The sequence below is a fragment of the Lagopus leucura genome, unplaced genomic scaffold, assembly GCF_019238085.1.
Source record: "Lagopus leucura isolate 7727_CA_CO unplaced genomic scaffold, USGS_WTPT01 63738-0_obj-0_obj, whole genome shotgun sequence".
Classification (NCBI taxonomy): Eukaryota; Metazoa; Chordata; class Aves; order Galliformes; family Phasianidae; genus Lagopus; species Lagopus leucura.
The window spans coordinates 1-67,854 of record NW_024967459.1 but is presented as its reverse complement, the minus strand read 5'-3'; the positions used below and the strand labels follow the sequence as shown (position 1 = coordinate 67,854).

Genomic DNA, 67,854 nt, shown 5'->3' with positions numbered 1-67,854 from the left:
TGCTGAACAAGCCCAGCTCCCTCAGCCTGTCTTTGTAGGGGAGGTGCTCCAGCCCTCTGATCATCTTCGCAGCCCTCCTCTGGACCCTCTCCAAGAACTCCCTGTCTTTCTTGTCCTGGGGACCCCGGACCTGGACGCAGTACTTCAGACGGGGCTTCATGAGGGCAGAGTAGAGAGGGACAATCACTGTCCAGTCCCTGCTGGCCACCCCTCTTCTGATGGAGCCCAGGATACATTGGCCTTCAGAGCTGCAGGAGCAACAACTGCTTTGAAAATGCTGTTCCTGAAGTGTCTCTTTACACGCTGGGATGTGTGATGGAAGCCTCCTCCTCGCTCAGCATGCACTGCTTTGCGCTGAGAGTGTCAGGGTGAGGAGCGGGGGTGTGGGAGCAGCTTTGCCTGCTGGTGTGAGCCGGCTTAGTGCTCACGTGTGCATGGGGAGAGCTTGTTCCTTTTGCTTCGTGTACTGCAAACATGAGAACTGTATTTTTGGAGCAGTCTCATAAAGAATTTTCCTTAAGAAAATAATCAGGTGCCCTTCCTTTGATGTTATGAATGGGGTTTTTGCAGCGTGTTTTGGTGTATGCGCAAGGAAGCGGCAAGAAAAACTGGGCAGAACCAAAGCACCCGGATGGCTGGGATGGTAACGTGGCACCCTGCTTTCTATGCTCCGTGGCTTCCGGCGGTGGGGTGAGGCCGGGGCTCCTCACCAGCCTTTCCCTGGCATCCTGCTTCGAAGCCTGGCAGCGCAGGTTGCCCTGCGTGCTGCAAACAGAGCTTTCCTCTGAGGGAGCGAGAGCTGCTGATGCCAGGTGATGCCGCTCTCAGCTGCAGCTGCTGCCTGTGTCACTGACACTGACACATTTTGTTTGTAATTATTGCATTAGTTCGAGAGAGGGTAGTTGAAATTCCTTTCCCCCTTCTTATTCTTTTTATTTCTCTGCGTAGGTGAATGTGCTGATAGCAGCCTCTGTACGCTCTTCTGTGACCATCCTCCTTGTCATAGTTCACAGTTCCCTAAAGCTGTCTTATCGCCGTAGGAGAAAAGAGAAGGAGCTAAGCTCTCACTCAGTGCATGTTGCACATACAGTGAGTGTCCCTTTCACACAGAGAGTGGTGATGCACTGGAACAGGTTGCCCAAGGAGGTTGAGGTTGTGGATGCCCCATCTCTGGAGGCATTCAAGGCCAAGCTGGATGTGGCTCTGGGCAGCCTGGTCTGGTGGCTGCCAACATTGCACATAGCAGGGGGTTTGAAACTTTATGCTCATTGTTGTCCTTTTCAACCCAGGCCATTCTATGGTTCTATGATTAGTGCTACAGGGTGGTGATAAGGATGAATAATCATGCAGAGGACCCCAAATCACCCTCTGATTAGCCAATTTTTTTTTTTTTTTTTTAAATCAACAGCTGAATCTGTAGTCATTGAAGCTAGGAACCCTTTATTGCTTCCCATGTATGAGTAAGTTTAAAATATCTCATTGCACAACTTTTATGACACATTTCACCTTCTTCCTTATTGTGTGCCCTCCCTGTGGACAGAAAGAAAAGACTCGGCTCAGCTGAGCACTGTGGGCAAGCACTAAGAGGGCCAGCCTGGACTCAGAGAGCCCACTTGCATACGCAGGAAGAGAAATATCCTTCAAACACAGCCTCTCCTTCACTATGTGCAATTTTGAGTACAGTATTCTTTTTTTCCCCAAGTAAATAATAGAACTATTCATTAAGATGGAGATTAGCTTATTGATCACAGAAGTGCTGAAGTGCCTTTTTTTTTTGCCTATAGCTTTCCCAAAGGAGCCATGCAAATGGTATCAAATCGAGGAAGCACTGAGCTGAGTGAGGTCATAGCCTTCGAAGTATTTAGAGAAGCCTCCCACTCCGTTTGCCATGCTCAGAAACAGCTTGAAGCACAGAAAAAGTAGGAGTAAGATGTCAGTTTTCTTGCTGGAAGAAGATCAGCGTGGAGTTCCACAGGGATGTGTTCATTCATGACGTGAGAAAGAGAACGAACACTGAAGTGACACAGTTTGCTAGGTTATTCACCATAACGAAGGCAAGGGTAATGACCAAAAAGATACAGAAGGCTTTTTCGGGGACTAGCGGTAAAGTAGCAGAACAAGTTCCATGTCGATATACACAGTGTGATGAACACAGGAAGAAAAATGATGGCAGCTTAGTACATGTAATAGTATCTATGGAATTAGCTCTTACACTGAGAGCCTTGTTACTGGGTGGTGTTAGAAAGAATTATACAATATTTTTTTTCTATTTCCTTTGTATTCAAACCCTAAATATGTTATTAAAAGAAAAAGAAAAAAAAAAGTAAAATAAAGAGAAGGCAGCCGAGGGCACTTGTTAGCCATTATCTATACATCTGCCACTTGACTTCAGTTTGAATGCTGTGTACAGACTCTCTGTACCTTAAGGCAGTACACTAAAATGTAACGGTGTAGAGAAAGCATAGCAAAAGTCAGTAAGATTTAAAGAAAAGTGGTGAGGATAAAGGGAAGGCGGTACAGACTTCGTGCATGTATGCAGTGAAATTCGACTATAAAAAATGGGGAAAAGGAGCTGCAGATGAAATATATAAACGATAAGGTGCCTGCACTCCTATGCCTGTGCAGGGGTATCCGTAAATGACCAACCAAAATCGTGCTAGCTTTTAAACCGCACTAAACTCGCTTGATTTTTTGTTGACACCACTGTCTCTACACTTACCAAATACACTTGTATATAAAAATACTTGTATACTGAAGCCATGTTTCTTTTCATGAAGGAAAACGAGGCTTTTCTTCGCACAAATATCATCCTTGAACACCCTCATATAACTTCTATTGAAGTTACTGTACATCCTTGAAATTCTGGGGAAATGATAAGCAAGTGGCACTGAACTGAATAACAAGGGAAGTTTTATACATCTGTAAGTCAGAAGTCAATAGCTTGGCACCCCCTTGGGCCTAATTTCTTGGATTTTGATAAGTCAATTATATTCAATTATTAGATTTACTCCCTCTACTGTTACATAATTAACACACTATATCACGCTGTCGCATCCATTTATTTCCTATTTGATTTGTTTCTTTCTCACTTTTCAGACCGCTCTGCCCTTTTTAATCCACAATGAGTTGGAGAAAAAGTGAGACAAAGTTACAAACGTGTTTTCTAAGGTTTTGTTTGTTTGTTTGTTTGTTTGTTTGTTTGTTTTTGTTTTAGTGGGATACTCATACAGATTCTTTATTAGAAAATATAATTTTAGTCAGCACGGAATGCGTGCAAGCCCCTGAAATGCACGGGTTTACTACTGCTTAGACTTAGAGCACTCTTTACCTTCAGCTGAGGAAACTATACGCTTTTAGCTATGAATGGTCAAGAGTTATTTTCAGGAGTGGTGGAAGAGGTGCTGGTTCAGAGAAAAACAGTATTGTGCTGGTTTTTATTTTGCTTGGTTTGCAGAATCTCTGATTTAGGTATGGTTCAATATGGCAGCATTTGCCACAATTGCCAATTGCGTGGACGTGCTTAGCTTGTTGTGGCAGCAATTGCTCTTAGAAATCTCCATCCATCTTTCCAGTCCATACCAGTATTTTATTTTGCTATAACAAAGATTTTGTTGAGTATATTTGCTTGTGTGTTGTGTGACCAGTGCATGATGATTTTTCTTTGGCAACATGTTCCGTTTGACTGGGATAATTTCTAAAGCGGCACCATGCTTTGTACTTACTGTGACCCTTTGGTAATGGGTTGGTTGGACTAAACCATTGATATGTCCATTGCAAGACCGATTGCTGTTGGTACTATTGTATTTGTGAATCGAAGGTTATGGTTAGTACTGCGGTGAAGGGACCAGAAATTAAGTTCTGTGGCAGCTACAAATCAGATCCGGGTCACCTATAACAGCAGTTTTTCCCTCAGCTTCCCAGTTCTGCCTCTACATCTTGCATAACTTCAAGTGTAGATTCTGCAAACATGAAAAGAAGCTCTTCTGGGTCTTTTGAATCCGATTCTGTTTTGAACTTATTTATTTACACAGTTTTCCAGCTTTGTCAGCCATTCTTTAATGGGGAAAAATTGAAAAGTGGGGAAACTACTGTTTATTCATAGTAAATCTATTAATATAACTTTTATTCGGCTACATTGTCTACTTCAGCAAACATGTGTTATCAGGAAGCTTTATGATAAGTAAGATACAAATAGGCTGAGCAGTAGGGGGAGAGGACAACCTTTTATGTGTAGCTGTTTACATACATGTTTGGAAAACCGGAGGTTTAAGAGTGTGTAAGTGATAAGGGTGTTTGATTCACTGTGTATTAATAAACCCAAGTAACCTCATCTGTCCGCTTCTTTAAAGAAAATAGTCAAGTAATTTGAATAAAGCCTGCTACTTAAATTGCCGTTGAATTTACCAGCGGAGTCTGCAACAAACTAAAATCAGCTCAGGAACTCTAGAAATGTTTTACATTTTTCATGAAAATCTTCTAAACCAGCTACATTAGATGCTCTTGTAGTTTTGGTTTAAGTTGTAGTGTCTCAGTGGTTTTGGGTTTCCTGGCATAAATGAAAAATGTACAGACAGGGACAATGTAGTCTACTTTATTTACATAAATATGTTACAGTACTGCCTTTAGAAACCTCCTTTTATTTGTCCAAGCCATATCTTTAAAGGATGTTCAGAAGCGAGTACTTTACATGTCTTCCAAAGTTGGTTTTTTTAGGACTCAGGCGAAGGGTGAAAGTGGTCACAGCTAATGTGCTTCTATAGGCAGAAGGGTTGCAGTGCAGCCTAGGCACTGGAACTTTTTAACAGCTCTCTAATATAGATCAGGAGAACGGACTCCTGCCGAGGACTGACTGCTTTCTCTGAGGAGGGTTCCACACACATTTCATGGATGGCAATTCTGTCTTAAATGTCCTTACTTCTAACCAGCGCTTCTTGCACCCCTTGCTGTGCCAGTGCAACTCATTCCACAGCTTAGTAGGAAAGTGAAGTGGGAAATGATACCTTTTTTTAAAAAAAAAAAAAAAAGCCAAAATCATAATATTTTTTTCAGTGGCATCACTTATCCTCAAAGTACATAGAGACCAAGATCATGTTAACTTAAATAATTTATCTCTGCTACATTATTTAAAAATACAGTATTTTCAAATGATAGAAGCATACATTAGATTCCTATTTTTAGGTAAAATTGTTATTTTAAGTGAAGCCATATTTCCATTTCCATAAATTTGAGATAGACATTCAGAAATGTTTTCTAACCTACTGTAGTCAATTCTGTTGGAAATAGATTCAGATCGTTTTCTTGTTTACTCTCCTTTTAATGGAAATGTTAGGTGTAGTTATGCAGATCAATTAACGAGGATGGACGTAGAAAGTGAAGCGTTGTGAGTAACAACACCATTATTGTAGTGGAAATCACTGCAGCAGCAGACATCCTAATCACAGCTCTAACCAGTGATTGAGCACCTGGTGGGAAGGCAGGGCCATCCCGGGGAAGCTCAGGTGCATGCAATGTTCCTGAGTGAGCAGAAGGGTGGAGCCAGGATCCACCCCTTCCCAGACCTCATTTAAGGGTTGGCAGCGCAGAGTAAGTTACTGTTAGGGATCTTTCCTTTATTTCTGTGTCTGCTGCTGTTGTGTTTGAGCAAATCCTCGCTTGTGGCACCCTGTGACCTTGCTGCTCTGTTGTCATTGCTGCATTTTTCCATCGTGTTACACTTAAATTTTTTTCTTATTGGCCATTTGCAGTTGATGCGGAAGTTCTTCTGGCTTACTGTGTACTTTAAGGATGCTTCACTTTGTGAAGAAGCTGTAACTTTAAATAAAAGCAGTGTTTAATTTATGCTGTTGTTTTGGAGGTATTGATTGATGCTCAGCTGAACGTGAGCCAGCAGCTTGCCCAGGTGGCCAAGAATGCCAACGGCATCTTGGCTTGCATCAGAAATGCTGTTGCCAGCAGGAACAGGGAAGTGACCGTCCCCCAGTGCTGAGCTCTGGTGAGGCTGCACCTCCAGTACTGTGTTCAGTTTCGGTCCCCTCATTGCAAGAAAGACATTGAGGCACTGGAAAGACATTGGGGCACTTCAAAGAAGGTCAACAATGCCAGAGAGGGGTCTGTAGCACAGGCCTTAAGAGGATCAGCTGAAGGAGCTGGGATTGTTCAGTTTGGAGAAGAGGAGGCTCAGGGGAGACATTATTGGTCTCCGTAACTACCTGAACGAAGGTTGCAATGAGCTGGGGGTCGGCCTCTTCTGTCACGTAGCTAGTGATAGCTCTAGAGGGAATAGGTCTAGAGGGAATAGCTTCAAGCTGCACCAGGGGAGATTCAGGCTGGACATTAGGCAATACTAGTTTTCTGAAAGAGCGGTCAGGCACTGGAATGGGCAGCCAAGGGAGGTGGTGGACTCACCGACCCTGGAGCTGTTCAAGGAATGCTTGGGTTTTGTGCTGAGGGGCATAGTTTAATGAGAACTATTGGTGATAGGTGGATGGTTGGACTGGATGATCTTGTAGGTCTTGGTGTTTCTGTGGTTCTGTGAAGTTCTCTGTAATGATTATCCTTTTTCTTTTGGCATGAAGATTATGTGTGTAGAGCTCGTTGTATTGGATTTTATTGGGTATTTATCATGTCAATAGGTAATTATACCTGAACTTAATGGAAAGGTAGGGTAGTGAAAGGTCACAGTTGTGTGGAACTAATTTTATTTTCCTACCATGAAAAAGCGAACATCTGCTTATTTTCTTTTAAAGTGTGTGAACTGTAAAAAACAAACAGCAACTACAAAGAAAACCAACAAAGAAAAAACATGCAACAGTGATTTGCACGTCGATCACCTTGGGTAAGTGTGCACTACTTTATGTCGTGGTTTTGTTTTTACTTCTGTAGTCCTTACAGTTATAGAATTTCCAAGTATAAATTCAATGTCCAATTGTGATATATTTTTCCATATTTGATTTAATCTTGGCAAGAAATGTTGCAATGTCAGCCTGTTTTCCACGGATTTTGTTATTTTATTTCCTCATCCTATCTGAAATACTGATGTGAGGAAAAACAGGAATGGCAAATGGGTGGCTACAAATTGAGATTTCTGGTTTGTGATCTGCTGATCTGTATAGGACCGGAGTGAAGTAGTAAATCCTTTAAATGATCTCTTAATGTTACAAATAATAAAGTCCTACCCTGCTATTTGGAATATGATCTCAGGACACGCTCTCAGAGAGTGATCTTGGCAGGGAAATGGTTGATCCCTGAGGTCCCTTGCACCCATTGCCGAGGGTCCCCAGAATCTTCAGCTATTCTGAGATTTTCAAAATGGAATGGAAACTTTTTGTCTTTGTTCAGTAGCAATGGTTTTTGTTTTATCCCAGTTAGTTTTTTCCATAAATTGCAGAACATACGATCTGGAAAACCTAATAACTTTCTGTGGTTTTTTTAAATTATTATTATTTTTTTAATTTTTTTTTACAGTAAGTACAATTTTTTTTCCTGTGGTTTTGTGTTTTCCTTTTTACAGTACATGTGGAACAATTTTTGCCATTAAGAATTTTTGAGATAAATACTTTCTTGCCTATAGAGCTAATTGGTTTTAATTTTAAATAATCAGAAGGTATTGTCTTTGTTGCAGCTAGGAAGGAATTTCTTTTTTTCCGGTGTCCAGTATGAGGCCATGTTTTGGTTCTAGAAGAAAAACAATGTTGATAACATGCTAATGTTTTTAGTTGCAGCTGTCCAGTGTTGTTCAGAGCCAATACCAGTCTCAGCAAAGCATCCACGGAGCTGGGAGTGAATGGGGTAGCTGACTTAAAGTAGCCAAAAGGTATTCCATAGCACGTGACGTCACATGGAAAGAATTTTGAAGTTCATGAGTTATGAGTTCATTTTGCTCTCTTTCATTCATTGGGGAGCTAGCTGAGCATCACTTGGGTGGTAGTGGTAGCGGTAGTGGCAATTGCTTGCACATTACTTGCTATCTATGTTTATATGTATACATGTGTGTATATATATTCATACCTGTTAATCTTTTCTCTATCATCTCAGTACAAAGTTTTATCTCTACCCATGTGTGGTGGAAATGCTAAGTCAGGGCCTGAGGCAGTGATTGAGCACCTGTTGGGAAGACAGGGCCAACCCAGGGGAGCTCAGGTGCATGCAATGTTTCTGAGTAAGCAGAAGGGGTGGAGCCAGGATCCACCCCTTCCCAGACCTCATTTAAGGTTTGGCAGTGCAGGCAAGGGCATCTCTTGCTGGAGATCCCTACCTACCTGAGGCTGTTTGAAGGTAAGCAGATCTTTCCCTTTATTTCTGCATCTGTGGCTGCTTCATCAGGGCTCATCCTCATTTGCTTCAGCCAAAAACTTTGTCACTCTGCTATTGTTGCAGAACTTTCCATCCTGTAATAGCATTACACTATGAGTTCTACTTCACTTTCTTGGTTTTTTTTGCAGTTCTTTCCCCCATTCCTCTGGGAAGGTGGGGGATAGAGTGCTTAGTCACCAGTGGGGTTAAACCACAGCTGGTATGCCTCGCGGTATTTGCAGAAGGGTGTGTTAGTGGTCCTAGAAGCAACTCTTAAAAATAGGGAATATTGACTGTGGAAGTTGGTGAATCTACCAGGCGATTACACTGACTCTGACTTAGTTACCATCACAGCAAAGGCGTGTTCAGCACGATGGCTGTTCAGAAAACACATTTAGAGAAAGGACTGCACAGAACTGTCGCAGTACCTTAAACTTTTTCTTTAAAGACAGGAGGTTTACTTTGGAAAATCTCCTTCAGTTGTTTGCAACTAAAATGATGGAAGAAGCTTTTGGGTTTCTGTGGTCTGTAACGGTTGCATCAGGTGGCACGAAGCAGCATCAGAACTCAAAGATGCCTTCTCTCGAGATTGTGGAGTGTTTGAACTTGGATGTAAGGAAGGAGAGTCTCATATTTTGTTGCAAGGAAACAGTTACTAATGTAGCAATTATGATTAATTAAACACAGGTACTTCGTAGGCATAACAGTTAAGAACACGTTCCTAAATAACGTATTGGCAAGGAAACTCTTTAGAAATGGCAGCTGGGTATTTTGAAAGTGAATCATATATAAAATTCAGTAATGTGATTGCAGAGAAACTTGTCAGCAGAAGCTCAAGAAAAGGAGTCTGAATCTATTAATGTTTACCCTAACAGTAGTAGGCACACCTGAACACACAGAGGAAAAAAAGCACATAGAGAAACCATGATGGAAAGTAGTGTTAAATCCCAGTAATGTGGAAATACAGGGACAGAAATTAAAACACTCCTTGCACTCTTAATACAATACTCTGCAAGCCTAGTGTATCCTATTAGCCTAGTTTAATCCAAGTTGAGTTCTTCAGCCTTACTGGGAAATAGAAAAAAGTAGAACAACTGGCCCCAAAAAAACAGCTCTGTCAGACACACTACCACAGTTCTATGAAGTTTAATATGGCATAAGCGTAATATTAGAACTTTTAATGATCATGGAAACAGGAGAAAACTTAATAGTCTGCATTTTTGGACAAGTCCATTAAATGCAAGAAATTTTCTCAATAGAAATGCAGTATTTATTTCCTTTTGTAACCTGGATTTTACACAGCAAACATCACAGCAGCTAGAGTTCAACAGTAGAATATAACATTCTTACTCCTAAAAGTATTCCCCATATGTTAAAAATAAATTCATTCAACTTACATCATCATTATTGCTGTTACGCTAAACAGTAAGCATGCATCCCTGTTTTCTTAAACATTGCGTGACTTGTCACAGAACTATGGAATTGTTACAATTGAAAGGGGACCCACAGAGGTCATCTCCCCCCTTTTCCCCCCCATTTAACAGGGACAGTCACAGCTATCCCCTTTAACACTCTGGCATCTGCATTCTCCAGCCCAAGACACAAAGAAATAGTTTAATGCATACAGTAGTTTTTGTCATTCACAAAAAAAAAAAAAAAGACAACAATCATTGAAAATTGTTGTGACTGAAATAACTTCTTCTTGCATTCACTCCATCTGCTGAGCAGCGCAGTTTCATGCCATCACTGTTTCTAGTCCATGCTTCCCAAGGGCTTGTGCTTCAGGAGTTGAGTTCTGTGGAAAGATAGCAAGCTGTGACAGCTACACAACTAGAGTAACTGTGGTTTTAGGGGGAAGACCAATCAGAAACCCAACAGGTTCAAGTACTTCACAATACAACTGTTTTCTGTAGTAGGCTGTGTAAGTAGCAATTACAATTACAGTTGAGAAAGAAAGACCTGCAGCACTAGGCATAGAAGGAAGGCTCTATCTGCTGTTGTAGCTTTAGGAAATCAGAAAGTAATTAAAGGAGTAGACAGGAACTGTCTGCTGTAGCACAAATTTATCACCTACCTTTGTTTTTAAGGGGATATAACAGGGAGAAAACCTCTACTCATGCAATTATCTACTTAAGTGCTGAGCAACACCAGCCCTCTTTCACGTAACACAGTGAAAGAAGCCCCTGAGATGACAGTCATAGCACTTCCTTTTCCCAGAAAAGGAATCCTGAAGTTATCTGATCCGTCAGCCTTGACATCAGATACCTCTTCAGCAGCTGATGAAGTTGCTCAGGGCTTCAGTCTGCTGAAATTCCAGTCTCCCCAGGTAACCCCATAGCTTTCTCCCTGTCCCACAACCAGACAGCACAGGGGGAGGTGAGAAAATAACACCTGCTGTACTGGGCTCTGCTTTTTCCTTTACCAAGCTTCTTGAGGTTCCCCCAGCTTGGCATCAAGTTCCTTTTAAATGGCAGCTTCACGCTCTGCTAGTCCAACTGTTATGGCTTTATGTGCTGCAGGCTATTTCGAGAGACTGAGGGGCACTGGCAAAATTAGAACACAGTAGCACGAAGTGTCCAAGGTGACTGAACCAGAGTAGTGGTCTTATGCAGTCAGAATGGAAAAGGGAGCATTGCTTTTTGTACGCCATTGCTACAGTAAAGCGAGCATAGGGTGGCTGAAGCAGCAGCTCTTGGGCAAAAGCCGCATTTAAATATGATTGCAGAAGAGGCCGCCGCTCAAACCGCCAGCAAAGCAAAGAGCGCTTACCTAGAACTGGCAGAGCAGCAGCAGCGAGCCGCTTCCAAACCGCAGGCTGGGTCTGGGGTATTTCCTGCCCTAGAGGCATAGGACTGGCTCCCCTCGAGCAGAAACAATAAGAGAACAGCAAATAGTCTCCTGGGGGACGCAGTAAAGAACGCAGTAAAGAAAAGAACCGGAGCATTAACTCAGCTACTTGCCTTTTTTTTTTTTATCGCCCGCAGGCACGAATTTAAAAAGAAGTTTACTTGCAGAGAGAAAGGCCATTTCCTTCTCTTTACCAGCCCACAGTAAGACACATCTTACAGTCAGGTAAGATACTTTTAGTTAGAGATAATTTTAGTTAGTTTTCTAGTAAATCCATTTTTCTTCAACTGTAATTCTAAGCTAACCAATAGTCTTACATTCAGAAATAGTGGGAAGTTTACCGGTAATCCCATGGAAAAACTACCTTACATAGAATGATTACAGCAGAGGAACTGCACTTACTCTGCTTTCAGAGGTGTTCTTGTGCTTGCTCAAAGACACCTGCAGATGAATTTTCAATTTTTAATTTTTAATTTTCTGTGAAATTTTTTAATTTTCACAGAACCCTTCTAAGAAAGCCATGTGTTTTGCAAGCATTTTTATTTTGTTTTAATGCATTAGTCGGACTTATCAGGGCTTTGAGCATTGGGTTTCAAATACATAAAGCCATAGAGCAGCAAACTTAAACTAACTTTAAAGCACTACTTTCAGTTCCTCCCAGAAGCAGCCACCACCATCCAGGAGCCACCACCAGCACTCAGGTATCCCCGCTCCCATCAGGGGGGGCCCCCAGAGGCCAGGGGGGTGAGGGAGGGGGGGAGGCGGGAGGGAGGCCCCGAGGGGCAGGGAGCAGGGGGAAGAAGGGGGGAGGAGGGAGGGCGGCCCCGGGGGGCAGGGAGGGAGGAGGGAGGGCGGCCCCGGGGGGGGGGGGGGAGGGAGGGGGGGGGGCGGGGGGGGGGGGGGGGGCGGGCCGCCACATGACGAAACCCACCCCCCCTCCAAAAAAAAAAAAATATATCTCTTTAGAGATAGTGCAAATTTCGCGGTCTAGCAAACAAAAAAAATCGAAAACCACCCCCCCAAACAGTCAGTTACCCCACCACAAAGCACAGCCAAAACTAGAATGACCACAGGGCAAACGAGACTACAAAAGAAAGAAACCAAGATAACTACCAAAAACACTAAGACGATCACAAGACAAAAAAAACAGAACCAGAAACCAAGATAACTACAAAATACAATCTTAACAGAAAACAAGACAACTACCAAAAACACCAAAACTAAGATGATCACAAGACAAAAAAAAACAGAACCAGAAACCAGGACAGCAAAAAAAAAAAACCAAGATGCAAGACAACACCAAAACTAAAAATCACAAGACAAAAAAAACCAAGACAACTACCACAAAGCACAGCCCAAAAACACCAAAACTAAGATCACCACAATACCTCAACAGAAAACAAGACAGCCAAAAAAACCCAAAAAACACTAAGACACAACTATCACAGCCCCAAAAAAACCCACAAAATACAATCTCTCCAGCAAACAAGACAGCCAAAAAAAAACCAACCAAGATGCCAAGACACAACTACCGCAAAGCACAGCCCCCCCAAAAAAAACAAGATGACCACAAGCTCAACAGCAAAGACAGAAAAAAAACCAAAACCAAAACTAAGATGACTGCAAAATACAATCTCTCCAGCAAACGAGACAGACAAAAAAAAAAAAAAAAAAAGCCCCCACAAGCCAAAACCAAGATACCGATACAATCTCTCCACCTACAGTGAACGAGATGACTACCGCAATGCTGATGCACCAATACAATCCATCTTTCGCTATGCTGCTAACTTACAACGCCTTACTAAAACAAGGCGCTCCTTCCTCCACCGCATCAAAACAAACAGCTTTCATTTAACATTGCTTCACTTAAGAAAAACACTGAAAAAATAGACCAAAAGCGTAACGCTTACTTGACAGCCTGGTCCAACCGGAGGCGCTGCGACGCTGATGGAGCGGGACGCCCGTTACCGTACTTGGGCTGAAAGAAAACAAACACCAATCGGTAAGAGACGCCGCAACTCCAGCGAGCTGCTCTAAGATATTCTCCACCCCAAAAAACCTAACCGAGACGAGTTCGTGACATCTCAGTCTAGAAATAACTGTACTAACAAACCCGTCCCACGAAGAGCAAGCTGCCTAGCTAGCCGAGCAAAAGGTAGCTCGCTTTCCTGTGGGGGATGTATTACTCGCCGGTATCAGCCTCCAACAGCCCCTTCGTGCGTTTAAGGAGCACCAAGCTAACCCGCTACAAAACAAACGACTGACTCACCAGTTGCTTGCGAGTCAGGACGCGCACCGAGCGCGGGAACGGCGGTTTCAGCCACGACTGTAACAAAACAAAAACAAGTTCGCAGGGCTCGACGGGAACCCAGGAAAGGTCACAATAGTCTCGCAGCTACCTCTCCTTCAGGGCGGCCGCCGGTCGCTCCCTGCTCGCTAACGTGCCTCGCGGCTCTTCAACGAGTTCCGCGAGGGCAGGGCTGGTGGCCTTCCTCAACGTCGTCAACTGCACCGCAACCTGCAAATCACAGAGACGGCTCAGGGATGCAGGGCCCCCGAGAGGCCACCGGAGAAGACGCAGCAGTCTGGCACCCGGGCCCTGAACTCCCACCGTAAGGGCAGTCGCGCTACGCACGCTGTGCTCGCCGTGCTTCCCGATTCGTCAACCCCGTGCCTCCACGAGGAGCGCGCTATCGGGGCTGCGAAGGAAGCGCAACGCCGCACAGCCCACCTGCGCACCCCCGACCGCAAGAGCCGAGTCTGTCTTCCGACGCCCGGCTTACGACTCCATCCCGAGGGCGCTCCGCGCTCGCCTCGCTCTCCGGGTCCATCTGCGCTTTAACGCCACCGGCATCCTCCCGCTGGCCCCAAACCTGCGGAAAGACAACCGCCGCGAACGGCATCCCGAAGGAGGGCGGCGCCGGCAGCCCTGAGGCCGGGTGGCTCCAGTTCCTGGGCGCCTGCCTTCTCTTTGTGAAGGAGACTACTCACAGCGAGAATCGGCCACCGTCTCGCGCCCTCTCCGGGGCTGATCCTTGCTTCTGGAGGTCTTGCTGCAGCCCGCCCCCGGCAGGAGGAGAAGATAACAGGAGAAAAAACAAACGAACTCGTTTGTAAGCAGCCCTTGTACGGCTTCTCATTCCCAGCAGACTGAGAGCTGGACCAAGCAGCGCTGCCCCTTCCCAGTCACCTTCGTCGCTCAGAGTAGGAAGTAGCCTGAAAACACCCACTAACCCCCCCACAGCCTTCCTCCCAAGGAGGAAAGTGGGAGCAGAGCAGAAGCACCGTGGAGACTTCAATAAAAGCAAAAGGAGCCCACCAGTGGCCCTGCATTACCTCCAAAGCAGGCAGGATGTGAGCACATAAGCAGCCACGTGCACTAGCTGGAGGGAAGAAAAAAAAGAAAAAAAGGAAAAGCAGAACCATAATATTATGACAAACTCATGCTGGCTAAAAAAAAAAAAAAAAAAAAAAAAAAAAAAACACACACACACACACAAACAACCACAAAAACACACACACGCGCAAGGTCAGGTCCTGGCAGCACCGTCCCTGTGCAAGCCTTGGAAAAGCAGGGTAACTGCCTGGCAGCTTCTTGCTAGCGACAGGGAGCTCCGGGAGAAACCGGCAGAGGCTAAAAAGCTTTGGCCGGGTCCTGCCCCGCCCAGACCATCCCAGCCTCACAGCACCTGGAGGTCATTTCTTCATTAGCACTGATGGGCCTCGTTAGGGCCAAGCAGGGAGCATCCAGGCAAGGATGTCCCCTCGGGCATCTAGGCTTGCAGCAGGATGGATGTCTTCTTCCTGTGAAGAATACGGTGGGAAAAAAAGAAAAGAAAGTGAAGGAGGAATGATTCAGGATGAAGCTGCTGCCAGCAGACGGGGCTGGGGCACCCGCATCGCACCCTTGGGGTGACTCCGAGCACCCTAAAGCTGTGTTTGGCCTCAGGGAGCTGAGCAGCAGCCCTGTGCTGATCCACCCCCCCCCCCCAAAAAAAAAAAAAAACCGCAGTGGGAGCTGAACAGCAGCGCCATGCTAAAGCTGAGCAGCAGGGGGAACCCGACAGTTGTCCCTCGTCGGCCCCGGACGAGCGAGGTGGGATCCCGGCAGCCTTCGCCGGAGGCTCGAAAAATCCCAGTGTATGTCATCCTCTGGCGCCAGCCCTCCCGCTGGAGGTGAGAGCGCGTGCCCCTGACCCCCGACACTCACAGTCTGCGTAGTTTCTCTGGTGTCGGAGCTGCTCACGAGCTTCCATCGATCCTTGCTGCAAGAGCCCTGACTGCATTCTCACCCTGCAACAAGGAAGAAAAACAAAACAGAAGCTTGAAGTAAAAATCTCGAGATTAAAACCACACAATCAACCTGAACAAGAACCCACAAGAACAGCATCTTGCAACCCTTCTTACCTACAGCAGGACCAGGACTGGGCTGGAGGGCACAGCCTCATCCTGATCGCCTCTCCATCGAGGCGAGTAGCAGGAACTGCAGTGCCCACAAACCTCAGGCTGGTGCTTTGCCTCAAGAAATGAAGCAGCAATCCTGTGCCAACCCCCCAAACCAAGAAGAAGTAGAAACCAGACAAGAGTACCACAATGACTCCCAGAAAGAAAGGAGAACCCAGCTGTAGTTTCAAGGCAGGACCCTCCTTCCTCCCCCCCCCCCCCCAAAAAAAAGGGCAGGGGGGGGGCACAGCAGCCTCTTGCAGCACACAGAGAGCCACAAAAGCACCCCCTATGGCTCCCAGTTGCCTCCAGAGGGGTTTAAGAGGCTTTCAGGCAGGCCCTGCCCACAGCTCCAAACAAGGCGCAGCTGTGCCCTGGCAGCCCGGCCCGGCGGCACCTGGGAGTCATTGCTTCATTAGCACAGGTGGGCCTCGTTAGGGCCAGCCTGGGATACTGACAGCATCTGCAGAACCTTTGAGTTTTAGCTCATCCAAACAATGATGTCTCCATACATCTGCAAGCCTAGATGTTTATGCTTTGTCACTTTGCCGTGAGGGATGTGGTGGCAGAGTTGGGATGAAGGGTGCGGGGTTAAGGATGAAGGATACGGGGCGCTCCTGTGCAGAGCCGGGAGGTGGACTCGATGATCCTTGTGGGGTCCCTTTCAACTCGTGATATTCTCAGTGTTTCCAATAACCCGTTCTTAATACCCATAAACTGTCCTCATCATCTCAGCTTGTCAGCATCTCTGTGGAAATTTTAATTTCATTGTTTTTCATACGTGCGTTTGTTTATCCAATAAAACCTCCACAATAGAATTTTGTCTTTGAAAACTGCATGTCAGCCTCTGTGTTATAGGTAGGACTCGGAATCACTGGCAGAAAACCATTTCAGTTTCTTCTTTTAAAACTTACTTAGCCGGAATAAACCCAGACTATCAAGGATGACATTTTTGATGATGATATTTAGAGAAACACCAGGAGAATAGCCCTGATAAAATGGAGACAATTTGTCACAGACACAGGCACACATCTGTATTAAACAGAAAACGATGCGTGGATTTGCCGATACGATTTATCGTCTCCTGTTATCATTATAGAAGTGACAACACCTTTGCAAACATTTCCTACTCGTATGCACACAGCTCAGCGTTCTTCCGTGAGCCTTGCATTTTGAGCACTGCAGCCTCAATTTTTAGGTGGACGTCATTCAAATGAAGAGGAACTGAGAACTGACATGGCTGCTGCAGCCACCCCCTCTTGCCCCTGGCTGCGGCGGTGCTGTTGCAGAGAATAAAGGGACTCTATGCCACTTATGGATCGGGCAGGAAAAGCGGCTGTTTCAGTTGGTTTGCAGGTGTTGCGTGCTGCCAGCAGGCCACAAAGTGTCTGTAAAACAACACGTGGGGTAGGTGGAAGTGCATGGTATTGTGACTGTCCTTTTCTATCCTATTCTAAGCTGCTAAGCAATGTGACCCATTGATACCGATCACCAACTAAGTCGTGTAGTTTCAGGCTGAAAATCAGCAGGTAAAATGATGCGACTGTTCTCCCTAGCCCCTCGGCTACTTCTGCTCTCTCAGCTCTTGGAAATGATGGTCAGTTAGTGTCACTTAAACACGTGTACGTTCCAGGTGTGCAGCCAGAACATTATTGTGTGGATCGGGCCTGTGATTGAGGTGCAAAGCAAGAAATAATTGCAAACTTGTGCTGAGATGACGCGGGATGTAGCAGCTGCATCTCAGATGCTTCCGTCTTGTTCAACCTCCCCTCGCATGGCACTTGCTAAATTGAGGCACTGTTTTTGTCTGTTCTCAAGTATGAAAGAAGCCCACGCTCCAAATGCTGCGTGAAGTGCACCCAGCTTTCCAGATCGCCACCGGCTTTTTGGTGTATTTATTCAAGGACAAAAATACCAAAAGCTTACAGACTAGGTAGAAGTATAAATGAAAAAAAAAAAATATGACTAACATTGAGGGTATGGCACCCCACATGTTTTCCGGTTTTGTGTGGCACACGTCACCTTAGAGCATTGGCTTTTTCAGACAGCAGAGTGGAAGGGCTTGCTTGGTCAGCAGTGCCTTCTGAAAGGATGGATATTTGGGAAATGAATGAGCTTTCTCGATTCAAGTAATTCAGATCCTGTTCGTGCCAACTCGAGGCAGCAAGACTCATTATGTTTCAAAAAAGTAATTTTTTTCTTTACTCAAACTGTTTATTTCACTACAAAAAAAATCATCGTTCACTGATTTATAGTAAAAGAAAATGCTTCTGTTCGTAGTCAGAACTATCTGTTACTTGTGAAAAACGAAAACTGGAGCACATGCTATAACTGTTACACAAAGAATTAGCAGAAGCGAGCAATGGCTGGCTTAGTGTCATCGAGATTTGCTGCAAAGATCAGAGGCTGCTCTCAGAGTACTAATGTATTGATTATGGTCAATTTTTCCCCCCAAAATTTATTTGCCAGATATCTGACACCGCATTTGAAGCCATCTCGTTTCCAAAGCTACTGAGCAAATTCAGATTTCCCCAAGTCAGGGAGCTCTGATTTTAGATGCCCAAACTGCGAAGCTAAGGATGTAATTAGACAAGTTCTTGGTTGTGAGTAGTGTAAGTGACTTGAAAAGAGATGCTTGTTTAAATGAAGTTAAAGATGCACCTTATTACTCACTGGAACATGGAATGGGCTTCTAAAGCTATGAGCTAACGTGTTTGTTCCTCCTCCTTGTTCCTGACATTAATAATTAAATAAGAAAAAGAAACGATTAATACAACTTCTAATAATTTTTTATTCCATTTCAGTGAACCAACACACGCCTTTGTGAAACGAGAAGCAGCAGTTAATACTGAACATTATTATGTGCCATCTAGTCTAACGTGGCAACAGAGAAGCATGTGAGATTCTTTGGTGTTGCTTTCGCTATTTGAAGATTGATTTATTCTGCGACGTCTCTGAAAGAAATATGTCTGATATTGCATATAATTTTCAGTTTTATCACTCTACTGCTGTCTCATGTGACATTCTGGTCTACAGCAGTTAAAGAACACAGTAATATTGACTAGCTGCAGAAGCAATAGTAAAAATTGTACATGACATTAGAGGTACAGAAATGAAATGCACACATCTCAAACCCGTTCGTTTTCTGAAACACACGGTTGGCATCAGCACATGTGCAAGAGATCGCTGGCATGTCATCTTGCACTCCAAGCAAAACCCTGGTTACAGAGGAGTTTGTTCACTGTTGCTTTAGAGCTTACATTATTCATCCTGTTGGAAATCACAGCAGTGTTCCCCTTACAGTCTTACCAGTACAATTATATGAACGCGAGAGTGCAAAATCTTCTCAGAGGCCTGTTTTTGTATCTTGGAACACTAAATGCCTTGGTTACTGTTATTTAGAGTTAATGACAACAGCAAAAGTCAGGTGTAAGACTTGGAAGGCCAGCAAGTATGTTTGCCTTCTAGCATCTGGCTCACTAAGAAGGGAGTCACTGCTGAAGATATTAAATACAATAAGTTAGGTCACTGGCTATGTAGTTACATAGGAAAAACAGATGATAATGAACCAGAGAGGACAAAAGCAGCAGAAAATAATCAGAGATGGCAGAACTCTACGTTCGACCGAGGATGAAGCCTCCCATGTTTTTCAGGAACGGAGTCTTTAATGAACATTCTGTTACACTCTGGCTCAAACCGCACGCTTGGATAGCAGGCCGGCTTCAGAAAGTGCAGGTGGGCAAATCCCACGCCAGTCACCGTGCCGTGCCACCTGCTAGCTGAGCTGGTCCTCAGTGTAGGAATTATCTTCAGAACAGTGAGCCGATTGCGGGTGATTCTGTCCTGATGCTTGGTTCTGGAGGAAAACCTGTGCCCGAGGAACTTCTGCTTTCTCCCAAGATATCCTGCTTTGTAAAGAACAGTGTAGCTCAATTTGTCTACATTTGAAGTTCAGAAACCAAAAGGGAGGGAGAGGAGAACATCTTTTAATAAGGGAAAATGAATAACTAAAGAAAGAATGTATTTAGGTATAATATGTGAGGAGTATCTTGCAGTCTGAGCTGTAACATAAAAATTACACAAAATGCATAAAACACAAAACAAACAATAACCACCATTAAAAGTGCAACTGCAGGTCCTGTAACAAACGATACAGTTTTCTGAAGCTATCTTCCAGGGTGACGTCTTACCCACAAGAAGGCTTTCGGAATGGGACCTGCAGAAGACATCCATCTGTGAGGTTTTAGAAGAAACTCTGCTGAAGAAACAAGCAACACATAGCGGCTAAGGCTTTATTCTCGTGAATAAATTATCAAGCCAGCTGTGGGTATTCATTCTTTTAATCACAGATTCGTTAGGGTTCATACACATTTTAATCCGCAATGAAAATCTCAACGTGCTCTAAGTGCTGCCACAGGTGAAATTATATGTTTTGGCATCTAGCACCTTGCATTTTGACATAGTGATTACGCTACCTCTGAGGGAAAATCCAAAATTTTATCATTGAAGTTTATAAGCGAGCGATCTCCTCCCAGCTACGTCATCAGTCCACGTAATTATGTTTATATAAGAAATTTGAATAAAAGATAGTTTGATCTTCTAGCCATATTACCTCTGGGGCTGGTGGAAAGCTGAGGTCTCGTAGTGCTTACTGTCGCCTCCAGAAGAGAGCTGCCACATGCAGGTAGCGCAAAAATTCAGCAGCTACCGCTATTTCAGTTCAGTTGTTTTTCCTCCTGCTGGTATCTGTGGTTGCAGATCAAGGTTCAGGGCCTCATGAAGCAGGCAGCCGACTCCGCTAATCCCACTTGATCCTGCTGCCAGATCCTCCAGTGCTGGATCTGAAAGAAAGCTTTTTTTCTGTGCCTGAACTAATCTAGACAAAGACAAATACGAAAGCTGCCTAGTGGCTACCATATAAACATACAAAAAGCCTGATGACCTAATGTACAAGTATAACTAAGGAGACAAGATGCCAAGAAAACAACTGCCAGAAAGTTTCCCTTCGATGCACTTATGATAGAAATTTCTCAACAGCCTCGAGGAACTCTGTAGATGAGCTAAGCCCTTCCAAATCCAGCAGATTGTTCTTTTTGTCACAGAAGTGGAATAATTCAGTCTCTTCCTCTTCAGGTTCCTCTTGAAATAGGTTTGTCTCTGAGGTAGGAATGATAATGATTCGAGGGACTGTATTGCTAACGATAGAGTCCAAGCCTCCATTATTATGACTTTCTTGAGTTTCCATCTGCGAGGTGTCTGAGCCTGCTTCTAGGCTGATGCTGCCGCTGTTCAAACCGACAGGCAGAGAGGCTGCTCGGAGGGAGCTGGTCACGAGCGCTACGGGGGAGCTGAGGAAGACTGACGGCCCCAGAACCTTCTCCAGGCAGCTGGATGACAGCGAAACCTAGAGCAGAGGGAAAAGCATCAGTGTCACTGCAAATCAGTACTTGGAATATTCAGTGCCGCTACTCACTACATCAGACGCTCATCCTATTTTCTAAATGGTTGAATCACTGACTAGAAAGGAGGAAAATCACAATGCGTTACCATCTACAGCTTGGAAAGCAAAATGTTAAATGAAGCAAAAGAAAATGTGATCAAACACTGGCAAAGACCGACAAGAAAAGAAAACCCCGGTCCCCCTTTACCTCTCTTTAGCCAGCACACTGCCGTTATTGCCAGCCATTCTGCATAACATATTGCGCTGCAATCTCGTTGCGCAGAGAAAAAAAAAAACACAACAAAAAACAAACAGAGAAGATGCATCTGTTTTCACTCAATTTTTGTGGTTTTGCAAGGAAAAGAAGGATCAGCCTTTTCTGTGTGTGTTTCTCTGTCAAGCTGGGTGTGAGTTTAAATACCGACACGTACTGCTGTACCATGCTCTACTCTACAGGCACTAATCCTTCACAAATCTCTGCTGATAATGATTTCTTTCCCTGCTGTACCTTCCCCAGTGCAGAGAATAACGATGTGCTAAAAAACAGTGGTTTCAGTAAACCTGACAGAGAAGAAATTCCTTTTATTTCAAATTGAGACTGTGGAAGAATGAAAGAATAATTTAAAATCCCTCCAGTCTCTGCTGTTTTTAACTGCTTGTGGCTTAGTGGGCATGACAGCACATTCACTAGTTTTCCTCTAGACAGGACTTTGCTAGTTGAGCATTGGGATGACCAGCGTGGGCTTGGTTGCAACTCCTGCTGGTTACAGAGTGGCAAGGAGTGAAGAGAGAACAGATCTTGGTGCTTGTTCCTCTGAGCGACAGCCAATCCCTCGCTGCCCTGCGCTGCCCTGCTGGTGGTGGTCATAGCGGTGCCTGCAGACACGCAGCTTTCTCCACAGCTGAGGCGCTTGTTCATGGCGGTGTTTAAAAGACCACCAAACAACATGTGTACATTCCCTTTAGCCCTCTTGTGAGATGACTTCTCCGAGCAGGTGTGAGCCACCTTTCCTCTGTCACAGACATTTCCGAAGGGCACGCCTGCAGGAGGTCAGAGCTGGCAGCCCTCATTTCACGCTGCGTAGTTCCCTTGGTACGCACGCTGGGTGCACAGAGCACGCTTGACAACTCTCCTTTGAAACCAAGTGTTCCAATCTACCTTATACTTACAACAGATGCCTGCATTTCGGTGCTTGCAAAAAGGCCTCCTCACAGCCGTGTTAGGTTTCCCAGTGTCAGCTGACAGGATGTCTGCTACCATTCTAATTGCAATTAGCCATGGGGCTGCTTGTAACTTTGTGACAGAAAAGGATCCCACGTGTTTCTATGCTTTCTATGCCCCAGACCTGGAACAGCGAATAGTGTTTTACTTACGCTTGAGGGATGTTTTTTCTTTCTTTGTGCTTTTGTTGTTGTTTTTTTGGTAACTCAGCTGCAAACGTGCATTAAAGAATGACTTCAGTCCACGAAGAGTTTAGAGTTACATGAATTCCTTAGGTGCTGATGAGATGGTCTTATTGAAGAAAAAGTTTAAGATGCGTTTCATAAAACACGCCTCTTGTTTTCCCTATTTTCTCTATGCCTTCAACAGAATTGGGCTGCTGATGCAGGGCAAGAGAGGTATGCAGGACTTCTGAGTCTGTGTCGCTTGCCACCACAACTGAAGCGGAGGCCTAGCACAATCCTTTCACAGCAAGAAGCTATCCTGCGGCAAGAACAAAAAACTGGACACTCCATCCTAAAGTCAGTTTAGGTCAATATTGCCAAAAACGAGTAATTAGCAGCCATGGTGTAGATGGTCCATGAGACTTGCGTTTGGTCTCTTCAGTAATTATTATCCCCAGAGAATAAAAGATGTGCTGAGGCTGCGGTAATTCATCCTATCCCTTGACTTGCGAGGAGTGAGACCTGAAAGCTTTACCTCAGCCTGTCTCACCTGTGGGAAATTTTTAACCAGAACAGAGAAAGGAAGAGGAAGTGAAGAGGGTCGGCAGAATGAGGTTGCTCCTGCTGCCTGCGTAGCACAAGTTTTCACAAAGATGTCAGTTGTGCAGAGTAGAAGCACTTATCTTTCATAGGATCAGGACTTGGCTTAACGTAACAGCTCTGCCACTCCTCCCTGAGAATGAAAAATGATATGAGGTGCCTGTGCTTTTGCAACGGCACCATCCCTGCTGCACTTCCTACGTTGCTGTTCTCAATCGATGCTACTCACAACGACCGCAGGAAAGGACTGAGGTTTCCCAGGACTTGATCTCAAGGAGGCAGAGGAAGGAAGACAGGGCAGATGCATGCAGGAACCGTGCCGTCAAATGGTTGGAAATTTCTGGAATAGGTTCTGCTTTAAGCTATGCTGTCTCTGCCGCACCGATCTCTACGCCTGAGCTGCTCCGTGAAAAAGCAGGTGGCACCGTGACCGGTTGTTGGCAGTGTACTGCATGCCCTAATTCTTTCTTGCTGAAAATACAGCACTGACATAGGCTTGATGTTGTACCTCCCTACAAATATTCATCTTGAAACTGGTTGCACAGCAGTTCCAGAAGCTGTCAGGTGACCTACTGCGCCCATCCTTAGCAGTTACGCCGAGAATGGGGAGGGAGCTCCTCGCAGCATAGCCCCAGACCTCAGAGGTTTGGGTAAGTGGTATAATGCATCCACAGAAGATGCTCTGAGTACTCACCATCTCCTCTTTCAGTGAGGGAAGGGTGGCATCTGCCAGACTCTCCCACCCTTAGGGAGAAATGGGAGTTTCTTTCTCGTCTTCCCCCTCAACAAAAATAAAACATTTCAATGTACGCTATAGAAAAACAAAAAAAGTGGTTTCTATCACGTCAAACTCTGTTTTGGAGGCCTTATATTTTCATGAAAAACGCTTTCACGATGTGATCGTGAGGGTCAGGATAGGAGAAGCCAGAGCTGGGGCAGATGAACATGCAGGGAGACAAAAATTCAGGTTCTTACACAACCCTACGGAATCCTCTTTAATGCGGCTTCAGAGCTGCGAGCTGCCCTTGGCTTTCCAAAAGCAGGCAACGTATTGGTGAAAAAAAATAAAACATTACTAGCATTCTCTTTAGTTAAAATAAATATAATAGCAAGGATGGAGAGGGCATCGGAATCTCTGTAAATATAGCTGCAGATGAAACAAATGGTCATGGAGAATAAATTATTATTTCTCAGATGACACGTTGCAGCAAGCTTAGCTACTACAATGGAAATTTCCCTACCAAAGAATACTTTTTTTCCTTACCTTTCCTTCGTTTTCTTCACTGCAGCTATAGGTCTCTGGAAGCAGGTCTCTCTTCTCCTGTCTCAGGCTTGCTGAGAAGGAATGACTTCGGCGAGGCTGCAGTTTCGCATGAGCTGGCTCTACCGGGTCAAGCTCTACGTCGCTCCAATTCTAATAAAAAATAGTGACAGATTTCAGAAATTTACACCTTTTCTCAAACTTTAAGTTCTCAAACTTAAGAAGAAGCCTTATGCTGTACGCTTAGAGACAACAACAGTCACTCTAACACAGGTCTCATACTCCAAACTCTCGTGAGGAGAGATTTGATTTTTTATTTTCTCGCTTACCCTGGACTTCTTTCCTGAAGTAAACAAACAAACAAACAAACATACAAACTTTGAAAACAGATTAAATCATCTTTCATCATTTCAACAGTAACTTATTCGTCCTTCTTTTATCTCATTGCTTGTACTGTGATTATAATTGCTTAGCTGGTATCTACAGAGGGGTTCACATTATCTAAACAATTACAGTCAATGTGCTTAACATGCTTTATGGCATTCCACGTGACCCTCGGCTAGTCCAGAACCGCGGATGCACGCACGTCTAAACTGCCACTTGTGTATGTCCCAGCTGGATGCCCAAACACCAAGGATTTCTCCAGTTCCACAGGCCTGGTTCTTCTCCAAAATATCATTCATGTTTGTTAGGGGCCCTGAGTGGGCCCTGCATAAATTTTCCAAAAATCACAACTGCAGTGGAGCAGAACAACGATTTTGCAGTCAGGCTGTTCCATTCATAGGGTTGGGCCATCCGTCATACCTAACTTAGTGGTGCCTTCTTGATGGTGTCACTATAACGAGATCCGTCTACTATCTTCCACACCACCTTTTAGATAAGGATAGACAGACCGGTCTCCACACAAGTAGGAAGCTAGCACGTAATTCCACTGTGTTATCTTGCTCATACATACAGATATCGTTGCCTCAAAGATATTGTCTCTCTGCAAAGACATATGCGCAGCACACAGCAAAGCAGCGGTGGGAACAGCTGCAGATTTTATGGTACTGATAGTGTCATTCCTGCCTGTCAGTACATTACTGGAGCATTCCAAAATTTCACTCCTTGCCGTTGTCACGCGTTGGTTGTTGAGCTTAGCTTGAATTTCAGCAGCTGCTCTTTCAGCTGTAAACCATATAGCTGCACTGAGTTGTCACCGTAGGCACGATTACCTTTGGCACTGCCAGCTCGGCACAGAACAGCCCTGCTCATAACGAACGGCAACTGTTTTGTCTGAGATCTTTAAGCAAAAGCTGAAGACTCTTATCTGCACCATCCCATCTCTTTAAACATTAGCCCCAACCAAACACACACAAACCAAGCAGTGATCAAAAGCAAAAAAAAATAATCAGATCAGGACATGTGTGACCAGCGGTCTGAAAGTGTAAACCCACAGATGCTCAGAACACTGTCATGTTAAGAGAAGTATGCCATCCGTGCTGGTTTCCTGGTGGTCCTAGGTTCATTTCCAAATCAAGAATGCCGGTCTTCCGCAAATCATCCAACACTGTTACGATTTCTTTAAAATGTGGTACCCTGGTCTGACTCTCAGTGACAGCCTGACAGCCCCTTGAAAGCAGCAGCAGTTTGCAGGGTGCAGCAGATAAATAGCTTCTTCCTCCTCACTCAGAAAGCTACCGCTTGGCTCAGAAGAAGAGCCTGCAGCTTGCTGCTCAGCCCATCGTGGGAATTTATACCTTTGTAGAAGGTTATGAGCCTCTCACGAGACTGCTTCCCATTTAATTCTGTTTGGTCAGAAAAGTGATAAACGCCTCACGCTGAGATCCTTTTCTCCTGAACTGTAACTTGCATGCCATGTTACCTATCTGTTTTTCTGTCCCGTGACTTTTTCCTGCCAAATGCCCACGCACTGTAGGTAGCTATACTCAGCCAGTCCACCAGCTTTACCAAGACTTAAGGTACAGTGTTTGCAGAACACTGCAGCTGGTTCCAGGTGCAGAAGGCTTTCAGTCCTCCTGGTGAAGAAAAACCTAAACCTAAAAGTTTACTACAGAAAGTGGACTTCCTGCAAAACAATAGGACACTGTTGGATAGGTGAGAAATTTTTGCTGGGAGATTATTTTTCTGCTCTCCTCCTCCCAGAGCCACCTGATTACAAGGCAACTAGTTGGTGACTTGGAGGTGCCTGACAATGGCTCTTTTTAATTAGCCCTGAGCTCAAACATCCATGCTACAAGTAAGCATCTGAATTGCCCAGATAGGCCAGCTTCTACGTATGTTCTGATCAAAACTCGTCACGCTTGAATTCCCACCAAAGTTCGGGAGAAATTGCCTCACATATCCAAACAATTTAGCTAGAACAATCCTCTTTTCCATACTTTAATTTTAATGGCAGTTTATTCTGGGAGTTGGAGAGATACTATACTCGCTTTGCTTAGTGGAAACAAGAAAAAACTTACAGCTTCTCCAGTGGAAACTGATGAAACACAAGTGTTCTTGGTCCTTCCTGAAACAGACTGGTGGCTGGAGAGAGAGGTCCTGAATGATGATTCATTTATGGACCCCCTCAGGAGATCATTCTTTGATACTCGTATTAGGAACCTCAGGCAGGGAACAGCATTGTGGATGGTTTTCCTGAAGGAAAATGGGTGAAGAGAAAGACAAACTATGTAACAATACACCGATGAATGGATTTGAAAATCATGCAATGACGGCACTTAATCACACATGGAAATAACACGGTACAGTTAGTGGAAAGGACTCAACTGAAAGTCCAAAAGGAAAACAGCAGTTGGTTTCAGGGCCTTCTATCAAAACGCTCATGGAAGAGCTGCGCACATGGTAGTAAGAGCTGAAACTAGCTTGGAAAACACCATCGCTTCCAACTTATTTGAAAGATTAACTCAGAAAAATTTCAAGCTGCCTTGGACAAAAGTCTGTGTGCTAAAGCAGATGAGAAGTGAAAAAGTAGAAGAGTAGAAGAGCGTAGGGGTCCTGGTGGCCAGGTGTGATCTTATGGCCAAAAAGACCAATGCTAACCTAGGATACATTAAAACGAGCCTGGCCAGCAGCAGGTCAAGGGAGATTATCCATCGAGAAGGCCTAGAGACAGAACAAGGGGCAAAGAGGAAATCCTTTGAAATTCTTTACTGTGAGGGTATCAGACTTCATTCTCTGCCTGTGCCACGGTAGCTCCCATAAATTCCTGTCAGAAGTCAACACCCCATTCTGCTTTACTCATGCCTAGTGAAGAAGGATGACCAAAGCTCCAAATAGCAAAAACCTGCTTTATTCAGTAAACAATGTCTAGAGTAAAGGTTATACAGCTACATCCCTCCCAACCTTGCATGAAGCAGAGAAGCCACAGTTTTCCCTACACAGTGCCAGCTGACCGAGTTTCTCACTGCTTCCAAGGACATGCAGGGTGATGCTAGCCAGAGTGCTGCGTTTGGTGCAACACCTCTACAGTGCCACCTAATCCATCATATCAGACCAGGAGATGAAGCTAATACAGAATATACCTGAACGAGTTAAGAAGATAGGCGTAGGGAAAATAACAGATGCATAGGACATATTTCAATGGGAAATGTATAAGGTATCGGCTCTACACTGAGGCATAAGACAAGATGTTGTAAAATCTTGATTCTGACAAACATTTTACCAGCTAAGCTGTTGGCAAAGTCTTTTCTGTTTTAAAGCTGCTCGCTTGATTCATCACAAGGGAGGCAACATCGCTCCTTTTTCTGACTGAATGACACCCAAGTCTATAAAACTCCACAGTATCTGCGTAAACACTTCTGTTATTGATATGCCTTGAAATATAAGATAGGAAGTAGGAGGAAAAAAAAGGGGGGATTTTGAGAGAGTCTTTGAAATGCTGTGCTGGCATGAGTCTTTTTCTTAATACAGCCATACATGGATAAAAGTCAACGCTGGCAGGAAAAAGACTAACTGAAGCATTTCACTGAACGGTATCTGTTCTGAAAACGCATACTTGTAAAATTAAAGTGAGGAATCACTGAATGCAATATCTTTTTGGTCAGAACAATAATACCAGGCTTAGAATATGACAGCCATCCATGCATTTCCTCTCACTACGCTTCTGCAGGACACTGAATACTAGTCATTCTCTTATTCTAAGCTCAAATATGAAACAACTTTCTAAAACTAAGATAGACTCTGTTGTCTCGGAGGACGCAAATTTCTTAGTTACGATAGTAGGTACTTCAAACAAACGCTCCTGGACTTATTTCTGTCAGCCTCGTAAAAAGGTTTACAAACACACCTTCATTTGTCGGACATTCAAAACAACAGACTCTCTGCTCTACAGCTCCGCGATCAGTTTCAGGCAGCGTACAGACGACCCGCCCTGCCACCTAGTGGCCTTCCTGCCTTTATCACCACGGATTCCTTCATTCCGAGATTAATCGCTGCCTTTCGCAGAACATACGCTTTGAAGGAAGCGCAGGAAAATCTAGTGACATGCTGAATAGCGGTTCTTGTTCATTCATTTTTAAAAACACTTTGTCTCCTGTGGAGTTGTACACATACCTATATGCTTACTGTACCTGTATCTTGGGTGAATTATTGCGTATATGATGGGGTTGTAGATTGCAGAGGCTTTAGCAATAACGGCTGGCACAGATTTGGAATACGGTGTCAGAGTGTTTCCTCGGCTATAAAAAAGGAAAACTCATTACACTAGAGCTATGTCATTAACATTAAACCACTGCAACCTGTTCTGTTTAACTGCTTTTGTTTTGAGGTCTCATGATAAGAAATGCTGCTAAGAAGTTAAATTTGTTCGAACACACTCTTTGCTCGGATGAAAGGCTTGGTTTTGACAGTGCGTACTTGGTTTCATTTATTTGGAAAGAATGACAGACATGCAAATAGAATCAATTATCGATTTGAGGCTGACCAAGAACACTGCTAGTTCCTGTTCAGATCAGTGTCGACCAGCACCCCCCGGGACTGTTTCTTCTACACGGTCTGCCAGCCACTCTGCCCCAAGCCTGTAGTGGTGCCTGACGTTGTGGCCAAAGTACAGGACCCGCCCCTAGGTCCTGTTGAACTTCATCCCGCTGGCCTCAGCCCAGCAATCCAGCTTGCCCAGAACCCTCTGTAGGTCCTCCCTATCCCCAGGCAGATCGACGCTTCCCCCCAGCTTAGTGTCATCTCCAAACTTACTGGGAGTGCACTCAGTGCCTTCATCCAGATCATCGACAAAGATATTGAACAGGACAGGGCCCCAGTACCAACCCCTGGGGAACTAAGTTATGGCTCTGAGGGACGCGGTGCAGTGATGGGACTCGGTGGGACATGTTGATGGATGGACTTGAAGATCTTGGAAGGTCTTTTCCAACCTATATGATTCTACAATTCCGTGAAGGGCACAGAGTCACCACTAATTACCAATCATTTAAAACCCTTCCAAAAGACAACAGTAATCATGTTTATATTTTGGTATAAGTACTCTTTGGATTATGTTTTCACTTACCCTGCCCAGGCAATCAAAGTGACGCAAGCATATGGAGACCAGGATAAGACATACACAATGATGACCACAAATGCAATTTTTGCCAGTTTCCATTCATTCTTCATGGACTGAGAGAGGAAGGATTTGCGGCTGCAGGACCCAAGCTTTTGGACATCTCTATTAAGGGAAAAAAAATACAGATATACAAAGTAAGAGAACGAAGGAGCAAAGTGCAATGTCTTTAGAACATTCTCAGTGGCGTACAATAACAAAGCAGACTTCATTTTTCCTGCTCTCGCTCTTCCTTTGTCCTCTGATAGCTACAAATCTAGAAGGTAATTCATGCTGTACAATATTCCCAGACATTTTGCTCAGGCGCGGTCTGACAGTGGGATCAAAGCAGAGGGACCATTGGGACTACAGAACAGGACTGCCAAATCTTTACCCTGACGTACAGAGGGTAAAGAATTGCGTATCCCCTGACCTTCATTGTTCTCAGAGATGGAGCAAGCAAAAGCACAGCTTTGAGCAAAAATCCAATGAACACATTAAGGGAAACAACTGGACAAAATGAAATGTCTTTGTAGATCTAGTACCCTGCTGAATTTTCGCTTCATCTCTACAAATATGGACTAAAACTGTCGGAGGGGAAAAGAAAACAAAAACCCCAAAACAACAAACATGCTTGAACCGTGAAGTTTTTAGGATACTCGCTTGAACAATGAGGTTTGTGGGATACTTGCTTTAAATAAAGCTGTCAAAAAATACAAGGACTGTTATGTTCACAGAGCAGCTCACAGGCAGATGATGGTCCCATTATTACACAGTATTTATTGCCTCTCAGAGCTGAAAATCTTTCTGTAATACACAAGCATCCCATTCCTCATATTGCAAATCTGAAAGAAATAATCGGAACTATCAAATTATCTAAAGTATTATTATTTAACACACTTTGGGCTCAGATTACAACAATCTGAGACTACTTTGTCTCCTACTCCAAAATGCAAACAATCCTTCCCAGTTTTCATGTTGGCAGAAATATTTCTCTAGTTACAGCAGTTAATGACCACACGCTTTATTTCTGCTTTCGATGGAGATTAATTTTAGATTTATCTGCAGATAAAGATTTTGAGAAATTGCTCTAAATCAACGAAAAAATAGTTTCACATATTTCGGTTACACTGCTTACCTGCCAGTACTTCTTATGGCCAAGAACATAAATAAATAGCAATGGAATATTATTATCAGTGGAATAAAAAATACGCAGCAGCATAAAATCATGGTGTAACTTCTGTTTGCAGGGGAGTAGGTTACATAGTCCCATGTACAGGATATCATCAAGCCTTCAGGCACGTAGGAACCTATGAAATACATGGAATATGTTATTTGCACAGATGACCAAAACTTGCACAGTTACCAATCTAACAACAGAGTGATTAAAACAAATGCCATGCTGCACGGATAGCCTTTGAGAGATGTGTCGGCTGCGTTATACGCAAGTGCACACATGGAGAGGAGGTCCTGATTGCTGACTATCATACGCACCTAACACCCAATCTGCAACTTAGTCACCTTGAACACAACCCAGGGCAAAACAAACGACCCAGGGTACTGCGCTGTCATAGGCACAGATAATACTATATGACCGTAAACCATCAGGCAGTAGCCATGCATCCATTCAGAAATTTCCCTAATCGTCATTTTTTCATACCCTGAACAAGGCAAAAGTAGACTGCACTGAGAATGCTGGAAGAAAGAGCGAGCAGACAACATACTCCACCCAAGGAGTGGGGCAACGCTCCACCCCAGCGAGTACAGCCACACAGCGGCAATGATCTGCACGGTGCGCTTCTTGGAGGACCACTGGATGGAGCGCAGGGGCTTGGTGATCACCAAGTAGCGGTCAACAGAAATAGCTAGCAGAGTCATCATCGAGGTTATTCCAAAGAGCGCCCCACAGAAAGCGTACAAGTCACAACCTGAAGCACAAAATGGCAATGTCAGGGTTTTGTTTTTTGTTGTTGTTGTTGTTATTTTTTCTTAAACATGTGTTTGTTTTCTCTCACAGCCTGATCTTATAAATTCCCACGCACAGCTTTTGTCTTTGCGTCTCCTCTTTAAAAGAAACAAAAAATCAGAAATCCAGCCCAGGGCTATTCTCCCATTAGAATTATTAATAGAATTATTATTATTATTATTTATTTAATTAATAATTATATTATTAATTATTATATATTATTAATAGAATTATTCTTAGCCTTGCAATTGCATAATTAAATGTTCATCCGTAACAGCGCACATGCAAATAAAAAACAAAGAAACATATGTATAAACAAGTCCTACTCTCCACCGTGGACTGTCGCTGGAAACATGTCAATGGAAAACTGCCTCAAAGAAAATCCAATCTAATTACAGTTACATTTTCCTGGACTGTTGCCCAATATATTGATCTTAACAGGGGGCAGCAGATATCTATATACTAATGACAAATGGATACCTCAAAAAATGTTGCAGCCTAGGGTACTATTGGCCTTCCATTCTGCAAGTGGATGCTGGAAGCTTTTAGTCTACCAGAACTCAGCAGTTCTGGTTCTTAGCCCAGTGTTCTTCTCCGCAGGGCTGCTCTCAGTGAATTCTTCTCCCAGCCTGAACACATACTGGAATGGACCCAACCGAAGCGCGATACTTTGTTCTTGGTCTCGTTGAACCTCATTAGGTTCCCAGATGCAGTCCTCAAGCCTGTCTGTTGTATCAATTGCACCGCTCAGTTTAGTGCTGTAGCAAACCTGTCGAGGGTGCACTGGATCTCTATGTCTATGTCATTAAAAAAGGTGTTGAAGACCAGCAGTCCCAAGATGAACCCCTGGAAGACGCCAATCATGACTGGCCTCCACCTGGACGTGAAGCTCTTGGCCGCAACCTGCAACTATCCAGGCAGTTCTTTGTCCACTGTACAGTCCTTCCAAATCACTACATTTCCATAATTAAATGTGTGATCCTAGGAACACATTAATTGATACCAATGTACTTTTCTAAATATTAACTCCTTCTTAAACTAATAAAAATACTTATAATTCAAAGAAAATTTTCCTATCCATCTTTAGCCATGACATTCACCCTCAGAAGCTAAATGGCCATCATTACATGTTGTTGTTGACTTCTTTTGTAAGCTGACATGGAGAAATAGATTGTTACACAAAACGTGTCATCACATGGATAGACCATGTCAAAAACCGAGGCTGTAATTCCAGAGTTCGGAGATGCTGTCTCCATTCCATGAGCCAATATTACTAGCACTAAAATATATTAAAGACAGTAGAGCTAGTGAAAGATAAAGTGGTCTCAGAAAGTACCTATATCTCCGAGGATCCACTCTCTGTGCAAGCTGTTGATAAAGCATATGGGGGCCTGAGAAGCTGACATCAAGAAGTCGCTCACAGCCAAGTTCATTATAAAGAAGTTCTGGGGTGTCCTCAACTTCTTGTTGCTTAAGAACAGATGAGAAATGCATCGCTTGAAATAGGCCAAATGAACAAATAGCCATCTTAATTGTTTCACTTACTAGCATAAACGGTCTCCAGGTGGCAATGAGCAGTTATTCTCATTCAGTGAATTGCCAACCATCAATCAATTACCACAGCAAAAAATGCATTGTTTCAAAATGATGACTAACAAAGGCAGGGAAGGATAAAAGAAGTCCTTTCTCTTCAACAGAGGAAGAATTTCATCTATCCTTAAATACATGATTTTGCTCAAGAGAAGAGCAATCTGCCTCTTTCCTTGATTCCCTGTATAAGCACCAACAAGCGTGTGCCACCCAGGGCAAGATTAGGCTCTGACGTTGAAAAACGTGCTTCAGGTAACCTGTAGTTTTGATCCCCTAGGAGTCCTTCAGCTGGCATTTGAGACTGCCCTTATCTCTAGCTAAGGGGAATACAAACACTGTTAACATAATAAAGAACCCCTCTCTTCTGCTTTGCGTTATCTGTTTGAAGTGCTTCTTTCTGCTGATTAAAAAGTACAATAAATTAAATCATGAATTTGTCTTTCCTCTACCTCACAGCTGGCACTTCTGATGGATATGCTGAGAAGGTGTAATGCTGAACTGCTAGCCCTCAAAGTGAAACGCTGTTTTGGTTGCGCAGCTAAATTAAGAACTTTGACACCTAGAATTTGAATTCAGGAAGACAGAATACAGAAAGAGCTGACTAGTCATTTTCTTCTAGATAAAGGCAACAAACAGGCTTTTATAAATTACTTAGTTCTCGAAAACTGCATGGAGCAATTTTAAATGGCTTGAAATAAATTTCCAGAGTGCTTCATTCATTCTATCAATTGAAGCCTCTCTGATGTGCTCTCTGTGTGACATTGTATAGCAATATTGGCAACTAATGTGAATGCCTTTCTTCGTATTAACAAATAGCGATGCTGGAATTTCCAGCATCGTAACATGGAGTAGAATGCGGCTTTTCTTTTTTTTTTTGTGAGATTTTTGCGTACTCTAGATGCAGTAGCTTCAACCGTCTATGACACTGTCAGAATCCCAGAAAGCATACAAGCTGGCAGAAATCCTATGATCTGCCTGAAGCAGGGAACATGCTGATGGCATGAGCTGATGGCATTAGGGTAGCACATTGCTTCCATGGTTCTTCCAAGATAAACTGGGCTGATGGGAACCTCATCCTTAGTTATTGTCAGCAAAATCTACAAAGGGAGTGAAGGAGTTTGCAACAGAGGGGCTGATGTTTCTATTATCAAAATTATTAAACATTTCCTTACATTTTGCTTAGAATTATTACTAAGTCAAGGCTCTATGTGTTTTTTTTTCCCCAACTTTTTGTAGAATCCCCAAAACACAAGGAATTTACACAGGAGTACATTGGTGACGTGCATGGATGTATACGAGGTGTATGCATCTGATATCAACAACCTTTTCTTGAAGTTCTAACTCAAGAAGAAATCCATGCATAATATCTTCACAGAGATGCATACAAACTAGAAGGCAAGCTGAGAAAGGAAAGAAATCTGGGTACCTGTAGAAAGCGTAGAGAACTAGGAGGTTTCCTATGATGCCGATGGAGCCGATCACAAGAACGCACGTCCCTATCGTGTAAAGAACATGGTCTGGGATCTCTGACTTGGTCACAGAGTGTGGCTGGGTGCCCGCCTTCACATCCTGGATGGAAAACAAAGGGAAGGAGAACTGAGAACATTCAGTACACGCATTCCTGGAAACACTTGCTTAGCATGTTGAACACACGCGCACACACTTCTGTGTGTGTTAATCAAATGAAAATCAAGTTTCCCTCAGGTATCCTTCATTACATTTTTAACCCTGAGAGGAAACACACGAAAGAACAACTGACTTACCATAATGTAAACACCGGGAAACCGTCATGGGAAAGGCAGGAGATCAGAGGAACGACACAGCAGCAATAGCAATACCTCTGCAAGTACAAATAAATTTGGTAGTCTCGACAACTATTTTGCTGTCCTTTAACACCAATGCCTGAAGGAAGAAAAAAGAGCAAGCAACCAAACACAGCTAACAGCCTATGTATTTTTTGAAACCTATTCAACCAACCACTGGCTAAATGAAGTAACAGAGCAGCCTACGGCAAATCCACTCCGCTCTCATCAGCATCATTGATGAGCAGATGCTGAATCATTAGCCTGATGGCAACTCTTATTTACCAAGGCAGGTAAATAACCTTCAAGATGACAAATGCTGCCCATCTAAATATATTGAAGGGGCCGCTTGGAAATGACGATAGCAGCTTTTTCTCTGCAGTTGCTGGCTCCTAAAATTTCTCACACCGTTTTTTCTTCTTTCTGCTACTTCCTCACTTACCTATGAGGTGCACATATAACAGTTTCTTCCTTGCACAAAAGCACTCTTCTAGCCATAGGCGTTACCACGATAACTGTGTGATGCTACTGATGTGCTCCTGGGGGCACCCTGCTTTCAGCAATAAGGAGTGAAGCGCATAGCACATGTTAAACATCCATAAAATAGTAGCTCCGGAGTAGAAACAGTGGAAACAAAGCCCATGGGACTAAAACAGTATCTTAAAAAGTAGAAAAGCTACGGCTGCAAAGCTGAAAGCAGAATTCAAGATCTCTGTGTGGTCTGTTAGATTCTAACCATAAAAGGACAGCCTCCTACAAAGTGGCACTGCACCAAAGATAGCATTCATGTAGGAGAAGAAACTAATGAAAGGGATCATCTTCTGATTCTGACTGCAGTGGTAGGTCTTAGCCATTCCCAGCAGTCCAGCAGCTAGAAAAATCATTTCTCTGTGTTGCTTTTGCTCTTAAAATGAGGTGCGAGACCTAGCACCGTTAGGAAAGGTGGTTCGGTGGAAAAACGTAATCGTGATGTTCAGTGACACCAAGAACAATTGGGTCCGGGCTTTCATAGCTGAGTAGCCTGGGTCATTTCAGGGCTGAAAAACATCTGTGACAAACATCTACAGAAACATCTGTGACAAACTCCATTCTTCTTCCCTCAAACCTCATCTCCTTCCTGCACCGAATCAGAACCCTGCCTTATTCGTGGCAGCACGCACCGAAGAGGCTAAATCATGCGAGAAAGCGCAACTTGTTTTTTTTCTTCCTTTTCCTGTTATCTAATAACGATGCTCAGGATTTAACCCTATGCAGAAGGATATGATGCAGAAGGGTATGATACAGAACGATATGCTTCAGAGCAAGTAGAACTTGCCTGTCATACACATTAAGCTTTACTTCGGCATACTGGGAACGCACTGATACGGAAACTCACTTGAGAAACACCCAAAGGGAGCCCTCCTTTTCTTTCTGCCGAGAGAACCAACTTGGATGCTTTGACCCCCTTTATTTCATTATCATGATGAGCTCTGTCAGAAGCTGGAAAGCAGCATAATTTGTAAACTCTGCTAATAGTTTGTAAACTCTTGATGACAAGACAAAATGTGAACTACTGAAGCTTACAGACTGGAATCTGGAAGGCAGTAAATACTGGGGGTTACTCAAAATCTGAGATCTCAGTAAGCCTTAAGGGGAGGCATTGTTTAGGTAAACACAAGCTTTGGAGAAGTTACCCTGCCTACAGAAAAGTCTCTACGACGCCACAGCTGCTTTTTATTTTTATTTTTTAGGTTTGTTAACCTCAGTGATAGCAACACTGAGATCTGAATGAGAAGAGGGCTACTAATTCAATCTGTCAGTGCTGCCCTGATGTAGCAGCACAAAGCGTGCATCCAGCTGTATGGGGAGATGAAAAGGGAAAACCATTTATAACACTGGAATACAAATCTAACAAGATAGATGTACTGATATATATGCACATATACTTTTTCTCAACAACAATTTCATCACACTAGTGAAAATCCCCTAAATAAAAGAGGCAAAAATGATTCAAATGATCCCAAAGCTAATCACATATTTCACTGATTTGGCGTAATCCCACAAAATAAAAGGTTAAGAATAACAATTCAAACACATGTAAGTCTGAGAATTTAAACTGTACTTTGCTCAACAAACATTCCTTTTCTAATATAAATCCCTTCTCAATACAGAATAAATAAACAGGAGGAAAACAAAAGCATCATCAAGGATTTAGGATATCTAAATAGAAGCTTTTTCTCTTTTCCCACGACACCATCTCTGACATACACGTTAATTTTGATTAACAAGCTATATAAATTCCCACATAAATATTTACTATATGACAATTAGGACTACAAATACATTTCAAAAACAAAAAAAAATTGAGGCCCTGGTGATGTGCTGTAATGAGAAACTGATTTTATTATTACTACTCTGTATGTTTTTTTCTGACAATTTTAATTTCTCATGAAAAATAAGAATAAAATTAAACTACAACAGAATTTTTCAAATTTCTTCCACTCCAACACCAAGAAAAAGAATGTAACTGCTACAATATTTTCCAGATGACTCAGCAACCAGAACAGCAACTAAGCTCAATAGGTCATATTCAGTGCAATCATCATTGTAGTCTTATCAGGTTTAGTTTATATTAGCCTCTTTTAGCAGGAAAACGGTATAAGCTCTGCTTTAATTCAGTCTGTGTATTTTCATGTCATGAGCAGTGAACTTAGACCTCCTGAGCATGCAGTTGAGAAGCCTGCAAAATTACAGAGCTTAAAGACACGGTGCAGGAAGTTCTCCTCAGCTTCAGCTTTTCACACTGCTGAGAATATACAAGGCTGCTTTTGACTCAGCACAACTAGTCAGATAAATTGTGTTTAATGGAAACTCTGTACTGCCATGGTCACGTGAAGTAGGGTGAATAGCCTGTTTTGTATAAGCCAATCTGGCTCATTCTCTGTAATGGCACGGTTGAAAAGATAATGAAGGAACACTTGATATTTTGCTCAGCCAATATATTGAATCCTTAATGGGTGATACAAGTTCTCAAGAGTTCACATAAAACGCTCTCACCTAATCATTTTTCTCCTAGGTTGGCTTTTCTTTCTCCTTTTGGTAACTTGAGAAGAAACACAAGGGCTGCGATAAAGACACAACCATTTCATGAGTGTAGATCTTAGAGACAATGTCCATAGTGATCTGATCATCCCACTCTGAAGCAGAAATGTAAACAAGCAATCTGAAAAATGCCAGTAATTGCACCAGGGACAGCTTCTGGCACTCTTGCCTGCTCTGCGTTGACTTTCTTTGGCTTGTTTTAAGTTAATTTTACAATCGCTTGCATTTTGATCGTTCGAAATGTTGGACCTGACAACTCACATCAGTCACAATGAGGTCATACCCTTATGTGAGATGAGACTATGACATCAAAAAGCTGTCACCTCCGTAGCTGCTTGGAGGCCTTTCTTGGAAGGGCAACTAACAGCTCTGCAAGCAAATGAAAGATAAAAAAAATTAACAGCTGTCCCTCAAGTGGCTGGCAAAAGAAGGAGGCATCAGAAAAATAAACTTGGTCTCTTTCACCAAAAATAAAAATGGAAGACTTAACAGATGGGGAGTGTTATTCCATGAGAGATATTTAAATTTGATTTTTAGTGATTAAATAATGTCTAAGTAATTAGAGCCATCTGTTTCTGCTTGCCAGCTGGTGAGATTAACAAAGCTTGCAATGCAGAAAGCAAAAAAAAAAGATTAAAATGGAAAGGGGAGGGATGGTCTCAATCAACAGGTAAGAAATAACTGATCAAATCCAGAAATGGTGATGTGATCTGCGTTACATAGATACAAGAGTATCTAAAGCCTTACTTGTGCTCTGATCTTGATCACTGAAGCAAGCTCATCTCGTGGAGGTGATTTACAGGGAAATGAGCTTAAGTACAGGCTCACTTACATAGAGGATTAATGTGAACTAGCAAGAAAGTGAATTAACAGCAGAGCGCCTTCTCTGTGCTCACACACTACACAGGCTCCTAAAGAAGACTTTAATTTTACTAAACAAGAAGTCCTTACATCCATACAATCACAGCTTGAAAATTTAAAGGAAAACAACAAATAATGTTCAGGCGTGACAGGACGGGAGCAATCAACACATTAGCCTGCATTTCCTGTACAGACAGCTCATTCAATCGAAGCAGCCACCAGGTAACAGTCGCCAAGTTGCTTGTAATTCACTGAGGGCCACGGGAAGATGTTGACTCATTAAGAAGTACCATCTGGTTTGAAACAACAAGATGTGGGGCTTAATGACTATCTTGTATGCATGAAATCTTGAATCAACAAATAGAACATGGTTGCTAGCTGGTAACAATAGCTGAGCAAGTAATGGTCAGATACTTCATGAATAATAAGCAATTATGGAAAATACTGTTAGTTATTTCAGGTATTAAAAAAATAAAAGCAAAACAACTTGGCTTGTTTTGGTTGACTGTTGTATAAATGCAGAGTAAGTAGAAATTAACTTGATCTGCAGAGAGTCAAAACAGTGATCAACCACAAATGGAAAAGTTAGTTTTCCTACTGGTCTCCAGGTGACACTCTTCTTCCACAGTTCATTCCAATCAGTTCATACCAGGAGCACTCCAGCACACATTTACAGTGCAGATTGAAATGATAGTTAGCTTAGTAAGCTGAACTGTGATGCAGCTCATCCATAGGCAACAGATGAGGAGAGGAACTGCCAGAGCTCCTCACAACAGGTCAACTATCAGAGGCAGTTGAGCATTGCAGGCCAGATACAGGCTAGTACTGATTCAGATAGATATAAATAGTTTACACAGTGCTTGCCTTGCAGACGCATACAGTGCAAAACAGAGATGATGCCAAGGAGGGGGAGAAGGGCAAAAAAGGGGACAGAAAATTGGGGGAGAAGAGAAAGGAACAACTGCAGTCTGAGTATTTTTCTTGAAGATTGAAGTTGTATGTGAGTATGCAATTATCCATCAAGATTTGTTGGAATGCCCAAGGAGAATTTTTTTTTTTTCTAAAAATCCAGTGTCAGCTTATTTGTGATATTAGGGGGAAAAAAAAAAAAAAAAAAAAAAAAAAAGACTGGGCATTTTTGCTGCAGGAGAATTTGTGTCTGACTAATGCCATTGTAGAATGTATTTCTGAGCTGTTACTGAACTGTACAGACAGCTGAGAGAACACATTACTTACTTGACTCCAAGGCTCATTTGGGAAAATTCTGTGCTGTGTCATCAGAATAATTCAGTGCAGAAGTGCCAGCCTGGGGCAAGATGAAAAGGACCAAAGGCACGTCTGTGTGCCTCAAATATTGGGTATTTACAGAGATGGAAATAATGCCAACTGTCTCCTTGGGATAAGATCCCATTAGTTTGTCTAGATGGCCTCAAGGTCTCATATTTAGAAAGACGCTTTTTTTCAGGTCCTAGCTATCTGTACTTAAACTTCTTGTACTTGCAACCCATCAAACAACATTCATGGGAGGCATTAGGAAAAAACAAAACAAACAAGAAAATCCAAAAGAAAGCAAGTTAGTTTTTGCTGATTTTATAGTATTTGTAAGTTGTCAGTATCTTGAGAATAAACCTATTAGTTGCTCATCAAGGTAGGCATACTCATGTGTCTAGATATCCTTTGAGCCTTTGAGTCAAAAAACAAGTAAATAGAAGCCCATCCTAGAAAGCTGTTAATACCCAACTGAGCTGGGGCTCAGTCCACCTTCCCCTTCTCACCTCTTGCATGCTCGTACGCTCCTTTGTCCTGGAGAGTCCCACCACTTTATTCCCTTGGTCATAAACCCCTTCTGAATGATCAGATGCGTGCTCAAATACAACCCAAACACCAGCACAAACTTCGCCTGCCTAGGGAGGTAGCAGACTGAACAAACACAATTTTGATGCAGCACCAGCATTGATTATCTGAACTATCACATCTCAGTGCATATATGTTTCGTCCATGAGGGAACAGGTTACTGCTAAACACAGGAGAATGAAGCAAAAATTACTGAGTATGTTGTTCTAGCTAGAAAACATTTTAAAAAGCATATGCTGTTAAACTGTGATGATGACTTTTGCAGTCTTTGGGGAAAAATCATTTATGCACCATAGCAGTGGCATATAAGTGCAGAGTGATGCTCACACCTTGCTACTTTTATCGTGAGCAATGTGAGGACTGTTACTGTGTTTCCATAAGTAACTACATTTTGAAATTCTGATCTTTGTCATAACAACTTGGCATGATACGTCAAAAGTTTCAAGTAGCCAAAGTATGCATTCAAAACTATCTAGTTGTATTTTATTTGAGAAAATTATATATATTCCTTACTTTTGACAACCCAGAGAGGGAATCCTTCACCAGCCACCCCTGGTCTTACCCATTGTCTCTTACATCAGAAGTCTTTTCACTGCACTGCTTCGTTTCTCAAGGAGACCTGCACAGATGCGGCCCAGGGGTCTGCATGCAAGAACTGCTTTGCAAATCATGTCCTGCAACTTACAGGAGATCCCATGGAAGCATTTGCTTATCTTTATGCCTTCTGCAATAAACAAAGAAAGAAAAAAAAAAAAAAAAAAACCAAAAAACTAATGATAACTTTTAGAAGAGGTATTTCTAAATAATTATTCCCGCTAATTAAAAAGTTAATCGAGTTGATATCTATAGAGCTTATAATGCTAATTTAAAACTTACAAGAAAAAAAAAAAAAAAAATCAATTGCTGCCAAATCATCTGCTATTTATATTTTTATTCTGCAGCTCACTAGGAATTGTTCATGATGAACGATGAAGGAAATGTAATGAATGCATCTTTAATACAAGCTACAGTACAGTTCAGTTACACATCACTTTTACTTTTTCTAGTTGAGTGTAAACATCTGCAGTTCTGCCAGAGAATTTACTGCCTATGTTTCCCTGATGACTTTGCATGATATTGCTAATAGAATGCCTGATACCAGAAACATTTTGAACCAGTTTGGGAAATCTGTTTGAAATTTTGGTCATGGGTAGAAAGGACAACTTCAAGCAAATCTCCACTTTTTGGATGCCATGTGCATTATTTTGTATTTTGTACATGTGAAAACTACTAAAATGTATCAGAATAGAGCTCCAGCAGCTCCCACGCTTTACTTATGACATCTGGCAGCAGATGTTCAGGGAAAGAACGCAGAAAGTACAGCACATGCAACATTGGTCTGCAGATCTTGATCTGCTAAATTCAAACACAGTTATCTTCTTATGAACTCTTCAGCACTCAGGTCCTTGCTTCAGATTGTTTGACAAATTGCAGCTGACAAAATGCTCAATGAGATCTGTGAAGCACGAAAACAGGGAGGCAAAGCAATCGTCATCCACAGAAAATATCAAAATATTGAAGTTATCCACTCTTGAAACAGGAGGTGAGACTTGACAGCCACCCTTCCAACCTAAACTATTTCAGGATGTCAGGAATGCAACATCACAAGGCAAATTAAACACAATTAAGATACTAGAACGTAAGTGGAATTAAAGGTTATTTCAATTACTATTGAAAGACAAAAAAAAAAAGTATTAACTTACTCTGTTTCTTTTCCTCCAGGTGTCGTAGAGTGGCAATGCTAGAAAAATAAACTTACTCATAAGAACAATTGTAACTGGCAAATGTATTTGAGATTAACAAGTTACTACAGTACTGAAGAATATTTCAAGGGAAGATTTGAGCAGCAATGACAAACTGATAAGAAACTGTGATATGGACATAATTAGAGAGCAATTACAGCAACCCAGGGACTCAGAGTCTTATAAATAATACTACATTTGGTGGGAATATTAGAAGTGACTTCTCTATGTCTCAAAAAAACTTAGTTATCTCCCAACATCACTAGCTTTGGAGGAAGCAACGACATCTCTCATAAAGGTAAGCGACTTCACCGGGATCTGAAGAAGCATCAGGACAACAGAATAGTAGATCCAATGTAGTCCCTTGTTTCAACTATGTTGAGAATTATTTTTTTCTCTAAACAGCTTTCACGGACTACTTTTCAAGACCCTACAATACGTAATGAAAGTTTTAGCACACCCATACTGGGACACAATCTTCTTGTCTGCATAATTATCCCTAGATATGGATTACATTTGAAATAACTGATGTATCCCCTTTGCAATTTTGGTTTGAAACACTGTAAGAAGCTACAGAAGAGAAAATCTCAGTACAAGCCAGCTTTCTCTTATGAGCTGAGAGAAGGAAGAAAAAAAAAAAAAAAAGAAAAAAAAAAAAAAAAAGCCATCAAGTTGGTTAGGTGTAAGCTTGTTTTCTGCATTGAATCAGAAAGCCACAGAAAGTCCGCACAGATTTCTTGTAGCGTCGTCCCCCTTATCTCAGATAAAAAACAGCTCCTTCTGAACCTATATTTTTAAAGAGTGCATAAGCCAGCTAGTGAACTGATATGCAGCAGTCTCCCAAAACAAACAAATGACAGAAATTCTAGCAAAGTGTTGCTCGTACCTCAAGTTTGAGCCTATACTAAACCTTTTCAGTCCACTCAATTCCACAAAAGCAGTTGATTTCTGTATTTAGTTTGCTTTTTCTTTGTGATCAGGTTACGTTCACAACAACCACTGAGCTAAGAATAACATTATTAAGCTATTTCATAGCATTTATCAGGGAACACGATAACAGTTCCATTGCAAATGGGTTATCTAAAAGTCTCGATACATTATCTAGAACACCATCATTCTGCCCCCTTATGCACTGCTGAGGAGAGACTGCAGGCACATCTGGCAACCCACTGGCGTACAAGGCAAGCTGCCTTTCCTTGTCAGCTTCTTTAGAAGTGACTGACTGGTACTAACCTGCAGCATTGTCACAAGATCTTTCCCAGTCAGTGCCACTAACCCAAGGGCTCTCTGTTGCTGCTGCCTTCACCTTTAACTCATTTACTAATACTCAGTCTTCTGTGTAATGAAGAAAGTTCTTCCATCGTAGTAAAAGTTCAACAAACTACATTATTTGAACTTTAGCAGAATTTTCACTTAAAAGAAAAAAGATGTTGTGGTAAAAGTTACCGGATACATAAGAAACTAGGTATGCAACAACAAAGTACATAATTTACTGATCACAAGCATCATTGTCTACAAAAGATTCAATGGAAATACTTTGCCCTCTCCATAATTCAAAAACAAATAAATTTCCTCCTCACCTGATATTAAGTTCCTCTTCATACACTAACTTACCAAGTACAAAAAGGAACTCCACCCAGTAGTACTCCTTCCCACTACTCTATCAACTCTAAACTAGCTTCAGCTTTTTAAGTTATGCACGTTAACAGCCAATCAGCATGGACTTCATTTCACCTGACCAGGGATTTCTTTGGCAACACAGCTGTGCCAATAGCAGCATGCAAACATTCATGGGCATCAGGCATAAATACTCACCCAGCATTCAAGCCTTCCAGTCTTTCTTGTCTGTTGAACTTAACAGCTCCTTAGAGTACTCTACCAATTTGTATGGTAAATGTCAAAATAACAACTATCAGTTCAAAAGGTTTGCTATCAGGCTAAACCTAAAATTCACAAATCTATTTCTAGTGCTTTGATAGGGTACAATGTGTAAGTTGTCTATTAGTCAACTTTCATGAATCCTGCTTGAACTCCTGCTTGGCCAAGACATGCTGGGTTCAGGCAGACACACTGAAAACACAAGACATCATGCAGGGAATAATTTGCAACCTCTGAAATTCCTAGATGCAATGTAGGCAAGTAATATCAAAAATTGTCAACTTTAAATCTCTTGATGTCCTTACTGAGGTGTATGTGCACATACTCATCTTTTTACAAGGCTGTCATTATGGCAAGAAAACTAACATAGAATGTGAAGTAGTTCAAAACATGCTGAGTATACAGTGCCAGGAAAAAAACTTGGATTTTCTAGGAAACTTTCTCTAAAGTTTAACAGCATACATAACCCATGTGGCCACCCTAATAAAAATGTGATTAAAAAAGCAAAATCAATTAGAAAGGAATAGCTCGGTTGGTGCCAGAACACAGTCAATGAGCCTAAATGATCTGATTTTGAGTTAGGAGTTACAGGCTCAAACTCCTGTACACTTAACCATTATTTAGCTATCCAGATATCACTTCAAGCCAAGACGGCTCTACAAAAAGCTTGCTCCAGTTTCCTTCCTTCTGATTTACTCTAGAAGAAAGACTTGTTGAATTAGATAGCATCCACAGCTTCCCTCCCCATGCTGAAGTTTCTCTGACGCTTATAACTTGTGTGATAATTGATAGAAAAAGAAGGCAGTTTTCATGGTATATTTCTTTAAACCTCAGAGCTGGATTCACTAATTGAGTACAGTCAAGTTATCAAAGATTGAGTAGGAAATCTTTCATCCTAAATTCTGTGCATTTTAGGTTATGAGATCACAGATACATAAGATATAAGGGGCTTAAGAACAGTAGCACACTAATTCCTCCAATCTAGGCAGCATCACAGTTTTCTGCATTGTAACCTACTTGCAATGCACAAGCAAATCCTCTTTTCTCCATGAATGTTTTCAAATATTCCAAGTCACACATACATATAAACAACCAACAAACCTCCATGCAGCATGCCATTTAGGTCACTTTACATTAATTGACTCCAAAAGGATAACAACTCTGAAATCTGCTTTAAGATTTCACTTGATATTTCTCTTCCCATTAAAATTTTCCAAGCATTAATGATCGTGTCACAGTAAGGTTCAATCAACCAGATCATGATGATGAGACAAGTATTGGCATGAGCAATCACCTGCTACATCTGCTTCTGCACAGCCAGGGTTTTTCCACCAAGCTAAACTCCAAATCCATCTTAAAAATCTAGACAGAACGGCACATAACTCCCGTATTTTCCTTTGTGGAGATCTGAGTCAGCTGCCCAAAATAGTGATCAGAATTCAACGAATGAAAACAAACTCTCTGAGATTTTTTCTTTCTTCAAAGACAAATACATACAGCACACTTCAGAAAACAAAGCAGGAGACAAAGGCTCCCTTCCCGCTTCCCTGCACTTTCCCCAGGCTCCCACTTCCCCAAGCCTGCCCCCTCTACTTACGTTTGAGGTTCAGCTGAGAGTGTCTCCCTTCCCCCTGCACAGTCACTCCACGCAGGACCGGCACACGCACAGCTCATCCCATGGAGCGTCTGCAGCGCCAGCGTTTAAAGATCCACGGGGTGAGCCAGCCCTCCTCTGCTCCCAGCCTGCCAGTCCCAGCAGCATATCGAACCACAGCACTAGCCCCCAGCAAATGCCCATCCCATTATTCAGCCTGACTGGCCCCACTGCCACCCTTACAAGCACAAAAAGGTGACGTTTTTAAGTATGGTTATTGTAAATAATGGACAGCTGGAGAAGCTCGCTTCCCAGCCTGATGCTCACTCCCAGGGCTAAGCATGCTCTTGCCCTATATCCGCACCCTGGTTGGGCAATGTGGGCAGTCAGTGATGGAGGGCACTGTCAGGGATTTCCCTCGCAGTCACTGGCACCGGTGGCCTCTTATGCTTTTGCTGCCAGGAGCCTGTCTCTGTCTCCCCTTGACCACCCCCTTAGGTAGCCAGAAGCAGCACCCAGCCCCCCCCTGCGGCCCCCCTTGTTCGAACCCAGCTCTGCTTCCTTCTTGCTGACCAGTAGCTCCATCCATGTGGCCCAAAGCCACGCGAATGGGCACAGGTGGTCAGCCACACATTAAACACACAGCTGTATGTCTGCCAAGATGTTGAGCAACATGAACTGAGCACAAAGCATTGCTGCTGCCCAGCAACTGACCCTGCATTGATTAAATTCCATCTTCAAACGTATGGCTCAGCATGCAAGCATCAACACGTTGCTCGCCATGGGGATGCTTGACTGACTGAAAATAAAAGGAATGGCACGAAGTGTGGTATAGGCATTTCTTACCTCACAGCACCTCATTGGTGTCACTTTTGTAATACTGAGCTCTTCAGAAACACTGAACCATGATGAAAATCACAGAGATGTGAAGGCATTCTCTTTGGATTCTTCATTCTCGTACAGACTGCATTGGCCAGAAGGGCATTGTAAAAATAACTGCATTTCTGGCTAGCTGTGATTATAAAAAAACTAAAAATGCTCCCCTTCTCCCCCTTGGGAAGCAGGTATTCAGAGTTGCAGTCAATGAGTTAGTGGAGTTTTTTATTACTTGTTACAGACCTTATTTTGGGTATCGGTGTAGCACATCTCTCCATCTGAACCCCCCCCCCCCCCCCCCCTACAACTTCTGAACAATTTCCTCTTGGTGATAGCAAGGCATACGTTTGTCCACCTGTAAATTAGCCCAGATACCTATGATTTGACAGTTATGAGCAAAGAAACTCAAGCATTAGAGCTCGGTGCTAAAGATGTAGTTCAGTAACAACCACCATTTGTTCTTTTACTAATTGTTTTGAAGATGATGGAAATTCATCTACAGACATAAAATCTTCAAGTGTGACAATGTATACCTACAGACAATCTAGAAATGTTAAAGATTGCAGAAGAACTTCCTAAATTGGAAGCTGAGATTTCAAAATAAATTTTACTTAGGCATTTATTATCCTGAAGGCGTGATTAATATGTTACAATGAAATGAACATTGTGTCAAAACAGAAGGAATGAACTTCATTGGAGGGACACACACACACACAAAAGTGCCTATATAATATAGAATTATACATTGTAACATAAAAGACAAAAATATGGTTTGATTTTCTTATGTAAATTTCTGGACAATAGCGCTATGTATTGATTATTGATTTCATCTTTTGTTCCCATTACTTGTTGAAGTACCATATTTCCATTTAACTATTTGGCTTGGTGAGTTCCACTCCCTCCTTTAAAGATACCCAGTAAAAACAAGAGATCATTATTAGCTGCCGTCTTGCTCTTGCTCTTGGCATCTTGATGCTTAATTTTTCAAGTTCACTTATTGACTTACTCTCTGTCATCTACTGGTCATGAACCAGTTTGAAGGCAAACTATAGATCTTGACACCGCTTTGTATACTCTGCACTCAAATCAACCACATGGCACATATTTTAGAGGCCTTAACAGCTACGCATCTGTTTTTGTTCCTTCTTTGTCCATTAGATATCTCTATTACCTTGTTGATGTGACCCGTTTGACAAATTTTTTTGCCTTTACAATTACGTTGTTATGTTCTATTGTGGATATTTGATCAATTATGATTTTTTTTTTTTTTGCTAATCTTGCAACCTTTGCCCGAAGCACTGGCTTTCAGATGAAAAACTACATAGTTTCATAAGTACTATACAGTGTCTTTGAAGTTTGGGAATCTTAGATCCATAGTTACTTAACAATGGTATATTTTACCACTAATATTTTTTCAATATCTTTTAAAAAGAAATGCTAAGCCCCCTAACATCCACAGCTGGATTTCCTTTGTCCTTACTTAAAGAAATAAGGAAGTGATGCTTTGTAAACTGATGAGAGACATGTGAAATGGTTCTAGTGACCCTTCTGAGAATGGCTGGCTCTGCTCATTCTTATGTCTACAAGCTGGAGCTCAAACTTCTCAGAGATCAGAACACTACCACAATACATCTCAAAGCTGGACATGAATGTAACCCTTTTTGCATGAGAAAATCTAACTAAAGCTGAGATTTGGATTCCAAGGGAAAATTAAATGCCAAAGAAAGCAAAATTTTCAAGCTTCAGACTTGTTTAGACTGACAGGATTCTGATTGATAGTTTGAGTTGGCTCCAGGAATTATGGCATTTAAATGCAACTAAGCCTCAAGCTGGAGGTTTACTGGACTGCTGCCTCATATCTCTCTTCCATGCATCCACATCAGGATTAGTCTTTCTTCAGGAATTTCTATTTCAGCTGTTTGTAATTAATCCTTGGACATGGAGAAAAACAGTGTATCTGTTGAGTGCAAGAAGACAAACTGGACTCCCTAAGCACAGTGATCCAAATTTACATGCTTAAACTCAGCTTGAGTGAAAAGCATTTGAAGTTCAAATTGCCTTGGAATTAATTGCAGAAGACAGAAAGATTGAATAACAAGCAAAGCAGGTCAGGTAAATAACTGCCTAACAAAGGTCAGAAAAATGTGAGGGCTGTTGATACCTGAGTTTAGAGAACTTATGATTGTAGTTCCACCTGGGGACTTGAAGAAACCATCCAAATAGAGAACAAAATGCAGGAAAGAAATATAAAAAATAAGTATATTTAAAAAAGGGGGGTTAGGGCGGATAGGGGGAGAGAATAGAGTCATTCAGGTAAATAATAGCACTTTTTTGTATTTATATGATACCTTCCATCCCATAGGCTCCCACAGCAGCTGGCAAATTTAACAAATTGAGAGCCTCGTAACCACGTAACAAAATTATTTTATCTGTCTCTTATAGCATTTCCACTGAAACAAAGAGCAGCAGTTTAACAAGGTAGATCTACTATGGTGTACAACACAGTTAATTAAAGCTATACTGAGGATAAAATTATCAGTAGCTGGAATGGATGCTGAAATCTGGATTGAGCAGCTGTTGGAAAGAGTATTTCTCCAGTTAGCAACGGTGTTGAAGCCTTATCTCAGATCTTGCAGTCCTACCATGCCCAGGGCAGGCATTCTCATGAGTGCTCCTCAGGGCAGCTGCTTCCGTGCGAGGTACCTTCCCAGCTTGTAGGCTCTCTCATGGCAAAGTTTTGTTGTTGTATTCCCTGGACAGAGATAGACTGTAAAGATCCAGGCAGAAAGGCTGGCTCAGAAGTTGATCAAGAGGCATCGTACACTCCAACTTTGAGATGTATCTGCATCAAGCTCATCTGTCTTGCACTGTGGACAGCAAACAGGCAATGTGAAGAGGTTCAAAGTCATTTCACAGAATAAATAAATAATCCAAAACCACCTCTAGTTTTGCTGTTGAAACAAGAGGAAGGTATGTTGTCAAAAACAAAGAGATAATTTGCAATCATGTTCATTTCTGAATGGTGCAAGGACATGTTAAGAAACATGTTTTGGTGAATATGTCATGAGAAAAGAATTATATAACAATGAGCAGAACTGACTAATTCAGCAGTCCATGTTTTCTACGGGTTATTCTTCCAGAGGTTTTAAATAGCCACAGATGGATTTGGGAATTCATCTTCTGACTGTTATAAGCTAGAGTGTAAACAATCAAAGTCATCCTACTGTGATTCTGACATTTCTGAGAAGTCAGACATACTTCACATGGCACCAGAAACATCTTAATTGCAAAGAAAAATGAAAGAATTAGCATGGCCTGGCCACCTTCTCGTACTAAAGAACGAATGTTAGAAGCTCAGGGCTTGGAAAACTTCTCAAGAAATTGCATGGTTTAGACTGAGCCACAGATTAGAATATGCATCTCATTGTTTGCACAGAAGGTATAAAGAAGAAAACAACGTGTTAGTGCTTGTCTAGGACACATCTGACCACCCAAACAGAAAAAATGTAAAGAAGTACAAACTTGACTCTTTTCTATCCCACTAACAGAGGGCACATGGCATTAGCCAATTGCAAAATTTAATTAATCATTTTCCTTTTCTTCCTATTCTGCCTGTGCCAAATCCATGGAAGCCACTGCCTGCTGCCAATCAGAGAGAGAAACTGGAGGTAAATAAGATAGTGGTCGCTGCTGGAACAGGGGCCCCAGCACAATTTTCATTTCTTTCTTCCAACCTTCTTCCCCTTATCCCACAAGGTTGTACTGTGTCTATCTCCTCATTCTGCCAGCAGAAACGGGTTACCAGAACTCAGACACCAATTTTCCTGCCAGCTTTATCACTTCCTGCAATCCTTTCCAAGAAAAGAACAACAGTGCCAAAATCCAGTCCCAATCTTTTGTTCTTCAGGTGAGGACAAAGGATCTTCAGTCACATTTTATGGTCTTCACAGCCACTGAAGTCCCTAACTTCCGGGAGAGCAATATCAGCACCAACGCAAAGTATCAATTTGTGAAGTAAAATATTACCAGCTTTTTGACAAAGCTGTAATATTTTCACTTTTAGCTCATTTTGATTGAGAAACATTTTATCATAGCAGAACTCTGCACAGAAAAAAATGCATTTTGCTTTATGACTAGATTCAATCTGGACCAATTCAATCAAAATTTTTCTCCAACAGCTTAATTTAAGAAAAAGATCAAAAAAAAAAACACATAAAAGTTACAAATTTTGCTGTCAATGTCATGGCAGTGACAGATTTTTTTGTTGTTGTTGCTGAACCATTATCTTCCATACTGAATTTTTCCATTTCTGGTCAAAGGTGACTTGTTTCTATAAACAGAAACAACAGAAGCGTTTTCACACTTCAAATGTTTTAAAACAAAATTGTTTTGTGTAAAAAGCAGGCTTGGAGAATTTCATCCTTGAAGGTTAATGCATCAGAGTCCCGTATCAGTGCTGATAAGGGCTCTAGATAATGACTTTTAAAAAAGAAATCCAGTCCTTGTATTGCTTTCCTAATTCAAACATGGTTTCAAAAAGAGATACGTGCAATAAGGAAGTCCTTATAGGTCTTCAATTTCTGCGTACCAAGGGAAGGAAGGATATACATGAATGTAATAGCAATAATAGTTCTGTCCTTGAAGAGAGAAAGGTACAGCTATGAATACCCAGAAGGAATACACATTTGACAACTGCTGTGCTACTGCTTGGACATCCCAGCCCAGAACACTTAGCAGAAAATGCTCTGCGCTGTTATGCATCTGCTCCAGGGAATCCAGTACGCCAGCTAACACAACTACAACCACCCTGGAGACGCAGTGAAACATTGGCCTTGCTCTGTGCAGCGTGCTTGTGAGTAATGGCCCGCCGTGTCCTAAATGCAGCACGTTGCAGGGTATGGTAATGAAAGAGCATCGAAAGTGACCTTCCTGAGCTACGCCTTGGCAAATAGTATTTCACTGACCATACATCAACTCTAGCTTTGCAAGCCCTTTCGTCACAGCCAATTCTCAAACTTAACAATGGGAACTAAAATCCAGATTCCCGTTAAAATTAACGGTATGAGATACGCAATAAATTTCAGAACTTCTCAACATGTGTTGTGAAGCAAAACCCACAAATATATAACAACCTCCTCATCCATCTTGGATACAATATTTCTGCGTTTTAAGTTGGTCTTCACATAAAAATATCCTCAAATAAAGGTGGAACCAGAGTAAAATGGCAGTTAAATGATACATTCAATTAAGATATTGCTTAGAGTCTTCAGTCTTGAATATCTTCAAGACTTAGTGGCAAATACAGACAACATTGTTGATTTTTACCTCGGAAAATGAAATTAACAGTGTGCTGTAACTGAATTAGATGCATCCTAATGATTTTGCCCTGAAGTGAGAAAAAATTTGGATTTCATCTCTGCTCTCAAAGTAAGCCATCACTAGTATCTTTGGGTGACAATTTGACAGAAGAATTTGGCAGGTTTTCACACCAAGTGCTTAAATTAAATGAAAGCAAACTCAGGATATCTCATCTTTCTTTCAACAAGATCTTCTGTGATTTCATCTTCATGAGATTCAATACTACTCAATTGGAAAAAGGGAAAAAGAAAGAAATATTTTAGAATCACAGAATGATTTAAATCATCTAGCTCCAACAGCCATGGGCAGGGGCACCTTGCACTATGTCAGGCTGCTCAAAGCTGCATCCAGTCTGACCTCGAATGCTTCCAGGGATGGGGATGTCATATCTTCTCTGTTCTGTGCTCCTGTTCCAGTGCCTTACTGCTCTCACAGTCAGGAATTTCTTCGAAACGTCTAATCTAAGCCTAATCTCTTGCAGTTTAAAATCATTATACATTGCCTTATTGCTGCACTCTACACATAAAGGCTCCCATATGGAAAAAGAAATTACATTTATATGCACAAACTCATGCATAAGCAGCATAAATCTCACACAGTATCTACAGGATAGTTGATAGAAAGTATGTACTGATCAGGGAGGAAAGCTCCATGTCTTTTTCTTCTTTTAGATAAATCTTATTTTATTTATTTTATTTTATTTTATTTTTAAATTTTAGCCATATAAAAGCACACTTCAACCACATTAGCATAGTTAATAGCTAAAGTCACTTTTTTTTTCAGAAGAGATAAAAATAAAGAGCTACTCAAAATCCTGTTCTTCCATTCACTATGCAATTTCAGTTCTGCAATCTCTTCTGTGTCACTGTCTGGTTTTCATTTCCGAGTTTCTCTTGCAGTAATGCAACATGAATTTCTGTAATCCCTGTTCCATCTGGTATAGAAGGCACTTGGGCGCACCTACCTTCATCAACAAAATAGGTATTACTAAAAATCCAGCACTTCAATAACATAAAAAAGTGTAACATAAAACCACTTCCCTAATAGAAAATATTTAAGATGAAACCTGCCTTCAGATGTTAAACAAGGAGCCTAGCTATGCTGACAAAAGTTCAGTATTTTGTATGGTGTCTATTCTTTGCAGAAATTTGTGAACCTAGTGGTGCTCACTGTGCTATTCAAACCCTGAAAAAGAAAAACAAAACAAAACAAAACAAAAAACAAACAGTATGCTTTCTGAGCTGGCTTCCTGATATATTTCAGAGTGCACTCTCTTAATGTGAGTAGGGAGCAGCAAAAGCAAGAAAGTGTACAAGCACCAAAACTGCCACTGGTTTGGTTGAATCGCACATGGCTGCATTTCAGGCCTGACAGAGCAAACCGGTACAGGAATTATAAAAGATCGAAGTTACTAGCTGCAGTTTAGAGGGAGAAGTACAGCGCATAGAAACGGAAAGACTTGCTGAGTATCTCAAAGGAGGATGGCACGCAGGTGTCAGGGCTACCAGCTGGGGTCCTCCTTCCCATTCCTACAAGCATAAGCAAGAGCAGCTATTACAAGAGCTTCTTTCCCGTGGTTCTCATGGAAATAGAAACACAAAAGGGCACATCCCCTGAAAAGGAGATAATGCTTCACTTCTTCTACGAATAACTTACCAAAAAAAAAAAAACAACAAAAAAAAAAACAAACCTTGAAAAAATTATTTTTTTCCCCCATTACAGCAAATACAGGATAGCCAGAGTGTGAAATCAGTGCTAGGCGACTTCAGGGAGATAGGCTTTTCCTCAACGCTCAGAACTGCAAAGGAGAGAGAAGCATATGAAATAAGATGTTAAAAAAGAAGAACGAAAGGATATTTTCGTAGTGAGACATAGCCTCTTACAAGGGGCAACTTTAAGGACTATTTCAAGGTTCATATATCTTCTAAATTTTATATATATATATTTAAAATCACGTGTTTATAAATAAATGTTAATGAAAATTTTGAATTAAGTTCTAAACTGGTCAGGTTGCATGCCTACAACTTCTGGGACTGCCTACTTTTGTGTGCATCTACACATTTTGATTTAAAAAACGTTTTAATTAAAAAAACAAAACATTCCCTAATATAGTGAACAATTTTCATTGATGAAATTAAGTGCCCCTTTACCGGTTGCTTCTTCTGGCAACTCTAATTTCGAACTCTTCATCTGAGAGCTCAGCTCAGCAGAAGGCAGGTGTACAGAAGACATCATGTTAGGCTGCAAAATACATTTTGCTACAATTAAGTTCAAGAAATGCAACTAGACAGGATAACATTGGTGTAGTAGTTCTCTTAGTTGTTTTGAGCTTTTCCTGAGTCTTCTACATGTTTTTCTTCTCTTACTCCCAAATGCTGAAAAAAAAACCAAACAACTCTCCACTCTCCATCTCCCCCCTGCCAAAAAACATAAAATAAATATTTCCTTGGCAGAGGTATAATTTGGCAGCAAGACCTTTGAGGCTGATATACTTCAGCAACAGTTCTGCTACTACCCAAAATTTAGATGCAGGAAAATAAATAAATAAATAAATAAAAATAATAAAAAAAAAAATGAGTAGAGCAAAGAGAAATCAAAAATTTGTAGATGGAGCAGAGCCAGTTCTCCCTTGTCTGCTCCATCAGTCAGAAGGGTGTATCATCAGCATTCCAGGACGGACTGCAATCATTCACTTTTATAACTAGAATAAAAGAAGAATTTAGCATAAATTCCACAGGAACCAGAGCTGTTCACATAATGCAGATTGCTTAGGCAGACAGCATTTGTTTGCAGGTTCTTGGGTACTTTCAACGGTGTAGCACTTGACTACTCCATTAACTTCATAATTGCATCTCTGTCAAGAAACAGCAGTCAAAGAAACAGATGAAGAACCTTCAAACAACATCATAGCAATGGTGTAGCATTATATTCCCAGGAGGAAAAAAATTCCAGACCTCAGCAGGTTAGATTGCCGTGACTTTTTCATTGTTACTAAAACAAACAAACAAAACCTAAATTAACTGAAACATCCCTACGCCCATCTCAATCCAGTTAAATCAAATAGCGGTAAATTGCGATTTGGTGCAAGATGCAGGAGAGACACTAAGCCTCTGTTCGACAAATTCAGTGTTTTTTTCTCCTGTCAGTTCTTCCCGTAGTCGTCAAGACTAGAGTAAAAATCACTCCTCTGTTTACCTCATGGAATCATGATTTACTATTCTATCACAAGCTTCTTGTGTAAGTTTTAGGGTAGTGAGAGCAGAGGTTGGTCAACGGCACTGATCTTCACACCTGTGTTCAAAACACAACCATACTCTTTTATTCACATTGCTGATGAGAAATATTTTTGGACAGAAATCACTGTTAGCTCTTACTTCAAGAGTACTTGTCCTTTTTTTTTCTAACTTTTTCTCTCAGCTCACTTTTTTCCACACCTAAACCAGCAAACATTTCTCCAGTCTATTACTAATGAGATCTGCTCCAATTCTGTTTCACACAGAAAGTGCAGGGGGAGGAGGGTCTGGGTGAGCTGACACTACAGAAGGAAAGGAATAGGTTAGGCTAAAAAAAATGGCTGTGCTAATCTTGCCTCTTCCTCCGGTTTTTCTTATCTTAAACGGCTCACATCTTTGTACTTTTTCACAGTTAAACATCTTTCTTACAATTCTGCCAAAATTCTGCAGCTGTGCAGTATCAAAACTAGATTTTGGACCATGGACAGCTGAATTCTTTGGAGGAGAGTCACAGCTCCTCAAAACATAACTAGAAAAAACTGAAGCATCAGCGCTGCCAGAAGGCCAAGCCTTTTAAGAACTAGACAGAGAAAGGCTCTCAGACAAAGGGGAGGAAGGAGTGAAAAAAAGTAGATAAATGATCAGTTGCACTGGAGATCCAAAGATAGAAAAGAATGCAGTTACAGAAGAACACTCATAAGGAAAACATGTAGAATGCAAAGCAATTTGTATGATTACAGTAAAGAAACCTGAGGTGAGCAGTGGTGTGGCAAAGAACTTGAAGGACAGAGGAGAAAGTAGCAGATCAAACAAAAGTAGATGAATCCTTCTCACATTTGGAATGTAACCTCTTTGTATGTCTTTTATTGCTACTCTTCGAAGAGCAACTGCCTCTGACATGAATCTGCCAAAAGGCTTTTATTTAGAGTTTCATATGTATTTCTTTTAAAAGGCCCTATATCTCCCTCGTACCTGAGAACATTGGCCCTTGAAATATTCCTGTAAGCTCAATATTTTCATCGGCCAAATGGTACTTAACCACACTGATGATAGCTGAGGATATAGTCTGGTGCGACCAAAACTCTGTAAGCAACCAAAAAATTTGAGTGACAAGTGACAAGATTTGCTAAAAGGAGAGTTGACCAGAATGTTTCAGGCTCTCTAGTTCCCAGCAACAGCATATGGTGATGAAATGTGTTCTTGCATTGGCATCCTGCTAATCCTGCCTGGGTTCTGCACCTGTGGTGGGAATGCCTCTCAGGAAACAGAGAGTCAACAGTGCCTCACAGCATCACCAGCTTCTACTATGTGAATAATGTGAGCTGCTCACACATTTGCTCTTTCTTTTTTTTTTTTTTTTTTTTAAACCGTTTATCCAGGTCTCCTTTTTAATGGATATTCACATACCACAGCCTGCAGGACACGGACTTGCTGCAGGTCCTTTTAATTCTGCTTCCACTCTCTGCTCTTGGCTGCAGCTTGTGTTTCGTTCCCTCCACAGAAGCAGTTCCTACCAGAAACACGTGGTCAGAAAAGGCTGCTCTGGAGACTAATGAATGAGTTCCAACAGTCCTCCCCCAGGAGGGTTCAGCCTCCCAGTGACCAGAAATCTTATTCCAGGGCTGAGTGCCTGCTGGGAGATGTTTTACACTACAGAAAAATACTGGTGAGTCCCTAAAGCTTCTTTTCCACAGTGTGGGAAATACATGCCCTGGAGCCCAAGGAGCTTAACCCATGAGTCACCTGGCTTGGCTTTGGAGACAAGAATAAAACAAAAAGCATCATGTTGATTCATTAAAGTCAAAGTTTAAACTTGGAATTATTGAGTATGAAAGAAAGCAAGAAAAGAAAAACATAGACAGCACACTATTTATAGAGAACCTAATTCCAATCTGTCCTTCTAGCTTGAACAGGGCTTCTCTGAGACATACCTTGGACAAGGAAAACAAGCGATGATCCACATCCTATCTCCAGCATTTATCTTGCCTGCCAGAGATGATCTCTGGCTTTGTCCGCCCTCAGAGCTGAGACAGAAGGCCCTAGACCCATTTTGCTCCCAGGCACTCTTTCAGAGCTGGAGTCCCAGAACAACAGGCATGTAGATCCTGGGATATGTTACCTGAGATGCAGCTGCATCTTCTCCCTGCTTTTTGTTTCAATGTACTTTTGAGTGCTTTCAAATGCGCTTCAGACCTCCCAGATCCTCTCTTGGTTTAACAGAAACATGGCATGGCATCATGCAAAACAACTGTAACTTTATCCTTGTACAAACTTGTTTTTATTTCGTTTAAGCGGTCTTCTTGAAGGCTTGACATCGTGAGGAACATTATAGCACTTCACAAACTATACATCAAAGGATTAACTACATAAACATTTTGTTAAATTTGGTGTCACTATTTCATCATTAACCAACTGTAACTGCACATTTTATTACTAATATTAATTATTAGTCTTGACAGGTTTGCCCCTTATAGTGATTTCTACAGACCTTACGCGAGCATTTCCTCACCTCTGATCACCTCTGTCTTTGTGACACTCATGGATAATTGCTGGCTTTCTCCACGGGGTTTCTTAATCCTTCTATCTGATACCCCCAGCAGCTCTACCTCCATCTAATTGGTAGGGTCGCAGCTGGAGAGGAAAGAAACACGAGTTGAAAAACCATGAATTGCCTCTGGTTATATCATTTCCTAGTGATGTCATACATTCTCACAAAAAGGCTGTAGGCAGAAGGAATCTCAGGCACAACTGAAAGGAGCTTTTAAAGGCAAAGAAGAGGAGATGATAAAGGCAATCCCCGTCTTTCTTCGGTGGAACAATTACAGCCATAATTCCCTGGTTTAACATTTGGCTTGCTAGAAGAGTAAGGTACTACAGTGTCTACTCAAATACAGGGTAGCTTTTCAGCTTTTAAAATTTGTTTTCATGATTATAAAATATTTTTATTTACACGTGGTAACTTGGTACTTATCAACTGGAGTTCCAGAAAACTAATAACTTTATCCTTACAGATGCTGCTATAAAAACATCTCCAGAAAACTAAATTGACTTCAAGATATCAGAGTTAACAGAAGTAGACAACCTTAGCCCAGTGTGTAGATTTAGTTTCATACAATATGTTTTGCCTTGTGTGCTCACACTTATGAACAAATTTATTGAGTAACGGAGGTTTAAAGAAGCACTGATGAGTCTTCCTCCACAGGTTTTGAGAAAAGGAAAGCCAACAGCTATAGAAAAGTGTGAAATCAAAATTCCTGGATGTGAGAACCCCATCTTTCATATTATATGGAAAGCAAAGTATTCATACAAAGAAATGAACATTTCCTGGCTACGAGTTTACTGCGTAGTTTTTTTTTATATCACTTTTAAGAACAGATTTTATTTTGTTAAAAAGCAAAAAAGTGTCTGTCTCCATATGTTTTCAATATTAATGGTATAAAACCTAGTTGGATCTTTGGAGTGTTACCACTGTATTAAGCCTCTACTTCCTGAAACATGCTAGCATATATTATCTGACAGATTTACACAACACTTTAAGCCCTCCGGATTCTTGCTTAGTGTACAAAACAAGGAAAGTCTGTTAATAAAGCTAATGCTGTGCTAGTTGTAAAGCCAAGCATAAAATGGCATTATGTTCTTAAAATGGCACTATACTTACCTGCTACTTTGTGCTCACCCGTAGGTCAGAATGTGACAACAAAGCAGCATAACTTATCTGAACAGAATGGATCCGTGATGACCTCACCATGACTGGCTATCAATAATGGCCAACATTTACTTATCCTGTGAAAAGCAGAGAGAAAATGAGTTACAGAGACAGCGCTTGCTTTTCCCAGTGCAAAGTGTCTGCCACCTTATGCTGCTTAAAATAATGCTACTGCTTAGGAGGGACTATTTGGGAGTTGGAATAGATGAGCTCTAAGAGTCCTTTCCAACTCCAGTGATTCTGTTTGCAAAAGACACGACACCTTACGTATCACAGGGTCTGTGACCACTGGAAGCCAGAAGTAAGATGTCAGGTATCCTAGCATAGCAATTGGGCTGCTGCAACCAAGAGAATATGTACGTATCCAAGCATTAATGGCATGTTCTTGTTCATGAATGGGCAAATCTTCAGTTTGCTTTAGAAGCCCAGATGCAAATGAAGGATAAACTGGCTCTAAGTTTATTCTATCTGAAAGCATATTAACATGTTGGAAATTCTTTTAATTAATTTTTGCACCCATACTTGATTGGGTAAAAAATTTTTTCCTCAAAATGCTCTCTTTAACCACTTTCTCAGAGCTGCCTTCCCAAGTATATTCATTTAAGTTTCTGTATTTAATCTGTAATTATTTTTCTCCATTTCCTAACCTGACTAGGAATTTAAAACACCTCATACTGCTTCTTAGCTGTAAATTTTAAAGACAATAACGCCACAGAGAAAAGTAATGTCGTATTGCCGAGAAGCATTAATAATATTCAATACTCAAAGCTTTGCTAAAAAGATTTCAAAAAAGGACTAAATGTGTCTTAAATAAGAGCTTTCTTCTGGGCTTATTTAAAATAAAAACTCATTTTCAGCAACATTTTTTTTTCCAGGAAAACAGGTTACACTGTAAAAGATCTGTATTAATACAGATACACTCAAAAAAATCTATCTATCGCTTCAACATGGCTTGTGCATAAATCAGTGTATTTCATTTTGCTGAATAGACCCTCATTATCCAGTTTTTTGGCAGTTAAAAAAAAAAAAAAAAAAAAAAAAAGGAGATAGGAGACAGGAGACAACCACTCCCTGTTGATATCTGCTCTCATCCAAGTAAAACATTACCAGTTTCTCACTGCCTAAACTGCTTGGCGTATGGGAGTTGCACAAGCAGGTGATTCATGAGAAAGTTATTTCAGTAAACATCTTAAAAAGGTATTTTTTAAAAAATACTCCTTTTCCCCTCGCCTACCCCTCTGATGCATTTACAGAAAATCTGGGTAAATACTGAAGTTACAAAGTGCTTTGAGATATCTGGGGCTAGCTTATTTTTGAGGTCCCTTCCAACCCAGGACATTCTAGATTCATCTATGGTTTCAGTAATTCAGATCAATTTATGAATGCGCTTTATCAACTTTGACATACTAATAGATCCTGAGATGGAATATATTTCTATTTAAATTATTGATTTTTGAGGACTTTTATTCCTAAACAGAATGAAATTTGAAATATGAGAAAGTCATATCAGCAAAGCTCTGCATTCAAATACCAGACTGTATCGTGCAAGTTAATTCCAAATCCTATTAACTCTCACAATAGCCCCTTCAGACTGAGATTTTGGCTGTGTGCATCAGGTGGGTATAATTACTGTTCTTCTAGATAATCTCTTATTAACACTTTCTGCTTATGCTTCAAAGTAAAGAACATTTCTCCACCCAGGCTACTACTCAGCCATATAACTGCAATTTCCTGGAGATGAGATTTTTCTATATTGCCCTATAGATCCAAGAAATACTTTAATTTCTCAATTACATCCTGAATGTGCAAACATAAGGGGCACCAGGCGGATGCAAAATAATTCCCACAAAGTAAAGAAGAAACTTTGTCATCTCAAAAAGAAAAAACAAAACAAAAAACCATTATCCTAGAACAAAAACGTTTGAAGAGATGGGTATCTTGAATTCTTTGTCTCTACTGTGCTACAAAATGATATAAAATCTAAATAAATTTGGGAGTTTACTGATGCCTACTGTCCTCTTCTGCATTAGTGCCCAGTTTGTTTTTTTTCCATTATATTTCCTTGTTTGTACAAAGTACTCTGATGTGTGTACCGTAAGGATGAAATGAATCCTGCATTTCAACTCAAAGAACATATTTCTGTGAGCAAAATTTAGAGCGCCTACTGAAGGATTCTTGTGGCCCCATTTTTATCTCCATGATATAAATGAGCTGCGTCAGTACTGCACAGAAATTTCTATGACTGAGCTGTAGCTAGAGTATCGCCAAGTAAAACCTGTCAATGGTATCTACAACAGCTAAACTAAATCTATCGACTATTCGGAAGCATCTGCTGGGCTCTAAAAAGCAGAAAACGACATAGATCTTAATCAGATCAGACACCAGATTCTCTCAACTCTATCTCAAAGTCTATCTGATTTCATGCTTCTTTATAAAATCAATTAAGATCATAAGTAGTCAAGATATTCTGTCTGGGAACCCCAAAAGGCATCTATGGAAAACAGCACTATTTTTAAAAGACCGTACCTATAAAACTATGCCACGAATGACTTCCTCTGATCATTCAAAGTGACACAATCAATTGTACCAGCCGCAGGGCATTTCCCGCATGTCTAAAAGCTCTGTTTTCATAGGGGCATCTTGGCCTCTTTTACAAGGGGAGAGGTGTCATTCACAAATCCATCCCCAGTGCCACCTTTTCCAAGAAATGCACTTACATTTCACTGCAGAAGAGCTCAGCCTCCTCAGAGCTGAGAGCCAAAGCATCTCAAGTGCAGTGAGTCATTTGCTACACTGAAATCCAGCACGAAACACACAGTTAATTAGTAGAGATAACTAGTGACTACAACATGCCAGATGTGGAATACTTAAGCTACAAAATTTTGTCGCTTTACAGTAGTTATTTCACTTTCCAGGCAACTTAGAAATGTGAGAGAATGTTTATGGAAAACTGGATCATTCATTCAAGCATGAGTTTCCAAATGAAGTTTATTGTAAGGAAGTTACGTATAGTTTATTCTATCAAGCTTTTCATTTACATCTGGACTCAGCAAAGCACTTTGGCATGATGCGTTTGAGCTCAAGATGTACTTCAGAGAATACATAACTAGAAATATCAATTTTAGACAAACAGGACTGACATTATCAAGAACGGAAAGAATTTGTAAAGATTTTTGCTCCCTGCAAAAAATGTGCATGTATCTTTTCTCCTACAGACAATCATTGTTGGCTGAAAACATTTACTTCTATTTCATCCTAAGTTTTGTTCCAGTTGCCATGCATGTGTTCTGAAGAGCACTCAGCTTACCTGAATAAGTACTTCTATAACAAATAATCGATTTTTACCTTGAGTTCAGTTTTACAGCGTAGATCTACCCACTGTTTTTAAGCTTATTCACTTATGATCTGTTGTGCTCTCTTCCTTTGTGATTTACAGATTCTCTTCGGGAAGGGCACAAAGAAGGTACTTTAACACTCACTAGCCTTAAATTACCAGTAATTTACGTAGCCCTGTCTCGTGGCTCTTCTGAAATCTTCCTCATACTGAAACTGCAATCAGAGCTTCTTATCCAGTGTAGTATCTTGCTCTTGATAACAACTACTAACTCTCTTAAAGGACACACACTAGAACATATAAAGAAGAGCCACAGAAAAAGCTTAATTCCCTATAGAAAATTTTTTAGCTCATTAGTTAGGTGATTTAGATCTCCTCTCATATTCAGGTCTTCCTTTGTCTTTTACATAGAAGCAGCTGAAGTCCACAGCGTTCCACATCCCACACTCTAGGTGGGTGCTGGTTATGGGTGGGTGTCTGCTGGTTATGATTTCACTTCTATCCATTCCAGGAAAGCGGCAATCACACAAATCTTATATTTCTTGAAGCTTGTTCACTGTTACTCTGTCCTGTCCCGGTACAAAGCGCTAAAACCTCCATTTATTACACTGATTTACTACTGGGAAGTGGCCTTAATCAAACTTTTCAAACTAACAAAAACCTAAAGCTCATGAGTTGAGATCACATAAGAAAGATGATGCCTTTTTGCCAATAGGCCCCTGTGGGTGGGATGAGCACATTGCAATGCTTGATTACTGCCTGAGAACCTGCCTTCAAAAATTGTGCTCACTTCTATGAGGGAACTCACTCATAGCTTCAATTTCTGCCCTGTACAGGACATTACACATTTGGCACGTTGGGTAGAGCCCTAGCCAACCCATGGGCTCCAAGAGTGGGAGGACAGCAAAATTTCCCTTCCACAGATATAGCAAATGTCAAAAGGAATGTTTTAGAAAAAGGAGTCTAAAGAAGCAAGTCTCATTCTGAACACCTGACACTAAATAATTGCATCCACCAAGTCTTCAGCTTCTGAAAGATGGAAGCTATTACTCTTCCAGAGAGCATGCGTGTTATAAGTAAACACTCTGTCTTTCCAAATTACTGATGGTTTCCATGGACTTAGTGAAGAATTTCATCACTTTTTTATTTAAAATCTGAGCTGCTAGGAGACATTTCTATTTAAATATTGATTTCCAATATTTCTCTGAGGAACAGAGATGCGATATAACTGGATTGCCTTTTCATTGAATTTGTAAGAATTTGGTAAATATTTATTCTGGAAAATCTACTTACAACAGTTCTTCAATAAACTTTCATGAGTTTGGTGGATTGCATACCGTACTCATTATCAGAGAACTACATTTACTCACATACCTCATTCACAAAAGCACAAAACTTTGTTTCCAGTCTTCTGCTTTCACTATTTTAGAATCTATGGAGAATTTGAGGTTTGCTATATAACATCCCCATCATGTGCCCAGGCATACATTTAACAATTTTAAAAGCAAAGACAAGACCACTTCCAAAGGGACTGCTCCCTTCAGGGAAAGTGGAAAAACAGCTGTGAATCATAATGCCAGTGGATTTGACATTCGTGATTTGTCCTTTCAACTCAGTTTATTAAAAACAAACATCACCATTTGGCCACTGCAGGGATGCCTCTTAGGAATAAGTGGTTCTAAGTCTAACTTAATCAACAACAGGCTCAGTTGTTCTCAACTGCTGCATAGGATTCAAAAGCCTGGCTTAGTGATAAGAGTACTATCAGGTACTACAAAAATTTCACAACTCCTTCCTGGAATGAGTCCTAAATGTGCATAACATGTTTAGCTAGTAAAAGTTTTCCCAGGGGTTAGCACAAGTTCACTAATAGTCTTAGGATCTCACTTCTAGAGGAAACTGAACCAGATGTTCTCAAGAGATGACTTTAAATGGTGTAACTTTAACATGCTAATCTGTTCAGTGCTGATGCTACAATTGTTATTTGCTGCTACATTCTTGCACGCATAACATCATTTTTTGCATCATCTGCAGTTCTCATCAGGCTACAAATAACTGCAAATAGTGCCTATTAATTAGCCCCTCGTTCATGGATAATGTGAAAATATGAGATCAAAGATAGCTTCAGCAATGGAACAAACTTGTCATCTGCATCAATAGGGGTTGGCTGAAGTGTTTGCAACCAGTCATACAAAGGGTGAATCTTTCCAGCGTCTCATTATGCTAAGAGATAATCCTTGCATTGCCTGTGATGGGGTTTGGTTCAATCTTCTATGCATACGTAAAATAAACCTTGTGAGGAAGTATAAACTGTGCTAAACTTGAAGTTGTTTGCCAACAATTATTTTCCCCTCTGAAGAATGTACATACATGTTATACCTGACCACTGAGCAACTAAGTGTAATTTTTTTAGGTGATAAAACTCTTGCTTTCATGTACACGTACAGCCACTCCCAGATCACACCAGGACACTTCACTGGGTCTCAGGCAGAACCCTTGAAGCTTTTAACCTTTCATAGTCTAGCAAAAAGCCTTTATGCTGCAAATTCAATCAGAAGGTAACTGATTCATTTCAGACTGGAAAGAGAAATGCTACTGTTCAGCTTCAAGTGGGGATAGAGATCTCCTCAGACAACTGAGGGAAGAGGGATTCTTACCTCCAGACAGATTTCTTATTTTGTACCGAGATTCTTCTGGTTCCATTTCTGGCAAGAGCTGTCCTCACTTGTGGTAAGAGGTCAACCATGCAATGTGTGATGAGCAGGTAACACTAAAAAAAATAAAAATAAAAATAAAAAAAAAATACTGCTTTGTCAGTCAACTTCTTTAAGTTGAGTGTTCCATTTTAATTTTGTTTACTTTCAGCAGTCTTCAAAAGTTTGCAATATTACATTAACTCTCAAGAACACAAAGTTATTTCATTTATTTCAGTTACATGGGAAAATAATCAGAATTCTCCCATGACTTTGCTGTTTCTTTTCAGGAAAACCAAAAGCATGTCTCTGAAAGCTCATACAATAGCAGGGTTTGACTAGAAGAGGATTTCTCAGGAATTTAGTTAGTTTACTGACATCTTACTGTAAGTGGCAATTTCTGGGCAGAAAAAAACCACACTGCTAGGAAGAACTTCAGCACGGAAGAAGAGCCATATACAGCATGCTGAACATTTTCTACAGTGTTTTCCAATTGCGTGAAGACAGGAAATCCATCTGTTTGGATTACGTATTTCGTGGTGAGAAGCAGATTGTATTCACTACTTAAGGAGATGTCATGTTTTTCACACACATCGCAGAAGGAAATGATAGTATTGTCTCTTGTCTCTTGGAGATGGCTTCTCCCAAGCCTCAGGGTTACGTGGATCATCAAAACTTTCCCAGACACTCACTCATTCAGGCAGGTCAGGAGGTGGTTAAAGAAGTGAGAAAGCTGCCTGCAGGCAAGCTGTCAGACTGACACTGCAACCCGTAGGGTTGGACAAATACCTGTTTTGCCTTAGAGAGCAACCTGAGGTCTGATATCCAGCCGCACCCTAGCAAGACAGTCAGTTCTTCCAAGCCCCATGTGGCAACCTGCTTTCCTGCCTTCCTGTTGCTGTCTGAATCAGGGGAAATAAAAGGGTGCGTTGTCTGAACTGGTGAGCAATTCGTCACGGTTTCCAGAAAAGTTGATCAACTGAAAAGAAAACAGAAAGATACATTCTCCTGTCCTGTTTTCAGTCCCCTGCAAAAGTGCAGTGATTATTTAATGTACAGAGAGGTGTGGGGAACCTCTAACACGCATGTGAAGTTGCATATCCACAGTTTCAGTGCTTCATATAAAAAAGCATTGTGCATCAAACCATGTGCCATTCAGTAAGACGTTCTTAGATAGGTCAGAACTTGGAAAAAAAAAAAAAAATTAGGTAAAACATTATCTCAACCATCAAAACCACACAGAGCTACAGTGCAGATAAAAAACAATTTACATACGTATTTAACACTCCTGAAAAGATCAATTTTAGCTAAGAAAAGCATGTTTAAAGATAAAGACGTTGCGAAAGCCTGAAGATTACAGCAAATATTTTGAGTAAGACATCAAAATAGTTATACTCCAAGCAATTTATGTTTTCCTTCAGTTTTATGAGGGTGGCTGGAATGGTGTAAAATATGTAAAATATGCCTGAGGTAATCAAATGTTTTACATCAAGGTTCAAGTGTTTTTCCTACCCCAAGCTGGCAATGGTAACAATAGCAATGTCTAGAACATGGTAGAACTTGCTTTTTTACACGGAGCAATTTCAATTTGTTTGTTTTCCTTCCTGTTAAAAAAGGAACTGAAAGTAGAGTGGCTATTTGAAAGTCTTTTTAGAGAGACGGCTGTGTTACCTGAATGTCTTGAAAAGAAAACTGGGAGGAAGAGAAAGGGTAGAAATAAACATTTTCACAGCATTTTCATAGAGGATTAAACATTCAAAATCAGCAACATTTTAGGAACAACTCATCTTCATCTTTTCAAACTTCTTCAAGGGAAGCAACCATAAGACAGGATGGAATCTGACTTGAACAAAGAAACAAAATTACTTATACTGACTTTGAAAACTCAATTCTGTGAAAGTCTGAGATATTTAACATCATTTCCTGTTACATCTAAGAGAAAAGAAAACAAATCCGGAATCCAAGCTCTGCTCTTCACATAAATTAAAGCTCAAATCACCGAGGGTGTAATGACTTGAAACACTGACAAAATTCGGATCATTTAAAATTATCGTACCTCAAAACATCTTCATGCATCCACCTCACTTTGCACTATCACTTTGGAAACTGTACTGCTGTAAATATGTCCAGCTGATTGTTCACCTTTCTATACAAATCTGAAGTACTTATCTCCCCAAATGCGAACATTACAAAAAAATATACTATTTCCAACCCTTTCACTTCTACAAGAACAGCAGAAGGGATTGTGGTTTTGCTCTGTATTTTCTTACTTGCTATATGTCTGGTTATCAGGGAGACAATATCAAGCACAGTCATTCTTGGAAATTGTTTCAGCCCAGATCAACCTTCTGGGTATCAAACATTTTATGCTCCCTAGCACCTGAGAAAAAGGAAAAGGGAAGGCTCTCCTGTGTTCTCCAGAGCTGCAAAAGGAGAGACTGATGC

The 67,854-nt window shown here is 41.4% G+C and overlaps 1 protein-coding gene and 3 long non-coding RNA genes across 13 annotated transcripts; 1 reads left to right on the top strand and 3 right to left on the bottom strand.

Moving 5' to 3' along the window:
- Positions 1-9,483: 9,483 nt before the first annotated feature.
- On the bottom strand, positions 9,484-14,880 carry LOC122193122. Of its 7 annotated transcripts, none has more exons than XR_006182814.1 (8): positions 14,829-14,877; positions 14,476-14,522; positions 13,871-14,012; positions 13,539-13,657; positions 13,409-13,465; positions 13,050-13,117; positions 11,062-11,190; positions 9,484-10,087 (listed from the first exon to the last, which is right to left on the bottom strand). It is a non-coding gene; the product is annotated as an uncharacterized LOC122193122 (long non-coding RNA). The 7 variants fall into 7 exon arrangements; XR_006182812.1 differs by lacking the exon at positions 9,484-10,087 and adding an exon at positions 10,407-10,835; XR_006182815.1 differs by lacking the exon at positions 9,484-10,087 and adding an exon at positions 10,407-10,835 and having other exon boundaries at positions 13,923-14,012.
- LOC122193123 lies at positions 10,873-22,433 on the top strand. Its single transcript, XR_006182819.1, has 4 exons — positions 10,873-11,364; positions 11,791-11,840; positions 16,781-16,989; positions 18,387-22,433. It is a non-coding gene; the product is annotated as an uncharacterized LOC122193123 (long non-coding RNA).
- Positions 18,387-46,283, bottom strand: LOC122193121 (melanopsin-like). Of its 3 annotated transcripts, XR_006182811.1 has the most exons (13): positions 44,318-44,390; positions 42,699-42,736; positions 35,122-35,198; positions 34,785-34,927; positions 33,105-33,238; positions 31,527-31,730; positions 30,941-31,112; positions 29,773-29,928; positions 28,841-28,948; positions 26,732-26,906; positions 24,273-24,422; positions 23,703-23,789; positions 20,905-20,986 (listed from the first exon to the last, which is right to left on the bottom strand). XR_006182811.1 is itself a non-coding variant. In XM_042893846.1 (12 exons), exons 3-12 carry the CDS (start codon positions 35,122-35,124, stop codon positions 20,597-20,599), a joined length of 1,635 nt encoding a protein of 544 aa, XP_042749780.1. In that variant the 5' UTR covers positions 35,125-35,198; positions 42,699-42,736; positions 46,213-46,283; the 3' UTR covers positions 18,387-20,596. The 3 variants fall into 3 exon arrangements, 2 of the variants coding, with proteins under 2 accessions (XP_042749780.1, XP_042749779.1); XM_042893846.1 differs by lacking the exons at positions 23,703-23,789; positions 44,318-44,390 and adding an exon at positions 46,213-46,283 and having other exon boundaries at positions 18,387-20,986; XM_042893845.1 differs by lacking the exon at positions 23,703-23,789 and having other exon boundaries at positions 18,387-20,986.
- Positions 46,284-47,720: 1,437 nt separating this feature from the next.
- On the bottom strand, positions 47,721-59,446 carry LOC122193124. 2 transcript variants are annotated; one of them, XR_006182820.1, is made up of 6 exons: positions 59,335-59,446; positions 58,186-58,307; positions 57,084-57,186; positions 54,594-54,684; positions 54,134-54,241; positions 47,721-49,952 (listed from the first exon to the last, which is right to left on the bottom strand). It is a non-coding gene; the product is annotated as an uncharacterized LOC122193124 (long non-coding RNA). The 2 variants fall into 2 exon arrangements; XR_006182821.1 differs by lacking the exon at positions 57,084-57,186.
- Between the last annotated feature and the right edge of the window lie 8,408 nt (positions 59,447-67,854).

Excerpts from the sequence above, each read along its gene's own strand:
- LOC122193121 (XM_042893846.1), bottom strand. Across the intron at positions 33,239-34,784 it reads GTTCTCTACGCTTTCTACAG|CAACAAGAAGTTGAGGACAC; the intron begins GTACCCAGATTT and ends TCTGTTCTTAAG. Across the intron at positions 20,987-24,272 it reads GTGAAGAAAACGAAGGAAAG|GTTTCGCTGTCATCCAGCTG; the intron begins GTAAGGAAAAAA and ends CCTCTGCTCTAG.